The 72,089-nt window shown below is 41.4% G+C and overlaps 2 protein-coding genes across 6 annotated transcripts; both read right to left on the reverse strand.

Annotated features, from left to right (window-relative positions):
- Positions 1 to 2,125: 2,125 nt before the first annotated feature.
- On the reverse strand, positions 2,126 to 2,584 carry LOC311041759 (ubiquitin-conjugating enzyme E2 2-like; the record flags this gene model as incomplete). Its single annotated transcript, XM_084052246.1, has 1 exon — positions 2,126 to 2,584. One exon carries the CDS (start codon positions 2,582 to 2,584, stop codon positions 2,126 to 2,128), a length of 459 nt encoding a protein of 152 aa, XP_083908372.1.
- Positions 2,585 to 25,265: 22,681 nt separating this feature from the next.
- LOC311042043 (polycomb protein SCMH1) lies at positions 25,266 to 59,284 on the reverse strand. 5 transcript variants are annotated; one of them, XM_084052568.1, is made up of 17 exons: positions 59,170 to 59,284; positions 57,768 to 57,927; positions 55,304 to 55,370; positions 54,459 to 54,539; positions 52,953 to 53,023; positions 50,206 to 50,440; positions 48,481 to 48,569; positions 47,027 to 47,270; positions 39,263 to 39,510; positions 37,235 to 37,531; positions 36,491 to 36,617; positions 35,751 to 35,951; positions 33,934 to 34,104; positions 31,813 to 31,938; positions 28,144 to 28,272; positions 27,437 to 27,570; positions 25,266 to 26,236 (listed from the first exon to the last, which is right to left on the reverse strand). In XM_084052568.1, the coding sequence occupies exons 3-17, from the start codon at positions 55,326 to 55,328 to the stop codon at positions 26,117 to 26,119; spliced, it is 2,298 nt and encodes a 765-aa protein (XP_083908694.1). In that variant the 5' UTR covers positions 55,329 to 55,370; positions 57,768 to 57,927; positions 59,170 to 59,284; the 3' UTR covers positions 25,266 to 26,116. The 5 variants fall into 5 exon arrangements, with proteins under 5 accessions (XP_083908694.1, XP_083908693.1, XP_083908691.1 ...); XM_084052567.1 differs by having other exon boundaries at positions 39,263 to 39,507; positions 47,027 to 47,273; XM_084052565.1 differs by having other exon boundaries at positions 47,027 to 47,273.
- Between the last annotated feature and the right edge of the window lie 12,805 nt (positions 59,285 to 72,089).

Consider the following 72,089-nt stretch of genomic DNA (forward strand, 5'->3'; position numbering starts at 1 on the left):
CCGTTTCGTCTTTACAGTTGAGCAAATCTATCCTATACATCAAAGTAATTTGAGCATATATACCTATATTCCTTTTTAGCAGAAATGGAAATGAAAAGCATTTAAAAACAAACCTGGCGAAGATGTGCGCTCCACTGAACACACCTTTCTAGTTTCCTCTGCTTTCTCTTATCATATTGATTTTATTTAGTTATTTTTAAATGTATTTTATTGTTTTAGAATACCATTATTTTAAAATGTTTTATTGTGTTTTAGCATATCCATTATCACCACAAAGGATGTCCTCAAAGATATTCTGGTTACTATATGCACGTGTACCACACAATTCAATAATAACACACAAAAAATAAAGTAAAATACGAATGAGAGAAGCATGAGAGGAAAGCAGAAATGCGGGATGCACCATAGCTGACGATATTCAGGTTTTAAATTCAAGCCCCAACCTACGATTGAGTTTTGCAATCCAATTTCCCAGGACATTTGGAGAAGGAGTAGATAATTGTCTTGGTCTCAGTGTGTTCAGCACTCGGTTGAGACACTCAGTTGCGAGCCTGACTCTCCCAAACATGATTTATTTTGGCGGCGATTTTACTTAGGAAGCCTTGAAAAACATTAGAGCAAGCAGAGATTTCTTTATTATATTATATTCATTATTATATGTATACTAGAGGTTCTGCTACACAGCCCTCACACCTACTACCTAACCCTGTGGCTCTGGACATATATGTCTATATATGGGTGTATCGGATTTGTTTATGGTCATGCCCATATATGGGCATATCAGGTTTGTTTATGGCTATGTACAAGCAACTTGCACTTGCAATCTGGACATTTTGGCTAACCCAATTCAGCAAGAAGGGAGACAGGACGGGAGCGGGACCCGAACCCTGGACCTCGTAGTATGTGATCGGCGCACCAACCGGCCAAGTCATCATCAGGCACCCCAGGACCATCTAAACTTTTATGAACAGGGAGGACAGGTTTAATTTAAGGCTCCAGGGGGTCGTTTTGAAAGGTCTGAACAGGAAGTCGACATCTGGTCCACACATCACACCTCAACACACACGTGTCCCTGGAGAGAAGCGTCATCTTCCCCCAGAGCTCCAACTGCAGTATGTTTCCCCTCCTGGGTTACCACCAGTGTTGCCAGATTCTGTGAGAGAAACAAGCAACCAGGTCTAGCAAAACCAGCCCAAAAGAAGCGACTGTGGGCCAAATGAGCACTTTAACATATACATCAGCTATTTGAAAATAGCAGATCTACAAGCTCACAACGCGTCGCATTGCGACGCGTTGTGAGTTTGTAGATCGGCTATTTTCAAGTAAAATCTCGTGGGGAAATTATGATAAGCAGATCTTGACATTGCAGCAGCAAATCATGACATTGCAGCAGCTTTCTGAGGGCTTCAAACTTGACCTTTCCATAACTTGCAGCTTGACACTTTGGATGTGACCTGAGACGTTGAGAACAGCATCCATCAGCTGGTCTCCAGTCGATGGTTGTATATTTCTCTATAAATTGTGAGTTGTGACATGTCCACATGATATCAATGTGGGTAAGGTTCTACCGCTGTCACGTCTGCCCTCTTGATTGGCTGACAAATCAACATCTTTTTCGTTTTACACATATTTTGTGAAAAATAATAAAAAATCACACCCAGTGTGAAGTGGGCGGTGTGGTCACAGTGGTCATCACAGTGATGGAAGTGATTCACTTAAAAAAAAAACATAAATGTGTTTTTTTTTAAGTGCATAGTCCTATTTATAGGGCTATGCACATGTGTCATGTGTTTCTAGCCAATCACAGTCCTGAATAGAGTCATGGTGGCCAATCACGGTGCAGGGTTAGGGGGGTACAATGGTGGCCAATCACAGCGCAGGGTTGGGGGGGTGCAATTGGGTCGATGTCCAAACCTCACATATAGGGGCGGTTGCACCGCCCAAAAATAGATCATGTATATAGTTTAATATAATTATCATACAAAATAGGCCTAAATCTCTAAAAAGGGACTAAATCTCTCTCTTTTTTGCAGGACATAATCATTATCATTATATACCAATTATACCAATTACCAAAAACTAAAGAGGAAAAAAAGGTCTAGGGTAAAACAAGTTACGATTTTACCTATGTAGAACCAGTGTTGCAACCGTACTTTTGAGTCCATTCTCTGGCTAATGTATCGAACCTCTCTTTGTCAGTTCTATAGATGTGAGCGATGTCTGGGACAAGAGGGTCTTCTGGGTTTGGATCACATAGCAAAGAGCAAATGGATAACAACACTTTTGACACTGTAAGTGCAGGTGACCACTTTGAGTTTAAGATGTCAAGGCAGATTCTGCCACTGCTGCTTATGTTTGGGTGATAGATTCTTGATTTGAATTCCACCTTTGGTGGTTTAAAGGGATAGTCAGAGGGGAAGTGGATATCAAGGACAAACAGCCCTCCTTGATACGGGCTGTCATTCGGTCCCACGATGGTAGCCTGCCAGTGAAATAAGTCCTCGCCGACTGGACCAGCTGTACACTGAGCTGGTGGGTCCATTCCCAAGTCAAATAACTCCTTCTGTATTCTTTTTGAAGCCATGTCAAACCCTGTTGAATAGTATATTTATCTGTAGTGAGAGGTTGGACAGCTGTCAGAGATGGCTACACTTCACTTGTTTGATTCAGGTCAGTGTTGTTTTCAGCGACTTCTCCGTGAACTCTGTTCGCAGTCTGACAGCTGTACTGGCTGTGACCTATCTTATAAGGACCAAATTCATCAACAACCGAGACGTCACCTTGTGGCGTCACAAAGGGCAAGTTGTGACACGTGCAAGGTGCAGCCTAAATCTGCCTGTGTGGCTGTTCCTCGATATGCCCAAATATGGAGCTCACTGATGTCATAGTACTGACTGGCCTCCTCTGACACGGCTACTGATGTCACAGACATCACCAGGTACTTTGTGACTTCATAATTTCAGATTCACCATCCAGCCGTCCCTCCATATTTGGGCAAGACTGACGGTGACCGGTGTGGCCGGGATTGTCCCAGTTTCAATCTGGGTGTCCCGACAAATATCTTTAAAAAAATATTATGTCCTGGTTTTCACCACAATCCTACTATAAACTGACCATGATACTGACCATGATACTGACATGATACCGACCATGATACCGACCATGATACCGGACATAATACTGACCATGATACTGACATGATACCGACCATGATACTGACATGATACTGACCATGATACTGACATGATACCGACCATGATACTGACATAATACTGACCATGATACTGACATGATACCGACCATGATACTGACATGATACCGACCATGATACTGACCATGATACTGACATAATACTGACAGTGACCATGATACTGACATGATACCGACCATGATACTGACATGATACCGACCATGATACTGACATGATACCGACCATGATACTGACATGATACTGACCATGATACCAACCATGATACTGACCATGATACTGACATGATACCGAACATGATACCGACCATGATACTGACATGATACCGACCATGGGTCTGTAACTCTGAGAGTGTACAATTGAAACAATGTTTTTTTATATTTGGGACCTCAATCTATTCTAAACTGTAACATTTTCAGTGTTAATTTAACTCTGAGAGTGTACAAAGGGAACCAAATGGACCCCTAACGCTATAGGAACCCACCATGTTTGTCCATATGATGACAACATGTCACACTACTTTTCAATATGTTCAGTGTCCAAAGACGTGTATGTAATAGCCTGGTCTACTCTGGTTGCACTGTAAGGATATAATGACAGTCCTTTATTATAACCCTTCCCCCATTGCCCCGTGCCTTTTCATACATGGGGACAATGTACGAGGAAAAGACACGAGGTAGGGCATGTGTGCAGGCAGGCATTGTGCTCTACTGAGCGCACCTTTCTAGATGTCTGTTTCAAAACTAACAGAATATTACCATGTGCTGAACGTGGTAATGAACAAGGTAAATTAATAAAAACAAGAACAATGTGCTCCTCGGAGCACAGGTCTCCGCCAGGCCAGGTAGCTTATTGTGGGCCAGCAAAGTTGAAAAAGAAAAGAAACGCAACATGGTGGAAAACTTGTCCGGTGGAAATATGCCGTGGCTTATTTAGGGAGGTGCGTAATAATCCAAGGAATCCAATGGAAAAATATATTTTATTATCATATGACCTATGACTCAAGAGCTAGGCTATTGGACAAAACGTTAATCTGCCGGTTTTAGCGCTACGGTTTTAGAGGCCGATTTGAAAAACATAGGGTGGCATTTCCTCCGTGGCCTAGTGGGAATGTGCGTGCAAAGTTTCACAGCAATCGAACGCTGTGTTCATGATTTGAGGTATTTTATTCAAAACGGCCACTCCTGCAAACTTTGAAAGCCAATCCTAGCCAATCAGGATGGAATGTGAAAAATTGGACAGATCCGTCTTGATCGCATGACTATAGAGATATGTGTACCGATTTGCATGATGTTTGGACAAAATCTGTAGGAGAAATTTGGGGCGGAGGTTCTTCCTTGGCCTACTGGAAGTGTGAGTTCAAAGCTTCTCACCGATATGTCCAGCGGTTATCATTGTTTATTGTTATCCAATTATTTGCGGTTTCAACCATATACTAACCTATCTAATATTGGAATTACTAGACCTGTGCCCGTCGGGCTCCCGCCTACTCGGGAATGATGCAAGTGAAATGCATGCCCCACCCTGTTATGCAATACCCATTATACACGTCAGAGTACCCGCTGTAACCGTCTGTCTGTCTGTGACCCTTTTATGCCCATATATGGAGATCTCTGTATCTGTCTGTCTGCCAGTGTCATTTTATGCCCATATATAGAGATCTCTATACCTGTCTGTCCTTGTCCCTTTTGAGCGCATGGGGATCATGTTCTCAGTTATATGACCATATATGGGATAAGGATAATTCCTTTTAACAGGTCGTTCATGAAAGTCCTTGCGGGCAAGGACTTTCTTTATATGGGTATATATGGGTATACCCATATATGGGCATAAGGGGATCGGCGGTTCTGGAGAGTCCTTGTATAGTGGTAAACATCTGTAGAATGTGTGGAGAATGTCTGAAGAGTGCACACTGACTGTGGAAAGTGGACTGACTAAGTAATCAAATGGCAGGTATGGGGGATTTGCCAAATTAAGCTTGGGCTGCAGGGGTTGCCATGGCAATCAATTGGCTCATTTGGGCCACGGCCAGAGCCTTTTCTGGCGATTCTGGACAACCGCCTATCCGGCAGACTCGAATTTGAAGTTGTTTTTTGAAAACCTTATGCCCATATCTAACACCATGCCAAAAATCTAAAACTTGTCACCAAGTGAACAATCTTGATGATTTTTGAGGCTACTGCCTTTTCTCCCCCATAGATGATTCTAATTACTTACTAATAGTATTTAGATGCAACATAAAGATGATCCAAAAGGTAAACTTGAATCAGGGACCTTTTGTTTCTAGGACACACACTGCCTTATTTCCAGCACCACAGAGACTTAACTTAGAAATAGTTTGTGACAATTACTTACTTACTCACTAGGATTTAGATGTGAAAATGTTCAAAATAGTAGATTCAAACCAGGGACCTTTTGAGTTTATAAAACGCTGACATATCTTTCATGATATAGAAGCATGCAAGATGTTAAGAATATTTGAAGACTGATTTTAGAAGTAGAGTGAAAAAGTTCCAAAAGACAGATTTGAACCAACATCAACCTTGTGTTTATAAAACAGCAATGATGAATCTCCTGCACCACAGAGGCATGAAAACTGTTGTAACAATGAAATACTTAGCTCCATAGGATTTAGATATAGACCTATAGATATGCATTATTTATACATTTATATACATTCGGCCGTCCGGTCTGGCAGAGACAATAAATAAATAAAATGCATATCTTGCTACAAGTCACTAGCATCTATAGCTCAAGCGTAGCCTCCATTACAGGACAGTCAAGTAACAAGTGGCACCGGCACAAGCTAGCACCAGGACACAGTCAGCGGGCATTGCAAGACTTTTAGGCTTTCCTCCAACAAGGTAGGAAATTAAGCTCATTCCTGAGTGCTCGGATTCCTTCGGTATTTGCACTAGACGTGTGGAAATTGCATGCGCAGCTATATTGGGGATAAATCAGGTGAACGCACAATTTGAAAAATGACCCTAAGATCGAGGTAAAGATGGAATCCAAGTACATTTCTGTAATTGAGGCTCCAGGGCTCGGCAGGGATATGGGGATCTGAGCAGCCGGCAGACCCTGCACCACCACACACTCACTCAACTTTCTGCCCAGAGGCATGCTGGGAATTGTGAAGTGAGTGATTCAGCGGGAAAAGTGGTAGAGGACCAAGCACTTTATCTCTCTGATTATTCTTTCTCCCCTATGTGTCTTTCTCTCTCTGTCTCTGTGCCCACACTGGTCTGTGCACACACTGTGGAACATACATAAGCAGCACCGCTGTTGGCTACTTCTACCCAGTGTGTCACGTTTATCATCATGAAGTTAGAAGCTTACGCCTGTGGCACGGAGTCATTTCAGCTTCCAAAATGATCGAGAAAGGCTTCTCTCTCACAGTCTGGCCTTCCTGCCATATAATAATAATAATAAGTACTAAGCACTCAAAGTCACTTAACCCATTAAATTCGGGAACGCATCTCTGTCATTTTAGATTTCTTTAGCTATTAAAAAATAGCAGATCGACAGCTATTTTTGAAAAATTGTCTTTGCAAATCATTGAAATATTTTATTCCAGGGACCCCCAGAAGCAAAGATTTGAGTTACAAATGTTCGCTTAAAAATATATATATTACATTTTTTTGCACAAATTTCACGAATTTTCAAAACACGCAGATCTACAAGCTCATAGAGCTATGAGCTTGTATATCTGCTATTTTTGAATAGCCAAAGAAATCTAAAATGACATAAAGATGCGTTCCCGGATTGAATGGGTTAAAGGGGAATTTTGCCCCACAATTTTCTTACCTTTTCTATGATGTTATGATATCCTATAGGATGAATGGTACAGTATCAAAATGTCATAACTCCATCCCAAGTCCGCCACAGCTTAAAACACGTGGCAATAGGCCTTGCGCTAGATCGCGTATTTTAATAGCTTTTTTTTTTTTTTGTGAGATCTGACGTTCATAGTGACAGAACACTATGCAACATGATTGTCTTGAACGCGTCCCACCGGAAATCTCGCTAGACGAGATTGAAATCTCGAGATTTCAATCTCTCACAAAATTCTCCTTTAACATAAGAAATCAAAATAAACGTTATTAGGTCAAACATTTTTGATTGTGTCTAAAAAAATGCATTTTTTAAATCCTTTGTGGCAGGGACGCAGAGAGCGTTTTACATGTGTTTTTTTTTACCGGGTTTATCACTTTTTTGGGTGTTAATTTGGTACAAAAATGTCAGAGGTTTCTTCTTCTTCTTTTTTCTTCATCCCAAAAGTGGGGGGGGGGGGATATCCCTCACCCCAATGGAACTGAGTATGTCCAAACCCCCTCGACCCCTTCTCTGCGTCCCTGCTTTGTGGAGATTTCCAGAAGGTTGGCCTCATCAGACCTGAGGGAGAGGGAGGGGGAGGGTGGTACATGGTAGGTTGTTGAGGACCTTGTAGATGGTGAGGAGTCTTTAATGCTGGTTGTTTGTTTGACCCAGAGCCAGTGAAGGTCTTGGAGGACTGGTGTGATGTGGCATATATAAGGCGTATAGGGTGCTGGGCCACGCAAAAGTGGTACTTGATTCTGTTGATCCACTCAGCGCTGTTGGTAAATATTGAGAGCACGAGTTTCCCATGAGATGGAAGAATACTGATTTCCCTTTATGTCAGCGGAAAACTGGTTATATATGCCGCTCAATAAATGCTTTCAAGAAATCCTGCTACAGGCTTTTTTTTATTCAACTTAACACTCACTCGAGAGCTCAAACCCCCCCACTTGGCTGTTCTCCCTCTGTGCCAGCAATGCAAGGACGGTCCCTAATGAAATCACACTGTAGTGTTTGACCTGTGGAGGTCAATAGTTTGAAACTGAAGTGTGTATAAGTGCAGCTCACTTCATGTCCCAAGCAAGCACAACATGCAATGCAAGGAGCAGTTACTGCTATAAATAGCGCAGAGTGCATGAAAGACACCTTGGCCACTATTAGACGTTGCAGCAAACATAGCCCTCACTCACAGGCTCTGGCCTTGTCATACATTATGTGCTTGAGCAGGTTGTAAACACACTTTGGCCAAATTGGATGTGTGTGTTGGCAAGTGCACACATGTACGCGCACACACACACACGCACGCACGCACGCACGCACGCACGCACGCACGCACGCACGCACGCACACACACACACACACACACACACACACACACACACACACACACACACACACACTAGGGCTTTCACGACTAGAGATTTTTACAGGTCGACTAATTTGACCCAGTGGTAGTCGACTAGTCGACTAGTCGAAATTTAAATAAATTAAAAAAAATTACAAAAAAAATAAAATATATATATATATATATATATATATATATATATATATATTTTTTGGGTGGCACTGTTTTAATACCATCCTACTACTATATTACTATTATTATTATCCTCCTGCCCTTATTTTTATGGCGTTTTAAGGGAAGCGCTTCTGGCACAGCAGCACAGCACCACAGCAGCGTCTCCAAGGATCCCCATTGACCAATAATAGGCTTTTATTGGGCATGCTTTTGACCCCCTTTTGATAAAAAATAAAGTCAGGAGGATAATAATAATAGTAAGATGGGCCATTACTATAGCATTAAAAATTAAATAAAAAAAAAAAAAAAGTTTTTTTTTTTTTTTCTTCAACTATTCGACTAGTACCAACAAGGTCGACTAGTGGTTATACTAGTCGACTAGTCGACTAGTCGACTAGTTGGTGAAAGCCCTAACACACACACACACACACACACACACACACACACACACACACACACACACACACACACACACACACACACACACACACACACACACACACACACACACACACACACACACACACACACACACAGCACAACACCTCTATTATAAACTCCTCTTCACCTACAAATCCCTCCATAACGGGCCCCTTCAGTGGCATTGCTGGCCACGGCACCCTAGGCGAGATCACCAACCGGCATGTCATGTCAATGACATGGTCAGTATCCTGTCAGTATCATGGTCAGTATCATGTCAGTATCTAGTATCCTGTGAGTATCATGGCCAGTATCATGTCAGTATCATGTCAGTATCATGTCAGTATCATATCAGTATCATGTCAGTATCTAGTATCCTGTGAGTATCATGGCCAGTATCATGTCAGTATCATGTCAGTATCATATCAGTATCATGTCAGTATCTAGTATCCTGTCAGTATCATGGTCAGTATCAGGGCTGCCAACATTGGACTGTCAGAATCCAGGAGATTGGTTGGGGCCGTGGCTAGTGGGGGGTCTGGGGGTCCTCACTACCGAAACGAAAGTTTGTCACTACCGAAACGAAAGTTAAATCCGAAAAAAATCACTAAGTGTGGAGGCCAAAAATCGTCCCCCCAAAAACCTGTTAGGAGTACGTTTCAGGCAATTTAGAGTTGATTGGTAGTACTTTGTAGTGACTTTTTTGGTCCCTAACATTCATCGAGCTCTGGACTTAGTAAATCTTTTTTTTTCACCATTGTGTCACTACCGAAACGAAAGTTTGTCACTACCGAAACGAAAGTTAAATCCGAAAAAAATCACTAAGTGTGGAGGCCAAAATCGTCCCCCCAAAAACCTGTTAGGAGTACGTTTCAGGCAATTTAGAGTTGATTGGTAGTACTTTGTAGTGACTTTTTTGGTCCCTAACATTCATCGAGCTCTGGACTTAGTAAATCTTTTTTTTTCACCATTGTGTCACTACCGAAACGAAAGTTTGTCACTACCGAAACGAAAGTTAAATCCGAAAAAAATCACTAAGTGTGGAGGCCAAAATCGTCCCCCCAAAAACCTGTTAGGAGTACGTTTCAGGCAATTTAGAGTTGATTGGTAGTACTTTGTAGTGACTTTTTTGGTCCCTAACATTCATCGAGCTCTGGACTTAGTAAATCTTTTTTTTTCACCATTGTGTCACTACCGAAACGAAAGTTTGTCACTACCGAAACGAAAGTTAAATCCGAAAAAAGTGTGGAGGCCAAAATCGTCCCCCCAAAAACCTGTTAGGAGTACGTTTCAGGCAATTTAGAGTTGATTGGTAGTACTTTGTAGTGACCTTTTTTTTTGGTCCCTAAAATTCATCGAGCTCTGGACTTAGTAAATCTTTTTTTTTCACCGTTGTGTCACTACCGAAACGAAAGTTTGTCACTACCGAAACGAAAGTTAAATCCGAAAAATTGCCTGAAATGTACCCCTAACAGGTTTTTGGGGGGACGATTTTGGCCTCCACACTTAGTGATTTTTTCGGATTTAACTTTCGTTTCGGTAGTGACAAACTTTCGTTTCGGTAGTGACACGGTGAAAAAAAAAGATTTACTAAGTCCAGAGCTCGATGAATGTTAGGGACCAAAAAAAAAAGTCACTACCAATCAACTTTAAATTGCCTGGATTGTACTCCTAACAGGTTTTTGGGGGAACAAATTTTTTTTGGGCCTCCACACTTAGTGATTTTTTCGGATTTAACTTTGTTTTGGTAGTGACACAATGGTGTCACTACCGAAACGAAAAAAAAGTTACTAAGTCCAAAGCTCGATGAATGTTAGGGACCAAAACAAAAGTCACTACCAATCAACTTTAAATTGCCTGAAACGTACTCCTAACAGGTTTTTGGGGGAACATTTTTTTTTTTTGGCCTCCACACTTAGTGATTTTTTCGGATTTAACTTAGTTTCTACCGAAACGATTTTTTTTTTACTAAGAGTAGAGCTCAATGAATGTTAGGGACCAAAAAAAAGTCACTACCAATCAACTTTAAATTGCCTGAAACGTACTCCTAACAGGTTTTTGGGGGAACAATTTTTTTTTTGGCCTCCACACTTAGTGATTTTTTCGGATTTAACTTCGTTTCGGTAGTGACACAATGGTGTCACTACCGAAACGAAAAAAAAATTACTAAGTCCAGAGCTCGATGAATGTCAGGGACCAAAAAAAAAGTCACTACCAATCAACTTTAAATTGCCTGAAACGTACTCCTAACAGGTTTTTGGGGGAACCCTCTTTTTTTTTGGCCTCCACACTTAGTGATTTTTTCGGATTTAAATTAGTTTCTACCGAAACGATCTTTTTTTTACTAAGAGTAGAGCTCGATGAATGTTAGGGACCAAAAAAGAAGTCACTACCAATCAACTTTAAATTGCCTGAAACGTACTCCTAACAGGTTTTTGGGGGAACAATTTTTTTTTTGGCCTCCACACTTAGTAATTTTTTTTCCGTTTCGGTAGTGACACTACCGAAACGAAAAAAAAAAATGTTCCCCCAAAAACCTGTTAGGAGTACGTTTCAGACAATTTAAAGTTGATTGGTAGTGACTTTCTTTTTGGTCCCTAACATTCATCGAGCTCTGGACTTAGTAATCTTTTTTCCGTTTCGGTAGTGACACAATGGTGTCACTACCGAAACGAAGAAAAAAATCTTCCCCCAAAAACCTGTTAGGAGTACGTTTCAGGCAATTTAAAGTTGATTGGTAGTGACTTTTTTTTTGGTCCCTAACATTCATGGACTTAGTAATTTTTTTCCCGTTTCGGTAGTGACACAATGGTGTCACTACCGAAACGAAAAAAAAAATGTTCCCCCAAAAACCTGTTAGGAGTACGTTTCAGGCAATTTAAAGTTGATTGGTAGTGACTTTTTTTTTGGTCCCTAACATTCATCGAGCTCTGGACTTCGTAATTTTTTGGTAGCACTTTACAATAATGACCCGTTATAAAGCATTTATAAACGTTTATAAGTAGTTTGTAGACTATTAACAAATCATTAACAACCTGTTTGTTGACATTCGTAAATGATTACTAAAACCTTTATAACTACAGTTACAAGTAATTTGTAAAGTATTAGTAAGTAGTGAACTATTCATGAATAAGCCATTTATATACATCCGTAAAAGATTATTAAATCATTTATAACGACCCATTCTAAAGCATTTATAAACGTTTATAAGCAGTTTGTAGACTATTAACAAATCATTAACAACCTGTTTATTGACATTCGTAATTGTTCCCCCAAAAACCTGTTAGGAGTACGTTTCAGGCAATTTAAAGTTGATTGGTAGTGACTTTCTTTTTGGTCCCTAACATTCATCGAGCTCTGGACTTAGTAATCTTTTTTCCGTTTCGGTAGTGACACAATGGTGTCACTACCGAAACGAAGAAAAAAATCTTCCCCCAAAAACCTGTTAGGAGTACGTTTCAGGCAATTTAAAGTTGATTGGTAGTGACTTTTTTTTTGGTCCCTAACATTCATGGACTTAGTAATTTTTTTCCCGTTTCGGTAGTGACACAATGGTGTCACTACCGAAACGAAAAAAAAAATGTTCCCCCAAAAACCTGTTAGGAGTACGTTTCAGGCAATTTAAAGTTGATTGGTAGTGACTTTTTTTTTGGTCCCTAACATTCATCGAGCTCTGGACTTAGTAATTTTTTTTCCGTTTCGGTAGTGACACTACCGAAACGAAAAAAAAAATGTTCCCCCAAAAACCTGTTAGGAGTACGTTTCAGGCAATTTAAAGTTGATTGGTAGTGACTTTTTTTTTGGTCCCTAACATTCATCGAGCTCTGGACTTCGTAATTTTTTTGGTAGCACTTTACAATAATGACCCGTTATAAAGCATTTATAAACGTCTATAAGTAGTTTGTAGACTATTAACAAATCATTAACAACCTGTTTGTTGACATTCGTAAATGATTACTAAAACCTTTATAACTACAGTTACAAGTAATTTGTAAAGTATTAGTAAGTAGTGAACTATTCATGAATAAGCCATTTATATACATCCGTAAAAGATTATTAAATCATTTGTAACGACCCATTCTAAAGCATTTATAAACGTTTATAAGCAGTTTGTAGACTATTAACAAATCATTAACAACCTGTTTATTGACATTCGTAAATGATTACTAAAACCTTTATAACTACGGTTACAAATCATCTATAAAGGTATTAGTAACTATTCATGAATAAGCCATGTATAATACATCTGTAAATTATTATTACATCATTTGTAACTGATGTTACATAATATATACAAGCTATTGGTAGCTTGTTCATGTTTAACATATGCTTTGTTAAACATTCCTAAAGTATCTATACATCCTTAGTACATGTTATTATGTGCCCTATAGTAAAGTGAAGACAGTTCATCATTTACAACTGTCTGTTAATGTGTTTGTTCATGTTTAACATGCTTTGTAAAACATTCCTAAAATATCTATAAATCCTTTGTACATGTTATTATGTGCCCTACAGTAAAGTGAAGACAGTTCATCATTTATGACTGTCTGTTAATGTGGACTTTCTCCTTACCTGTTGCAAACTACCTGGCTTTCATGAATGCAGACACCAAACAATTACTAGAATTATCATTCATGTTAAGCAAATGATGCGTAAGACATTCGTAAAGAGTATGTAAACCATTTGCAGACGTTATCATGAGCCTGAGCCTAGTTGCTTCTTTTGGGCTTGTTTTCATAGACCTGTCCGCTTGTTTCTTTTGCAAAATCTGGCAACACACTGATTACCTGCATTACACCTGCACCTGCCTACTAGGGAGGAAGTGAACAGTGATGCAGTTGCAGACTGGACAGAAATATGTCTAATTCATGTTTTATGTGTTTTAACTGTCTTGTTGCAGGTGATCGAGGTAACATAAAATGGCTAATCTTACACACATGAAGTAGCATTATGACTAGGGGGTATTTTGATGGTGGCTGTTTGTATCCACAATGTTTGTTTTGATGTGTAGGCTAGTAATGTCCTCCATGCTTAGCAGTTTAGCTTAGCAGCTAAAGCTAACTTGCACTGGGAGGTGGTGACTGCAGAGGCTCCAAGCTGCTACTCTGTGATTCTGTTGTGATTAATTTCTTTGTTTAAATGTCAGTGTGTGTGCTGTGGCCAAGAGTTGCTACATTTTATATCTTAATAAATTGTTGTATACTTGTATACTATATAACGTTACTTTTGCCACTTTTTGATGTCACATGTTTTACTAATCACTGTTAAACATGAAATAATAATGCATAGTCTTCACTTTACAACAAGGCCCATGATAACGTTAGCAAATGGTCAACACACTCATTACGAATGTCTTACGAATCATATATTAAACATGAAAGATAATTCTAGTAATTGTTTGGCATCTGCATTCATGAAAGCCAGGTAGTTTGCAACAGGTAAGGAGAAAGTCACATTAACAGACAGTTGTAAATGATGAACTGTCTTCACTTTGCTATAGGGCACATAATAACATGTACTAAGGATTTATAGATATTTTACTCTACTCAGAGTCATAAGTTTACAAAATGTACTAAAGTACAGTGAACGTCTGTGCGGTTTGTCTTCATAACTGAAAATAACGTACATGTAAACTGATATAAAACTGCTGTCATGTGCAGTTGGGGTGAAGAAACACAACCATTTCACTCCTAATAATACCTATTTGATTTGACATCCTGACTTGCTGCTGTAGCTGAGGCTTGAACCTGTTACCTGCGGCTCACTAGTCAGTGACTCTATCCATTCACCTACAGCTGTTTCCTTGGAATCTGTGGTTCTGAAACGTTTTGTTGTCAACCCCCCAAATTGACATGTATTTGGGCAGTGGACCCCAATGTGAAAAGATGTAGTGTCAGGGCCCCCCATGAAAAAGATTTACATTTATGCTGTAACACATTTTTTTTAAGTTATTTGTCTTGTTTGTTGTTCAAGTCAAAGCACCAGGAAGGCTGTACTTGTCAGCCATCTGTTAGCTCAATGGGTTGAGACGCAGTATTCATGATCCAGAGGCCATGAGTTCAAATCCCATTGATGTCTTTCCTATGATTCTTTCCTTTGCAGACTGGCTTCCAGAAGATCAACTGAAAACTACCAGGAAGGCTATATTTGTCATCCAACTGTTAGCTCAATGGGTTGAGACGCAGTATACATGATCCAGAGGCCATGAGTTCAAATCCCATTGATGTCTTTCCTATGATTCTTTCCTTTGCAGACTGGCTTCCAGAAGATCAACTGAAAAGTACCAGGGAAGGCTGTACTTGTCAGCCATCTGTTAGCTCAATGGGTTGAGACGCAGTATTCATGATCCAGAGGCCATGAGTTCAAATCCCATTGATGTCTTTCCTATGATTCTTTCCTTTGCAGACTGGCTTCCAGAAGATCAACTGCAAAGTACCAGGAAGGCTGTACTTGTCAGCCATCTGTTAGCTCAATGGGTTGAGACGCAGTATTCATGATCCAGAGGCCATGAGTTCAAATCCCATTGATGTCTTTCCTATGATTCTTTCCTTGAGTGGGTTCGATTCCCACTCCGAGTCATGTTGGGGCAACGGATAAATTGACTGATATCCTTCGTGATGCTTCCCTTTGCAGAATAACTTCTAGAAAAACAAGTTAAAACCACCAGGAAACCTGTAACTCTCAGCCAACAGCATAGCTCAACTGGTAGAGCGTCTGTCCAATAACATGACTTGACTTGAGTGGGTTCGATTCCCACTTGAGTCAAGTGTCCCCGGTAACTTGGGGCAACGGACAAATTGACTGATATCCTTAGTGATGCTTCCCTTTGCAGACTAACTTCTAGAAAAACAAGTTAAAACCACCAGGAAACCTGTAACTCTCAGCCTACAGCATAGCTCAACTGGTAGAGCGTCTGTCCAATAACATGACTTGACTTGACTTGACTTGAGTGGGTTAGATTCCCACTCGAGTCAAGTGTCCCCGGTATCTTGGGGCAACGGATAAATTGACTGATATCCTTAGTGATGCTTCCCTTTGCAGACTAACTTCTAGAAAAACAAGTTAAAACCACCAGGAAACCTGTAACTCTCAGCCTACAGCATAGCTCAACTGGTAGAGCGTCTGTCCAATAACATGACTTGACTTGACTTGACTTGAGTGGGTTGGATTCCCACTCGAGTCAAGTGTCCCCGGTATCTTGGGGCAACGGATAAATTGACTGATATCCTTAGTGATGCTTCCCTTTGCAGACTAACTTCTAGAAAACAAGTTAAACCCACCAGGAAACCTGTAACTCTCAGCCAACAGCATAGCTCGACTGGTAGAGCGTCTGTCCAATAACATGACTTGACTTGACTTGGTTCACACTCTATCTATCTCAGTAACTGAGACCGAATTGGCCAGATTCGGTTTCAGTTACTAAGGTGGTGACTGGATTTGAACCAGCACACTCCTATAAGTTATTCTACGGATATCAGTCAATTTATCCGTTGCCCCAAGTTACCGGGGACACTTGACTCGAGTGGGAATCGAACCCACTCAAGTCAAGTCAAGTTATTGGACAGACGCTCTACCAGTTGAGCTATGCTGTTGGCTGAGAGTTACAGGTTTCCTGGTGGTTTTAACTTGTTTTTCTAGAAGTTATTCTGCAAAGGGAAGCATCACGAAGGATATCAGTCAATTTATCCGTTGCCCCAACATGACTCGGAGTGGGAATCGAACCCACTCAAGGAAAGAATCATAGGAAAGACATCAATGGGATTTGAACTCATGGCCTCTGGATCATGAATACTGCGTCTCAACCCATTGAGCTAACAGATGGCTGACAAGTACAGCCTTCCTGGTACTTTTCAGTTGATCTTCTGGAAGCCAGTCTGCAAAGGAAAGAATCATAGGAAAGACATCAATGGGATTTGAACTCATGGCCTCTGGATCATGAATACTGCGTCTCAACCCATTGAGCTAACAGATGGCTGACAAGTACAGCCTTCCTGGTACTTTTCAGTTGATCTTCTGGAAGCCAGTCTGCAAAGGAAAGAATCATAGGAAAGACATCAATGGGATTTGAACTCATGGCCTCTGGATCATGTATACTGCGTCTCAACCCATTGAGCTAACAGTTGGATGACAAATATAGCCTTCCTGGTAGTTTTCAGTTGATCTTCTGGAAGCCAGTCTGCAAAGGAAAGAATCATAGGAAAGACATCAATGGGATTTGAACTCATGGCCTCTGGATCATGAATACTGCGTCTCAACCCATTGAGCTAACAGATGGCTGACAAGTACAGCCTTCCTGGTGCTTTGACTTGAACAACAAACAAGACAAATAACTTAAAAAAAATGTGTTACAGCATAAATGTAAATCTTTTTCATGGGGGGCCCTGACACTACATCTTTTCACATTGGGGTCCACTGCCCAAATACATGTCAATTTGGGGGGTTGACAACAAAACGTTTCAGAACCACAGATTCCAAGGAAACAGCTGTAGGTGAATGGATAGAGTCACTGACTAGTGAGCCGCAGGTAACAGGTTCAAGCCTCAGCTACAGCAGCAAGTCAGGATGTCAAATCAAATAGGTATCATTAGGAGTGAAATGGTTGTGTTTCTTCACCCCAACTGCACATGACAGCAGTTTTATATCAGTTTACATGTACGTTATTTTCAGTTATGAAGACAAACCGCACAGACGTTCACTGTACTTTAGTACATTTTGTAAACTTATGACTCTGAGTAGAGTAAAATATCTATAAATCCTTAGTACATGTTATTATGTGCCCTATAGTAAAGTGAAGACAGTTCATCATTTACAACTGTCTGTTAATGTGACTTTCTCCTTACCTGTTGCAAACTACCTGGCTTTCATGAATGCAGATGCCAAACAATTACTAGAATTATCTTTCATGTTTAATATATGATTCGTAAGACATTCGTAATGAGTGTGTTGACCATTTGCTAACGTTATCATGGGCCTTGTTGTAAAGTGAAGACTATGCATTATTATTTCATGTTTAACAGTGATTAGTAAAACATGTGACATCAAAAAGTGGCAAAAGTAACGTTATATAGTATACAAGTATACAACAATTTATAAAGATATAAAATGTAGCAACTCTTGGCCACAGCACACACACTGACATTTAAACAAAGAAATTAATCACAACAGAATCACAGAGTAGCAGCTTGGAGCCTCTGCAGTCACCACCTCCCAGTGCAAGTTAGCTTTAGCTGCTAAGCTAAACTGCTAAGCATGGAGGACATTACTAGCCTACACATCAAAACAAACATTGTGGATACAAACAGCCACCATCAAAATACCCCCTAGTCATAATGCTACTTCATGTGTGTAAGATTAGCCATTTTATGTTACCTCGATCACCTGCAACAAGACAGTTAAAACACATAAAACATGAATTAGACATATTTCTGTCCAGTCTGCAACTGCATCACTGTTCACTTCCTCCCTAGTAGGCAGGTGCAGGTGTAATGCAGGTAATCAGTGTGTTGCCAGATTTTGCAAAAGAAACAAGCGGACAGGTCTATGAAAACAAGCCCAAAAGAAGCAACTAGGCTCAGGCTCATGATAACGTCTGCAAATGGTTTACATACTCTTTACGAATGTCTTACGCATCATTTGCTTAACATGAATGATAATTCTAGTAATTGTTTGGTGTCTGCATTCATGAAAGCCAGGTAGTTTGCAACAGGTAAGGAGAAAGTCCACATTAACAGACAGTCATAAATGATGAACTGTCTTCACTTTACTGTAGGGCACATAATAACATGTACAAAGGATTTATAGATATTTTAGGAATGTTTTACAAAGCATGTTAAACATGAACAAACACATTAACAGACAGTTGTAAATGATGAACTGTCTTCACTTTACTATAGGGCACATAATAACATGTACTAAGGATTTATAGATACTTTAGGAATGTTTAACAAAGCATATGTTAAACATGAAAAAGCTACCAATAGCTTGTATATATTATGTAACATCAGTTACAAATGATTTAATAATAATTTACAGATGTATTATACATGGCTTATTCATGAATAGTTACTAATACCTTTATAGATGATTTGTAACCGTAGTTATAAAGGTTTTAGTAATCATTTACGAATGTCAATAAACAGGTTGTTAATGATTTGTTAATAGTCTACAAACTGCTTATAAACGTTTATAAATGCTTTAGAATGGGTTGTTACAAATGATTTAATAATCTTTTACAGATGTATATAAATGGCTTATTCATGAATAGTTCACTACTTACTAATACTTTACAAATGATTTGTAACTGTAGTTATAAAGGTTTTAGTAATCATTTACAAATGTCAACAAACAGGTTGTTAATGATTTGTTAATAGTCTACAAACTACTTATAAACGTTTATAAATGCTTTATAACGGGTCATTATTGTAAAGTGCTACCAATTTTTTTTCCGTTTCGGTAGTGACACAATGGTGTCACTACCGAAACGGAAAAAAAAATGTTCCCCCAAAAACCTGTTAGGAGTACGTTTCAGGCAATTTAAAGTTGATTGGTAGTGACTTTTTTTTGGTCCCTAACATTCATCGAGCTCTGGACTTAGTAATTTTTTTTCCGTTTCGGTAGTGACACAATGGTGTCACTATCGAAACGGGAAAAAAAAATTCCCCCAAAAACCTGTTAGGAGTACGTTTCAGGCAATTTAAAGTTGATTGGTAGTGACTTTTTTTTTGGTCCCTAACATTCATCGAGCTCTGGACTTAGTAATTTTTTTTTCGTTTCGGTAGTGACACCATTGTGTCACTACCGAAACGGAAAAAAAAATCTAACAGGAATTCTAACGGAAAAAAAATCCTAACAGGTTTTTGGGGGAACACATTTTTTTTTGGCCTCCACACTTAGTGATTTTTTCGGATTTAACTTCGTTTCGGTAGTGACACAATGGTGTCACTACTGAAACGAAAAAAAAATTACTAAGTCCAGAGCTCGATGAATGTTAGGGACCAAAAAAAAAGTCACTACCAATCAACTTTAAATTGCCTGAAACGTACTCCTAACAGGTTTTTGGGGGAACAAATTTTTTTTTGGCCTCCACACTTAGTGATTTTTTCGGATTTAACTTTCGTTTCGGTAGTGACAAACTTTCTTTTCGGTAGTGGCACAATGGTGAAAAAATAAGATTTACTAAGTCCAGAGCTCGATGAATGTTAGGGACCAAAAAAAGTCACTACAAAGTACTACCAATCAACTCTAAATTACCTGAAACGTACTCCTAACAGGTTTTTGGGGGGACGATTTTGGCCTCCACACACTCCACACTCTTGCACCTTTATCTAATCTTATCTAATCTTTTAGTGAACAACACGCAAGTGAACAAAGTTAGTAAGAGTCACTGAGGTGCAGTGGTTAAGATACAGGGCTTACAACCAGAATGTTCCCAGTTCAAATCCAACTTGGACATTTTTCCAACTTTTACTTGACTCTTGCACCTTCAAATCCCACACATGCTGATTTGCCATTCCCAGGATTTGATTTCCAGGATTTGAGTCTTGAGTCCCAAGACTCAAGACCCAAAGCCAAAAGAGTCCCGCGGAGACATCAAATTTCCCGCGGAGACATCAAATTTCTCTTTTGGGCCTTGAGTCCCAAGACTCAAGGCCCAAAAGAGAAATTTGATGTCTCCGCGGGAGTCATTGGTTCGACTCAAGACCCAAAAGAAGGTGAACTGACTGTAATGATTCAAAATGTCATATATAGAATAGAAACCCCATTCAAACTTTAAAATGTTCATACTAATATGGACATGTTTGCCTGAAAAGGAATCTTTGAAATGTTTTATAGTTTTAGAATTGTACTCCTTTAAAAGTTCAGAGATTTATAATGGAGGTCGATGGAAGATTTTGGGACCTCAAAAAAAGACTTTCACCTAGAAACTACATTCACAGTTAAAAAATTCCACCTTACTGTGGGCATGCATCCTTGAGATGTTTTACTTTTAAATGATTTGTAGTTTTTGAAATATTTAACTTTCACTGAAGAATGTGCAAGTGCACAGCATAAGTATGAACCATTGTGGTGCAGTGGTTTAGATACAGGGCTTGCAACCAGAAGGATCCTGGTTCAAATCCAGCCAGATCTTTTTTCCAACTTTTACCTGGGGCTTTTACCTTTATCTAATCTTTCAGTGAATAGCACGCAAGTGAACATGATAAGTAAGAACCACTGTGTCAATCTCAAGCATACCTGTCCACAGTAAGGTGGAATTTTTTAATTGTGAATCGAGTTTTTAGGTTAAAGTAGCCACCCCCCTGACAAAAACGCCATGTGTTTATGTTTGGAACACAGTTCTTATATGACGTGATCTAAGATTCCCAAATGGGGATTTCAACACAAAAAATAAAGCCACGAACCCTGGAACAGCGCCCTCTACTGGCAGTGACTTCAGACTTTGGTGCTCTATATCCATTGCCATTGACAATGCATTGGGCGCTTAAAGTTAAATATCTCAAAAACTACAAAACATTTCAAAGTAAAAAGTTCAAGCATTTGTGTCCACAGTAAGATGAATTATAAAATGTGTGAATGGAGTTTCTAGGTGAAAGCGTTGTTTGAGGTGCCAAAACTTTTAAAGGAGTACATTTCTAAACCTATGAAACATTTCAAAGATTAGTTTTCAGGCAAACATTGTTCACAGTAAGATGAACATTTTAAAGTTTGAAGGGGGTTTCTAGGCGTAAGTATGTAGGACTAGTAGCCTGCCAAAGTTTGTACCTTTTACCCTGAAATCTATAAAAGCAGTGATGGTCAATGGCAAAATGGACAAGAGTTTCGAAGTGAAAGTGTTTTTTTGAGGTCCCAAAGTCTTCCATCGGCCTCCATTATAAATCTCTGAACATTTTAAAGTTTGAATGGGGGTTCTAGGCGTAAGTATGTAGGACTAGTAGCCTACCAAAGTTTGTACTTTTTTCTCTTTAAATGTCCATTTCATGAAATCCTTATCCATTGGTTTACACACAGTGGTAATCTATGAAGGTAAAGTGGAATTATGAAATTACCTTCAGAATAATTTGAAAATATGCCACATGCATAAATTGCCACATGGTTTTCAAGTTTAAATTGCAACACCCCTTGTCTGTACTTGTGAAACGGGCTACGTGTCGCCTTTCCGACATGTCGCCTTTCCGACGTTAACGAACCCTATACCTAACCCTAACCGCACGCGGAAGCCACTAGTCGGAGTAGTGAGATGTCGGAATGGAAGGCGGTTACCGTGAAACGTCACCAGTCGCAGCCCAAGTATTATCCCAATTGATATGTCTGCATCTAGCCAAGTACAGTCCAAATGCCTGGATATGAACTTGATCCACTCACTTTATCGAGGATGCACTGGGATGTGACATTGTGTGATCGTGGGGCGGCCAAATCCTAGATTTCGTTTTGCACCAACCAGCAGCAATGGCAGGCGAAAACCCATAATACATTTTCAAAATATTACTTGTGTCATGAAATGTAGTTTTAAGATTTCTTTAGGCTCAAATGTAATAATTGAAATGTAAAATCTATCGTGATAGAGCCTACTTGAAAATGTGCTCTGGCATTTTCTGAGATGTTTTCCACTGTTTTCACTGAAACACTCATGTGACCTCAAGTACAATTCCGCCTCAAATGAGAAAGATGTGTTCTCTGCTCTCATGAACATAAGAGAACATTCTTCCAAAGTTAACTTGAGGAGAACATTCTTCCCATGGACCCAAGTCTGTGTGTATACTGGTATTGAGAAATTACCATGATTTTCCACACACCTTACAAAATGAGGCAATGACATCACATGCCAGACTGAGACAGTCAAAATGTTGTAAGCGAGGCAAATGAGGCAGCAATGTTGACTTAATACAATGAACCAAACCTGACCATAGAATGTGGAAACATCTTCGCAATTTAAAAACCATTGAATAGCAAAAATCTGAAAGACAAGCTTGGTCCAGATATGAGCGCCAATGTGGTGCAGATTTCTCAATCTTTGTAGGAGCAGCGAAAAAACGGATTTGGAAACAATTAAAAATGGCGGAGACGCTATCCAGGTACTATGGGCATGGCTTATCTAAGAGAATGTGACGTCACACCGTTGAAAGTCATTGTGAGGCAACCTCACAAGATGGCACCACCTGTCCATTGAACTCAATGGCTGGGGGGGCCATGTTGTGTTCTGCTGCACTTTCTTGTATTAGGACAGATTTGTCTTGACCATAGATCGTCGTATACTGCACTGGCTGCTGCTGTTTATTGGAGTGATGCGTCAGCCGTCATATGCCACACAAAGTGTGTATATGTATATTGAGGCAGGAGGTATATCCACTATTAAAATAATCACTAGTCGCTGAATTTTAACCATTTTCAAGCAGTTTTGGTTCCCCAACCCAAGCCAAAATGTAAATTTGCTCGTTATAGTGCCACTATGAGGCCAATTGAGGTGAATTTCGTAACCTGATTAGCGGCTGAGACAATGAGGACAATAACAATAGGGTTAGCACCTGCGGTGCCTCGACTACTAATACAATGTATTATCATTCTTAGCAATATGCATAGATACACACCATCACATATTCCCCAATCACAGGCAGAATCTCATCTAAGTTTCTTTATGCAAACACACATAACCAACATGTATACAGAGACATGCATGCATGCACGCACACAGTCATACACACCCGTATCTGTTGCAACATCAGCAGGTCAGTGATTTCACCCCTCTGATGCGTTTTCCTGTTTCACTTGGAGGATGTGGTTACATTTACTGTATCACAGGCTGCGTCCTTCTCATTCAAGCCGTTTTGAAACGGCTGCTGCAAATTGTCGCCCACGAGCCTAATAGCCCACTCGTGTAGGCTACTGACTCATTAACGGTAACATCTAATGGAAACAGGTTGAACAGTTTGAAAAATCACACCCGTGTGGGTCCACAACATAACATTACCAGTGATTAAGATGCATAAAAAGAACAGTCCTCCTCAGATGATATGAAAAATATGACTGAGATTTTGTTGCTGAGGTCAACAGATGGAGAGAGGGGGGGGGGGGGGGGGTAGGGGGCGATGGCGGTACACTCATGGCAGGGCATGTGAGTGCATCCCAAGTAGAGGCTGAGCAAGGAGACATGCTCAAGGACAAGTTTAACGAGGCTGCACTGCCCTCTGCTGATGAACTGCTGTAAATGGAACAGAATTGCATTTCTGAATTTCTGTTAAACTCCGTGTCGGCCGAGGTTGTAATAGTTATATCATTGTCCGAAGGTATATTCTGCAATTACACTGATGTGAGTTGTGTGTGAACAAGTACTTGGTTATAAGACATATATGTCAAGTGTTTCATTGTTCTGCGTTAGGCTGACACTACTTCACAAGCAAAAGCAACCCTTAGCAAAACGCAGTTTATTAAAGTAGTTAAAAATGAGACAGTATACTTTAAGTTGACTTTTAATATACTCAACAGATATATACTTAAAACTAGTATACTGGGCTTATACTGAAAAGTATACAGAAAAGTCTAAGTATACTAATTAGACTACCAAGTACTATAATTCTAAGGCTTATACTTATACTCCCTGAAACGTATACTGAAAAGTATAAAGAAAAGTTTAAGGCTTATACTTATACTTCCTGAGACTAGTATAGTTAGGTATACTTGTCTTATACTGAAAAGTATAAAGAAAAGTCTAAGGCTTATACTCAGCTGAGACTAGTATACTTAAGTATACTTGGCTTATACTGAAAAGTATAAAGAAAAGTCTAAGGCTTATACTTATACTTCCTGAGACTAGTATACTTAAGTATACTTGTCTTATACTGAAAAGTATAAGACAATTGTTATTAGTATACTTACAATACTTATACTTATACTCAAGTATACTTAATAAAATGAACTCAATAAAAGTATACTATTTTTTTGCTAAGGGAAATTCTATGTACCCGATACAGTACTACAGTAAAGTGCTCCTGATTATGAACTGATACTGCCATTACCACAGCCTGTTTTTGTTTTCTTTTTTTAATTTAACATTTAAAACCATTTGTTTTGAATCAGTTCATAAGACTACGGCCTACCGGAGTGATACTGGATGTGATTCAAGCTTCTGTTCAGCAGTCACCATCATGATGCATTCACTACTATCTTGAAGACATGCAGCTGAAACATGTTGATGAGGAACATGCATGGAGAGAAACGTGCATTATTTTCCACCTGGTTCCATAAAACAAGCACACTTTCAGCAGTGAGTAAAATATCTAATTAGTAAATAATGCCATGTTTAGTTCTCATATATTTATTGAACATTGTTGAGTATGATACCGCTCTTGTATTAACTCTAATAATATAGTATAAAAAATTAAAAAAGTACAAATAACAACAAAGACGGGACAAGGCATTGTAAACAACATCCAGAACAAGATAAAAGAAACAGCTTTCATCATGGCAGTATTTTCTGAATAAATGATTTTTTTTCTGTCATAAAACATGAATTATTTTTTTTACTCTGTATTTTATAGTGTCATCATTGCAAAAAAAACATGCCTCCAAATGAGACGTCAGTCAGAAACATTCCCAGCATCTGGGAGCAACTTAGTGTTTTTCTTTTTCCTTCTTACAGTATTCCATATCAACACAAAACGCTGAAAAAGGCCCCCCAAAAAATGCAAGTCCGTATTTTCAGAGGGTACAAAAACATGAAACGTACAGAGTAAAAGTAACATACTCAAAGCGGGCCCGGAAAATAGCCTCTTATTAGTTTATATGACCATGTCCGACTCTCTTCTGAGTCGCTAACGGAGAAAAAAAGAAGTTGAATTAAGATGAAAGAGAGGAAGATGGGCAATTCTGCAAAACATCCCATGCTGCCTTAGGCCAGGATTGTGCCGCAAAAAAAAAAGAAAAGAGAAAAACATTCCTCATTGGATGAGGCCAGGACAAGGGGCTGCCAAGTGGCTGGGTTAACCCCGTAGTACCAGACATGGTCGTCTGACGGCATCTGCTACATGTGATGGTCAGCATATGTCCAATATGCAGTGCGTTATATTAACTGGATTTGGAAATGGCATTAAGTGGGTAGGAGGAGGAAGGTGGTGGGGGGGGGGACAAGTCCTTCAAGGAGGAGCTAACTGACGGCGTTAAGGTCGTTTGAGTTTGTCGATGTGGAAGGTGAGTTTGAGGGCAGGGCCGAGTTTCAATCCCATGTATTTCATCATCATGTCACTCCGCAGCAACAGCAGGGCTTTGCCGTCAATCTCCTGCAACAGACGGCAGGGAGGAGTTTAAGCAGAAAGAAAGATTATGGTACCGAGCATCAATCTCTGCCAATCTTATGGCACTTTCCCACAGCATGGTACCAGCTAAACCTGATTTACCTTTCTTGGTTTTCCATTAGGCCAAAGTACCTGGGACTTTGGCTGAGGCGACACCCAAACATAAAACACTGCAGACCACTAATTGGGCAGACAGAATCATCACTGTTGTGTTTATATGTCACAATGGACTCCCCTATACTGCATGGAAGCACCTGAATACTGTTAATAAACATTTAAACTGTGAAATTAATCACTATTGAGCAACTGCATGGCCTATTTGTCACCTAAAATGTTATCATAAACTGTCTTGTTGGACAGTACAGGGGAAATAGATAGTTTCCAGATTGCATTGGTGCTAGCATTGGCTTTTAAGTCCCATCTGCAGTGGAAAATGAAGTAAAGCGATAGTCAAGTTGAGCTGGTGCCATGCAATGGACTGTGCAAAGTAAACCTGACGATCAGAAGTGCTACGTGAAATCTGGAGTCCAAAATAATTAAAGTGATCCTATTGCTGCGGATATGCGAGTCATTTTATCTGCAGACTTTCGTAATCAAAACTCTACAAAAATTCATCAAACGACAGATCTAGTTTGGGAAACAAAACCTTAACTAAACATGAATCCTAGCGTCCTTATTCTGGGGGCAAACATTCGGCGAAGAGATTTGATGTAGAGGGGGGAAAAGGAGCGGACCAAGTACAAGAGCCCTGCAGGGACCACGGTCAACGGCATGTACGTACATAGGGTATAAGTGGTTAACCAATTAAGACCTGGGACGCATCTGTGTTCATTTTTCATAGCGCGGCACTCGGTGCCGCGCTATGAGCTTGTATATCTGTTATTTTTGAAAAATCTTGAACATGTGTGCAAATCTTTGAATATATATTGTTTTAAAGCGAACATTTTTAACTCAAATCTTTGCTTCTGGGGGGTCCCTGGAACTAAATATTTTGAGATGGTGGTCCGCGGCCAAATACATGTACATTTTGGGGGTCCTTGACATGAAAAAGTTTGAGAACCACTGATATAGCAACATAGTTTTTTTTTTTTTAAAGATAGGATTTAGAAGACATTTTGTAGAATCGGAACCTCAGGCCTTAAAGGGTTAACTCTAAATGTCTGTATGAGGGGCTGATATACGCACGTGTTTCCTGAAGAGGTCGGCATGCGGGGCCAACACTGGGTCAATGTCTCTGATGTACTGCATGACGTCCTCCACGGTCCACAGGTTTGGGTCTTGACTGCTGGGTCTGGGGCTCTCCCGGAAACTGCCTGAGCCTGGACAAAAAGGGGGGGGGGGGTCGCTGTTACTATGGCTCCGTGGCTAAATGTCAAATACTTCAAATGCTCATTTAGTATTTTTTTATAGGGCTGCAAAGTGTTTCTATAATCTCTTTGCCAAAAAAAAGAAAGAAAGAAAAAAGACAAGAACCAGAAACTTGTATCCACTGTATCCACAGTTATGGTTGTAGGTTTTCCTTTTGTAGTATCTCATTGTTGACAGTGTTGATTTCGTTGACTAAAACTATGACAAAAAATGTACGTCGACTACCTTTTTTTATGTTTGGTTGCGTTTGGGTGTTGCGCTCTGAAAATAGCAGATCTACAAGCTCACAACGAGTCGCAGCGCGACTCGTTGTGAGCTTGTAGATCGGCTATTTTCAGAGTGCAACCAAATGTAAATGTAAAATCAGCCGTTACGACGCCATCAAGGCACCGCCAGAATACATTTCGATAAAGGGTGTATCTCATCTATGTCAGCATCTCTAGCAGTAAGTGAGCATTAATGCACATGGCGAGCACTGGGCCAATATAACCTGTGAAGCTGCTCTTCCCCACTCAACTCTTTACCTGTGGAGTTGAGATGCAGCAGCTTGGAGGGGGAGCGCAGGCCAAGGGGCTGTCCTGTGGAGCGGGGAGACAGGGGGCTCTTCTTTAAGTGCTCTGACCCGCCCACGCCGTTCTCCAGATACGACTCACCTGGAGGAAATATGGAAGAAAGAATTAGAAGACGGAGAGATCAGAGAGTGGTGATGGGTTGTTCATGATGTATTCGTTCAAAAGAACTAGATCATTGCCGTGAATAGGAACAAACTAGTTCACTTCCTGAAACGGTTACGTTCACGCTTTCCTTCATGGCCCCCGTCCCCTCCCCCCCGTACACAGGACGGGAGGGCGGGCTGTTCCCGCGACAGACAGACAGCCAGCGGTGCGGTTGAGTTGTTTTTCACAAGAAAATAGCGCACCGAGTGCCATGCTATGAGCTTGTAGATCTGCTATTTTTTGAAAAATCGTAAACATTTGTAACTCAAATTCTTGCTTCGATCTGGGGGTCCCTGGAACAAAATATTTTGAGATGGGGGTCCGCAGCCTCAGGTCTTAATGGCTTAACGTTCATTTTAATTATGTTTTAAAGATGAAAATGGCAGCAGCAGTTAACAAGTACCTACTCTGACCGATCATAAACTAATTGATATCAAAGCGCTGTATGACATCAAAACCACCACCAGTATGTGACAGCACACATACCATGTTAATATCGATGCTATGGAAGAACAAACACACAGTTTATTGACAAACTAGCCAACCGGTGATCTTCTGATTCCCATGCTGGCCTCTCTACCAACTGAGCCACTGCCATCCAACAGATGGAGATCAGAATGGGACACTGAACTCAGTCTGGCGCCCTCCAGTGGAGGGAACAGGGATATAAACTGGTGGTGCCTTAGTAGCACAAAGTCAGCATCACAGTGTGACAGTCGAACGAACGCACAAACCAAAAAACAGACAGAGACCCTCCACTATTGTGTTGGGGGACAGGAAGGCAGGACGATATCATGATATCATGGTTCTCCTTTCAAATTCAGCAATATCCAATCAGAAATAAACATAAAATGCGGCCTATTTTTAAGCCAGTATAAGAGTAGTCTATTCAGGGTAGAATATCCCATTCTATGAGAACAATAATTATTATTATTACGAAGTGTTTTTGTAAATAGGTGTATTAGTCTTTAGTAAAGTAACATTGTTTGTTCATGTTAGTGTTTTTGTATCAATATTTTCCACGTATAACTTTTTTTCATCTTGCAATGATAACTACAATCTGCTAGTTCATTTTTAAATTAAACTAAATCGAGATATTATGATTAATCAATATATTATGATTTCAGTATGGTCAAAGGAAAGGAAGTGCATCTATGAACATTTAACTGATTCATAGTGACAGTGATGGTAACCGAGCTACTGAAAGGTATAGAGATGATCAGAGATGTAAATAACATTACCTATATTAACAACTTCTAGTTTAGGACAGCATGGCTCCATTCTGGCACATGGGTGTACGAACCACAAGTCAAACAAGTCAGACAAAATGTTCTTCTTACAAATACAGAAGAAACCATTATTTATCGTTCGCTAAACCTAGCACTTAAATGACAGTCTAATTAATTTGAGTTCATTCAATTGTGTGCCATCGATCATTTTTATTTCAGTGACTATTCAAATGTCGGATATCCCATTTTGGATCTAAGCTCCAATTAACTTAATTAAAATCTAAGGAAATTGACCTATGAATAAACGATTAACCCACACTGATAAGGTTAATGTCATTTTCACCAATGACAATAGCTCCTAATAGTTATCTCTAAGACCCTACTAGACTTCGTCAGACACTCCTGAACAGGCAATAATTAGGTGTGCTGTGGAATGAAGTGGCTCGCGTAAGCATGGCACAGAATTGGAAGAGTTAAGAGCCTCTGATATGGAAGACACAAAACTCCTAAGTCCTATTTAATGAGAAATAAGATTTCATCCCAAACCACTCTCAAGAAAGGCTTGATTTACTGAACTAGTAGAACAGAATGAAATGGAGGAGAGTGTGGAGTAACTTACAGTCTTTCCAATAACATGCACTAGATTAACTGAATCATCATGTGACTCGAGGGTGTCATTCATCCTTTGAATTATGTTCTGAGAAGCTGGATATAATAGACATCCCTTCATGCTGGCCTGGTATTTATTGTTATGAGTACAGCTTATGACTATGACGTACTGTAAGGTGAGCAGAATTCCGCTAAATGGGGGTGTCTGAGCCGAGGTATGAGTGACAAACAGCCTTGTAAATAAGCGTCTTGTTGTCCGGCAAGAGCTCCAGGATGCTCAACCCAGCAGCTGTGACCAGCAGGAGAGCTCACAGGCAGGGTTGAAGTACAAACACTCAATGTCCATCTCTGACAGCCTTTTTTTATAATCAATCTATACATTTTAGGTAAGAAATATGCAATGCGGTTGTTCAATATTGATTAATTTCAAATCTACACACATGCTAGTTTAAAACTTTTTTATCAATATTCAGTTCTTTGTTTCCGTACAGTAGACTGTTTAGTGTGTACGCCTCGTCCACCCCTATTTCAGACCACAGCGCATTTCTGGTTGGCTGCAGCTCTGTCTTGCTGCACTGTGGCAGCGGAAAAGTTGTCATTTTCTCAACCGCCTCCTACCACAGTGAATTCAGCTTGAGGATGGTCTGGTGGTCATGCAATAAACTTCTATCTTAGAAATACTCAAGTGTCACCGACTACGTTTGACTCAACATCCTGACCGTTCCAGAATTCCTCGACAAGAGTAAAACAGAAGAGATCTACAATTTGCATTGCCAAGAATCCCAGTAGTCGTGAGTTAACAGTACAGAGCACACCAGTGATTATATGAAGTTAACAGCTTATGGCTGTGCAATTCACTGAAAATATATATAAAACTAGAAAATGTGCTCCTCGGAGCACAGGTCTCCGCCAGTACTGTTCCTGATTAATCCTGTCTTACCTCACTTCAAAAGATATAAATGATACACCTATTTATAGAACTCTATTTCATCATGCGTCTCGCTAGCCAATCAAAGCACACCCTTTCAACATATTGTCACGTGTCACGTGAAGCTTGACCAATGTTAGCTTGGTGGACACACGGAAGGACGAGAACGAAAACATAGACTCCTGGCGGAGACAAAAAACGATATGTAGAACCAATAACCGACTTAATCTTGCTCATGTAGATTCATCGAACAATCAAGAAGCAATTTTTTCGTCTTTTCTTTCTTATAAATATCAACGAATCGACAAACAATTTCTAAGTAGACTTTTTTTAATCAACTACATTGAATAGTCTGATTAACCACCTAACCTGGTATTATCCTTCATTTGTACAATGGAGGTGTAAAACAAAGCGAAAATAGCCAATCTACAAGCTCACAACAGGTTGCATTGCGACGTGTTGTGAGCTTGTAGATCTGCTATTTTCACTTTTTTAAATATAATCGTTCATCAATCGTAAAAATTGAGGGAAAAGTTTGAAATAATGGTGATAGTGATTCGAAGCCTTATGGCCCAGCCAGCCCTATCATCCACAGCAGTGTTGTACCTTCAGTGGAGTGGAGGTGGGTTTTGGGTAGTTTGTGGGGCAGGGGGCTGTACCTTCAGTGGAGTGGTGGTGGGTTTTGGGTAGTTTGTGGGCAGGGGGCTGTACCTTCAGTGGAGTGGTGGTGGGTTTTGGGTAGTTTGTGGGGCAGGGGGCTGCTGTAGGAGTCCTGCAGGAAGCGCTTGGTACCTCGGCCCGGTCCTGTGGTCAGACCGTCTCCAAAGCCTCTCCTCTCTATGAGCGACACATACAGGAGGACAAGAAAAGAGTCCAATTAGCACAGGCGGAGTAGGAGAATGACATAAGATTGAGTAGGACTTTAGTAGCAAGACGGAAGAAGGGGAAAAAAAACAATTAAGCCAAATTGTATTGTATTAAAATGGTATTAATCCATTTAGACCTGTTGTACACAAGATCTTTGACAATGACAAATAAACCTTGATGATTGGTTGATGATGATGATGATTGTAGCCCATACGTTGCTATACATATAGTTGTTGCTATACATCAGTGGTTCTCAAACTTTTTCATGTCAAGGACCCCCAAATTGACACTTATTAGGCCGCGGACCCCCATTTTAAAAGATAAGCCAGGGACCCCAATAAGAGAAGGTTTATACGGCTTTCTAGCAGTGATTCTCAACCATTTTAATGACAAGGACCCCCAGTTTGACATGTATTAGGCTACGGACCCCCATTTAATGGCATTTATACCTCTGGGACCCGAATTTATATTATAAAATCAATGTTAATTTAACTCTGAGAGTGTACAAATGGAACCATTTTTTTTTTAGTACGAATTTGAAAGTTTTCAGAAAACTTTTTAGACTCGGCCTTAGGTCTAAATGGATTGAACAGCATGGAATCCAGCATGGAATAAACTCCCTTACACTTAACACATTGACTGCCAGAGTTTATTCCAAATTTACCCCCTTGGCTGCCAGCGATTTGCGTGTTTTTTTGTTTTCTCTATTTTCTGCATTTAAATGCATTTAAGTTTCTCAGGCCATGGTTTTGAACACATACGACGATCGACCAGCAGAGCGCAGCAAAATGACACCCTCGATGACTCGCTGACTCGCCCCCCCCCTCCCTCCAGGCTCAAACAGTCAAAACAACATGAACCGGATGTGATTGTCTTCGACAATCTCTGATCGGCTTGTGATACGATGTGATACACGACGACGATGCCTGATCGTCACCCGGACCAAAGAAAATAAAAGGGGAGCTTTCCCTTTGTATTTTATAGCGTGTCCAAAAAAGGGGTTTTCTCTATTCTGGACGAAAATGACCGGAGAAAAACGATGTGACCCGGAAACGAATTTTTTTTTTTTACATCCGGCTTCGGGTGAGTGTGACGTAGGCGGAAAACGAAAGTGATGATGAAAAGTAAACAGACCCGCGCGATCACAGATGAAACCAATGAAAATACCTAATATCGAGATAACTCGATCTAGGCAGTCGAGCGCTGGATTACTATTATCGAGTTAACTCGATCTAGGCAGTCGATGTGTTAACTCACTGAGTGCCATTAACGTGTTTCACGTGTTTTTACCGCTATGGCGCTGGGTGCCATTAACGTGTTTGACGTGTTTTCGAAAAATTAGCATAAAAATTAAAAAAAAAAAAAAAAATCTGAAATAATTCTGGCAATCCTGGCACTCAATGAGTTAAGACAGGCAGTCTCTGTCGATAGCTTTAAAGCACAGCTCATGACCTACTTCTTCAGTCTTACTTTTAGCTGATTTTTTTGTTGATTTTTAAATCTCTGTGTTGTTATCCATGTCCTCACTGTATTGCCTGATTCACTGCCTTTTGCTATTATTTTAATGTTGTTTTATGCTTTTGCTTTTCTTTTTTTTTTGCTTTATTGTTAAATTAGTTGTAACTGTAATTGTATTCTTGCTCTGTAAAGCACTTTGAGCTGCATTTCATGTCATGAAAGGTGCTATACAAATAAAGTTTATTATTATTAAATGGGTTAAAATATAGCGGAAATAACCTAAAAATAACCTAATCTAAGAGGCTCACATATGTGAGCCCATAGATCTAATTTTCACTACTTTTTTGTGGAGTCTGGAGTCTCATATGGCACCGGCGCAGAAAAAGGACAGTCATTTAGTATTGTAAAACAAAATGCCAGACGCAAGAGGGTTGAATACTCATTTGTTAATCGTACTTGAGGCAAAAGTTTGATTTGCAGTCATTATGGCCCAGAGAGCCCCCCCACCTGTGTTGTACGTGTGGCTTTCGTAGTGCAGGCCCCCTCTGGCCACAGGCTGGCTGCCAAACAGAGGGTCACAGTGGAGGTTGTGACAGAGCTTCTCCAGGAAGCGCAGGACGTACGTGACACTGCTGACCGTGGGCAGCGTCAACGTGTGCTGTTGTTGCTCAAAGAAGGCTGGAGGAGGGGACACACACAAACATACACACGTTTACTAAACATAAGTGTTTTGTATTTGTTGATGACATTGTATTATCGTGTTATTTTTTCATGCTATGTTGATGAATTGAATACATAGGACCACAATGGAAAACAAGTCCCTGGGACATTTTTGTGTTATCCTTTTAGCCTTAAATGTCTGACTGTACCTCGTGCTGCTAATTCAATAATAATAAAAAACTGTCAGAGTACAATTACACAAAGATATAAACACAAAACTTTATAAACACATAGGGGTACTGTGTATTTCTACTGTGCCAGGGGTTTTCAACCGGCATAGTGGTCCACTGGTGGTCCGCGGAGGTATTGCAGGTGGTCCCTGGCCATGCATTTAAAAAAAAAAAAAAAAGTGTGTGTAGTGTGTGTATGATATGGAATGTGAGTTTACCATAATCACAGTAATCCTTAATCATATTCCATCATATTCAAACAAAATCACTGTATTTTATTAGATATATTATATTGATATTATAGCTATTTTCTCCAGCTCCCTGTGGTGCATGAACTATGATGGGTGTTCTGGGTGGGGTGTTCGTCATTGGGCCGGGACTGCAGGGCATGCTGCTGGAACATCGGGAAATCGAGTTTGGGGATAAGGTCAACATTCAAGATGTCTTCAGAGCTGTTGGGAGAATGCAACAGGAGCTTGTGCCTATAGAGGGAAAATAATTTGTTCCTGCAAATAACCGCCATCAGATTGAAAATTGCCTAGCCTTAATAATCCCCTCATGAGGACTGATAATGGTGCATCTTCAAAAAACAGAACCATACAAAGCATATTTGAAAACAAAAAGTTAATCTAAGGAGCAACTTTGTACTTGAATCTGCATGAACTATGATGGACCCACCACGCACAATAGTGGTGGTCCCCAGGTTGCTCTTAGTCAAGATGGTGGTCCCTGGGTCAAAATCAGTTGAAAACCCCAGCACTATGCAGTAAATCAACCATTTGATGATAGTACATTTTTGCAGCTAAATTATTGAGTAGCCTATAATTTAATAATTTAGCTGCACTGTCCCCACTGTACTTAATGTGAGATCCTGTTCCTGATCCTCAGAATGTAACAACATGTTAGGGTGCAAAAAGACATACAGTCGATCTGGGACATTTTATGATGTCAGAGCAGGAAGCAGAGAGCTGAATGACGCCCCTGCACTGATTTACATTCTAGTCAAATGTGTATTTAGGTAGTTCTATAATCTTAACTAGTAGTGGTTCTCAACATGTGGGTCGGGACCCTCAGGGGGGTCCCCACATGATGTTTTTTGGGGGGTCCCCAGATAACAGTGAAGTGAAAAAAAAAGAAAAGAAAAAAAAACATTACTGCACCAAAAGTAGTCAAAAACTATACTATAAAAACTGGTCAAACATTGGCCTATTTGTTAAATAATATAAGAAAGAGGCAAACATTGTGAAAATAACCGATCTACAAGCCCCCAAGTAGATCGGCTATTTTCACAATATTTATCTGTGGAACCGAGTCAAACAAATTGTAATGCCAATTCCAAGTGCTTGTCAGGGTGAAGGGGTCCCCAGTTTAAATATGATCATTCTGGGGGGGGCCGCGGCCTGAAAAAGGTTGAGCACCACTGATGTAACTGACCTGAGATGACCTCTCCGCCGTGGCCTGACTTGAGGCAGGAGAAGACCGTGGCCTGGTTGGGCGCACAGTCCACGCACGCCTGAACGCACTGCTGCAGCACCGAGGACGCCCGGCCCGGACCAAAGTGGTCCGGTAGCTGCTGGACCCGCCGCTGGTCCAAGTGGGGTCCCACCTTGCCGTACTTGTTCAGGTACACACATACTGAGAGGGGTGAGGGGGGCAGGGCAAAACAAATGTCACGTGTAGATCTTGTAGATCTGCTATTTTTGCCAAAAGACAATAGAATTGTAATACTAGTCATTAAGCTACTATAGACCGAAGTAATTAAAGCGGGTCATGTTTGCATTTGTAACAGCTGAAATCAATTCATCAGTATTCCGATATGAACCTGCGGGAGGCATTAAGTGAAGGTGGGTTCCGCATGTGGCCCCCGGGCCGCCAGTTGCCCATGTATGATGTGTATTGTACATGTGGGGGTCCTGTGGGTGCAGTGTACCTGTGGGGGCCTGTAGTGATGTGTATTGTACATGTGGGGGTCCTGTGGATGCAGTGTGTACCTGTGGGGGCCTGTAGTGATGTGTATTGTACATGTGGGGGTCCTGTGGATGCAGTGTGTACCTGTGGGGGCCTGTAGTGACGTGTATTGTACATGTGGGGGTCCTGTGGACGCAGTGTGTACCTGTGGGGGCCTGTAGTGATGTGTATTGTACATGTGGGGGTCCTGTGGATGCAGTGTGTACCTGTGGGGGCCTGTAGTGCAGAGTTGGGGATGGTAGCGTTGTCCAGGGGCACAGTGCTGGTGTCGGGCTCTGGGGTGCTGCTAGTGGGGGACGTGGGTACTGGGTTAGGGACCACCCGTGGTTTTCTCTGGACAAACACGCACACACACACACGCGCACGCGCACGCGCACACGCACACACACACACACACACAGATATTACAAAGTGTTCACATGTAACCGATTCGTTACCACACACATTTGATGCAAACATTAAGGGTGTGGGAAAAAATCGATTCGAATACGAATCGCGATTCTCATGTTGGACGATTCAGAATCTTTATTTATTTTTTATTTTTTTAGTATTAATGACATATAGTATAATGACATTTTTGAGAAGTGGCAGGTTCTGGGCTCAATCGGGGAAAAAACGATTTTGAATTAAAAAAAAAAAATGTTTTAATCGAGAATCGTTTTGAATCAGAAAAAGAAAGGTTTTGAATCGAGAATCTTTTTTCTTTTTTTTTTAATCGGGAAAAATCGGAATCCCCAAGAATCGTGAGATAGCAGAAGATTCACAGCCCTAGAAAACATACATTGATTACCTAAATACAAATCATACATTGTCGTGACAATAAATAGATGACAGACAAAGGATACTTTTCTTGTTATTTCATATCAAGGCTTTTGAGGCTAAACCCTGTGCTGAGGTGTATATTACTAAAGCAGGTATGTGTGTGTGTACATGAATCTGTATTTTTCTACCTTGCTGCCAGGTTTGGGCCCTCTTTTCTTTGGGATTTTGATGGGTTCTGTCTGGCTCTGGGCCTGCTGCAGAGCCACCCTCTGGGCCCAGTTGGCAGGCAGTCTGCCCCTGGGTCGCCCCGGGCCCGCCACCGGCCTACCCGGGCCTGCCACTGGCCTCCCCGGGCCCGTCACTGGCCTCCCCGGGCCTGCCACTGGCCTCCCCGGGCCCGTCACTGGCCTCCCCGGGCCCGTCACTGGCCTACCCGGGCCGGCCATGGCGCCCTCCAGCCAGCCAGTTCTCTTGGCCCAACCCATCTGTATATGCAGACAGCAGCAGAGACACAAAGGGAAAAGGTTATTGTGGTGGTAACGCTCATCTATTTTTGGCAAAAAAAAATAGAGGTTAAATAGTAACTAAACCCCACATCCAAACCTGTGTGAAGCCTGACCTCTAATGAAGATATCACATCACCTGGTACCAAAACCAGCCAAAGAAAACCGGTTCAGTACCTTACTTTTCTCCATTAGATTTGGGCTGGGCCAGTGTTGATTTCGTCGACTAAAACTGTGACGGAAAATGTTTGTCGACTACCTTTTTTCACTGATGAAAACTAAATAAAACTAAGCTTTGATGACTAAAAACTAAGACTGAATATATTGTCAATTTCGTCAACAAATAAAAACTAGACTAAAACGTTAGGGAGAGACTAGTGGAGAAGAGATCCAGTAGAACTAAAAGACAAGTCTTTTTATGTTTGGTTGCGCTCGGGTGTTGCGCTCTGAAAATAGCAGATCTACAAGCTCACAACGCGTCGCACTGCGACGCGTTGTGAGCTTGTAGATCGGCTATTTTCAGCATTCAACCAAGTGTAAATTCAGCTATTACTACGCCATCAAGGCACCGCCACAATACATTTTAGTCGACTAAATCAACTGTAGATTTAGTCGACTATAATCTGATGATATTTAGTCGACTATAACTAGACAAAAACTAAAACATTTCAGATGACTAAAAAATGTATGGAATTTGATTCAAAAGACTATGACTAAAACTAAATCAAAATTTGCTATCAAAATCAACACTGGGGCTGGGCAATATCTAATAAATATACATATCAAATGCTGGCATGTGGATAAAAGGAAGTTGCAAAGAAGAATTAGCTTTGTATGAATTCATTCCCCCACATCCAAAGATGATTATCACTTGTCAAGGATCAACGTTGAGATTCACAGTATGCAAACTATTGTCACTGGCTGATTAGAGTGCCCAGGCGTAATGTCAAGCATAACACAGATTCAAGGCTCGGAATTTAGTTACTTTTTAATGAAGATGGAATATTATGCAGCCAGCAAAGGGCAACATGAAGTCTATAAAAAATGTTTCCTGGCAACAAGACGTTTACATGGAATTTAAAGCTGGCATTCAGAGGCTATCACGTGGGAGGAGCTGCCGTCAATCTGAACAGCTGGAAAATATTTCCCTGGTATTCCGTCTAAATTTTGTCAAACAACAGAACGCAAGAAGATACTGTAAATTCACTCATCACGTCAAACATATGTTGGCAATACAATGCAAATGACACACATAATTAACCATAATTAACTATTATCAATTTTGGGTTAAAGGGATAGTTCACCCAATTTTTTTCTTCTATCGATTAGTCACCCCATGGAGACTTGAATTCATGGATATTTTTTTGTTTTTGTCGCATTCCTAAGCCAATAATTTGATGACCAGCGGACCAGTAGGCAGCGGTTCCGGCAAGAGACACAAAGGAGACTCTATATGTCTCCTCCTGGAACTGCTGCCGGTCATCAAATTATTGGCTTAGGAATGCGACAAAAACAAAAGAATGAATGAATTTAAGTCTCCATGGGGTGACTAATCGATAGAAAAAAAGTAATTTTGGGGGTGAACTATCCCTTTAAGCTATGGTTAATGGTTACACGTAAGTTCTGTGGCAAATAGAAGCAGTGAAACACAGGGCACTTTTGGGCTATTTTGTACCAATGCATTGTGGCACAGAAGGACCAGCAAGGACTTACCTTGCTGCCAGGCTTAGGGCCTCGTTTCTTGGGGATCTTGATGGGCTCCAGGCCCTTGCCCGGCTGTGTGCTCTGCGTTCCTACCGCAGAGCCCTTGTTCTGAGCCCAGGGCCCCGTCAACTTAGTTTTCCTTCGGCCCGGCTTGCGTCCCCTCTGGCCCGGGGGTCTCCCCACCGTGGGGGTGGGGTGCATCGTCGGGCTCTCCACAGTCCCGTCTGTCAAGGCCCCGAGGCTCTTAGGTAACACTACTAAACAGAAAGATAGAAGCACAAAGACCACGGAGGAGACATGGGTGAGACATAGTAACAACCAATGACAAAGAACATATGAAATGTTGCAGTGCAGTGTAACTAATAGAATGAATAGTTATAGAACATAGGCATTAGCAACAGTACTAGTGGCACATATTGCTTTAATTGAAAACGGTCATGTTGAGTATGACAACTCCAATAAAATGGTAATTACAATCATACTACACAGCAAAATAATATAAATGATAATTTTTGTCAAACCTGAACTGGCATTTTTAGCCAGGCTGACACTAAACAATAGAGGTGTAACGATATAGTAACTGCATCGAAAAATATTTTTGAATTTTCAACGATCTACTATATCGATATGCAAACAGCTATATCATATCGTCTTGCAATAATCGACAGAATCACTGTGTTCACTTATTTATATCCATAATAATATTTTTTTCCTCTTAAGAAACCTGCGCTATATCCACACGTTTCACACAGATACATTATTTTTGCTAAATAGTTCCTGTATCGATTTTAAATAATTGAATCGTATCATATTGTATCGCCATGAATGAACCAATATCGTCCATGTATCGTATCGTCAACCATGTATCGTGATGTGTATCGTATCGCTGTTAACACATTGATTGCCTAGATCGAGTTAACTCGATATTAGAATCCATCGCTTGATTGCCTAGATCGAGTTAACTCGATATTAGGTATTTTCATTGGTTTAATGAAATCTGTGATCGCGCGGGTCTGTTTATTTCTCATCAGCACTTTCGTTTTCCACTTACGTCACACTCACCCGGAGCCGGATGTATAACGCAGATTTCGTTTCTGGGGTCACATTGTTTTTCTCCGGTCATTTTCGGCCAGAATAGGGAAAAACACGTTTTTTCACACGGTATAAAAAACGAACGGACAGCTGAACTTCTATTTTCTTTGGTCCGGGTGACTAACAGTCATCGTCGTCGTGTAATCACATCGTTTTCAGGCCGATCCGGGGATCAGGGATTGTCGAAAACATAACATCCGGTGAATGACCGGATGTGACGTGGGCCTGTTTGGGAGGGGGCGAGCGAGGTGATCAATGTGTGGATTTGCTGCTCTCTACTGGTGGAACTGTCGCAGTGCTTAAAACCAATCAGAGAATTTATTTGAATGAAAAATTACAAAATAAAATGTTTTAAAAACACGCAAATTGCTGGCACAGGGGTGAGTACATTATGAATAAACTCTGGCAGTCAATGTGTTAAAATGTAGCGTTACACCCCTACTAAACAATTATTTCTGGACACAATTGCTCAAACATTTAAATTGTAATTTGCACCCACACCCACAGAGCTTGCACAAGCAACAGTGACTGGTTTGCATATAATAACCACGCTTAACCCACCACACACGCGACGGCGGCAGCAGCAACAACTATTGGCTCATTCAACCACTCAGAGGTGTTGTAAAGAGCAGAGTATTGTATGAGGCGTAACGCTTGCATATCGTAGGATGAATGACATGCTGAACGTTGCATCCAGACACAGCCTTTTGTGTGCTGAAGGCTGTAATGACCCAGTTTGCTTTCAGCTGGAAGGAACAAAAGAGGCAGCTTGTGTTACACGCGAAACAAACACAAGCACGCATACGGTATTACGGGTCTCATGTGTTACACACTTTCACTGCATAATAAGTTATACAATACATCGGGGAATAATTATCGAAAGACAGAGAGAGCTAGACAAGAGACAGGAATGGGAACAAAATGCTTACACACATGCACACACGCACACACGCGCACACACACATACACACACACACACACACACACACACACACACACACACACACACACACACACACACACACACACACACACACACACACACACACACACACACACACACACACACACACACACACACACACACACACACACACACACCTGATCTAGGTATACTAATGTTATGCATAATTCCCTTATTGGTAAGCTACCTCCTTAAAGGCCAACTTTGTTTTTTTACAACAAGGGTTATTTTAGAGCAGATTCACGTTTTGGCCTATACTGTTCAAGAGTTATAGGCCAAAACGTGAATCTGCCTGTTACAGCGCCACCATGAGGCTGATTTGAAAAATGTCGGGTGGCATTTCTTCCTTGGCCTAGTGGGGATGTGCGTACAAAGTTTCACAGGAATCGGAGGCTGCGTTCATGACAATTTACCAATGGACCGAATGCCCCCCCCCCCCGGTTAAAAATCACTAGAATCACTATAACGATAGAAAGCAATACATTATTTTTTTTGAACACTCATCTTTTAATTATTATCATTACAAACCAATAAAATAACCCTGGTTGTAAAAAAACTAAGTTGTCCTTTAAACCTTGTTGAAATGTAATTCTGGAACCTACATGACTCGTTCTAATGATTCCCTCGCTCTTAAAAGTCTCCACAAGCTTGCATTGAACTTGGTAAAGCGGCATTCTCCTTTGATGCCCCTAGCTCTTTGGAATGTCCTCCAACTACAGATTAAGGTTCTTCCCTCTCTGGCAGTTCAGTTCAGGGCTGCTTTCAAGCTGTAACTGTTTTAATGTAATGCTATTTTTCTGTGATTGATAATGTTTGTTCTTTTGCTTGTTTTAAAATGCCCTGTAATCTCGACGATATTGGAAATGAAGCGAAACCTCAACTGCCTTTCCGAAGGTTTGAAATGAAACAAACACAAATTAGTAATTTGTTTTTCCTGTCTTTCCTTTTGCATCTTATGTTTTGTTATTATCCAAACAAAGTTCAGAGTAGCAGAGACAGAGAGACAGCAGTACATGGACTGCCTTGACATACTTTCTTCGTCGTCTCAGTTTATTAAGACAGTCTGTCATCATGGCTACAGAGGCCCCTGAGACCACTGACTGTACAACACACTGAATGAGATGTGTGTCTGCAACATAAAGACAGGAGAGAGAAAGGGAGTTCTGTCTCCGCTTCCATAGTGTTAAGCTGTAGATTCAGGCTTTTGCAGTTGTTCTAATACTGGCCTTAGAAATGAGTGATACGTTGGCATTGTTTTGCACATTACACCATAGATCACAAATCTTAGGCTTTTCAAAAAGTCTAAATTCAGAAGGTGGCTCAGAGTATGGTTCATTTGAACGTGCTTTGCAGCGCACTTTATTGTCCAATATGAATAGGGATGACTTCTCGGTTATTTTTCAATGTAAGTAAGGGTGAACATTAAGAGAAAGTGCTCTCAGGAAATTCAGACCTGGTCATTGCAAATCATTCTTGCTTTGTTTTAATACACCATATCTGGACAATTGAGACAGTGTCCAAATAACTGTCTTTCATATAATTGGAACATAGAATAATTAACTCTGTATGTATTATTGAAAATAATATTACTGTCTCTCTAGCATTCATTATATTGTCCTTTGAGACAGACTCCATGAATCTGGTAGTCCAAGTAGCTGTAAACCAACTGTAATATTTATTTGCAAATACTGCCTGACCCATGCTTTTAACTACTAAGTCTTGTATTAAAATTACATAATAATATAGGTTCCATGTGTCACTTAAAAACCATGGAATGATGGGTTTGCTGGAGTAGAATGACGAAAGCTCGTCAGTCAGAGTTCCTCGGTCATAACGTCTGGCCTGATGGTTCAAAACAGATCAATAGTTTCAGCAGAGGATTACCTGACTCGGTTCAACAACAGGCCCACGTCTTTTAGCTTCACCTACGTCTGACTGTCGGCTGCTTTTGACATCAAGAAGCGTAAATTCAGACCCATAGCAGCCATAACAGGGCTGAGTAACGAGAGATAGAAGTGTGGGCGGAATGTGGATAGAAATGTACACCATAAAAAAAGCATAATAAAGTGGTGAGCGGCTGACAGCCGTGAGACGGCGCACAAAATGTATCTCGCAACCTCCCACCCATGATGCTTATGCTGAAATGAATCTAAATGACAACAGCTAACATTGAGGTGGAACAGCATTTTTACATCGTCAGCCATATCAAAATCACAGGTAATAGCGACCACGAGCGAGAGAAGAAACACATTAACCACGATAATTGCTCATAATTGAACAGTGGGCTAAACTATGCAGTCAAACTCGTTTGTCTAGCTAAATTGATGTAAAGCTATTTCAGCATGAATAGCCAGCATGCATGGTAACATAATATGCAACATACCGTATATACACCACAGTATATACATCATGAACCTACAGTACTGTATATGGAAGACATTACTTTACTTACATAAGGCAAGGCCAGCTAGTCACTTTGCACGTGCAAGCCTATGGAACATAAACACCACCCCCCCTGTCTTTCTCTCCTTCTCTCTCTCGCACGCACACACACATGCACACCCTCACACACAGAGTTGTGTATATAGACTAAGCTGCAGAGGTATTTGTCCTGGATCAACCCCTGGACAGATTTACGAGAGAAGCGTCTGCAGCCATTAACACATGCCTTGTGGCCTGTGCGGCCGTGTGCTTTTAAAATACAGTGCATGTATTGAAACACACATGGACGCACAAATCAATGAATGCACAACCTAGAGACTGCAAGCTATACTGCTGCTTTTTGGCGAGCGGAGGAGAAACCCGGTCAACGGTGCAGGTTGAAAACTGCAACCCTTTGATCCTCGGCACCCGGGATGAATTCTGTTTTTTAACCCATTCAATCTGGAGAAAAGCATCCGTGTCACTTTAGATTTTAGCTATATATCGTCTCTGTTGGGTGGAAACCGCCAAATAGGGCTGTCACGATTACAAATTTAAGTTGACGATTAATTGTCACTCAAACAATTGTTGAAAAATGTTGTTGAAAATTAATGGAACATTATGAATAAAAATTACATTTCTGTTTGGCTTTTAGCCTTCGTAATCAAAAGTTGCACAGGGGTAGATATGACAAATAACACATATTTAATGACTTTATACTTAAAAATAAACATTAATAGTGGAAATAGCCGATCTATAAGCTCAAAACGCGTCGCGTTTTGAGCTTATAGATCTGCTATTTCCACTATTTTTGACATTTTTTGAAAATATATGACATTCCTTTACATGGAATTGATTACAATTATGCAAAAATAATTGCGATTATATAAAATAATTGCCTATCTGTCGGGTGGAAACCGGCAAAACAGTTACTTTTCAGTAATTCAAATTCAGAAGTAGCAAAAGTAGCAGATCCACAAGATCAAAAAGCTTGTGAATCTGCTAATTTCGATGCTTTTGTGTGACGCTGTAGCATGATCAAGTAGGGCGTTAATTTACGAAGAATGCAAAAAAGTTAAAATATGGAGATAAGAGGTTTCTGCAAGCGATACATAAGCAACAGAGGTTTTTCAGAAAACTGTTAGGATTTAGAAGAAGGCATTAGAATCGGTTCTTAATGGGTTAAAAAAAATGCCTAGAAGGTGGAAGGTTAAACATCTGCAGGACACATGTTGATCTATGGGGAGAAAAAAAAGGTATGTAAAACACAAGCACACACAAAAAACCCTCGAGAGAATCATAACTCTTGTTTTTCTTTTTAGCTCTGCCGAAGAGCAGCACCGAGTTCATTGGGTTCACCAGAGGATTCATGTTACACGGTTTAGACGGCTTTCTACAAAAGAGGTTTGAAACCCGACGGCATTCAATATAAGACTCTCTCCCCGTCTCTCTCCCAAGTATTTCTACTCACCTCTCTCTCTTCTCCGCGTGACAAGGCAAACGCTTCGGCTTTCTGTGCACACAGCTGTCCTCTCCTTCACCCGCACCTCCACTTACTGCTCTTCCACTCTTCCTCTGGCCTTGCTTGCTCCTCCTCCTCTCTCTTTTCCTTCCTCCCTCCCTCCCCTCCCTCCCTCCACGCTGACAAGACAATGTAAACAATCCGCCTTGTCGCGGCATACTTCTCCCTCTCTCTTTCTCTTCCGCCTTTCATTCCTTTTGCCTTGCCTCCGGGGGTGTCTACTCACAAGTGTTTGTCTTTTCTTTCCTTTTTTTTGCCAGGGTGCCAACACGGGGCCCCTATAGAGGGGGCACCCGGGCTCACTTCAAACCGCCTCCCTCCCACACCCCCGACTGTTGCCAACTGGGTGAGTGCCAGGCACCTCATAAGAACGGGCAGCGGAGGACACGTCCTCCCTTTCCCCTCCTTTCGCTGTTTCCTCTACTCCTTCACATCCTGCCCCCCCTTACTACACACACACACACACACACACACACGAACATTAACTTTCACGGAGCGGGTCTCTCTCTCATACTTAATCAGTTGCTCTAGGTTACAATGTTTGTTTGGCTGGCTACCACAACAGAGTGAGGCTACACAACCAACGTCCTTGTTTGTTACAAACTCAAGATAATATCACAAGCCAGAACTGACAATGGATCATGCAGTTGTTGCATAAGATCCTGCTTTGAACAAACTCAAACACATACCATGAAACATACTCCTGTAAGTCATTTTGATACAGTGTGTCATGGTAGCTACCTGCGGGGAATGTTTATTTTTCACACAGCACTCTGATTTAAGAGCAAAGATTACAAAAGCATACAACTGAATGTGTGTGAATGTAACGCACATTGCAAAGCAATTTGGATAAAGGCGCTATTTAAATGCACCAGTTACCATTTATCATTGAGCAATGAGATCTAAAATGCACACCCTTGCATGAGTACTATAAATAACTTAACTTTATCTGGCTATGCAATAGTTCTGAGGAGAGAAATGGTATGTTTTGGTCAACTATTACCACAGCGACAAAAATTACATTCTGACAAGATGACGACAGAGAAATGTCGATATAAAATCAGAGTTTTACTTTTAATAATCAAATATCTGTTAAACTGTTTTGAAAGGCTGACAAAAATAATGACATAATGAAACTAGAAAAAGTGCTCCTCGGAGGTGAAAAGGGTGGCATTTGTTCCTCATGTCTAGTGGGAATGTGCGTGCACATTTTCACGGAAATCGCACGCTGCGTTCATGATTTGAGACCTTTTGTTGAAAACGGAACAATCCTGCAAACTTTGGAAGCCAACCTTAGCCAATCAGGATGGAATATGAAAATCGGACAGATCTGTCTTGATCACATGACTATAGATACTGTATACCGATTTCCGTGATGTTTGCTGTAGGAGTAATATAAAAAAATGGGTTTTGCACAAATCGGCCTCCTGGTGGCGCTATAACAGGCCCATGTGAAAGATTTGGGGCAGAGGTTCTGAATTGGCATCCAGGGAGTGTGTGTGCACAGTTTCACAGCGACCGGGCCAACGGTGCCGAAGATTAGCTGCTTGTGGACGGACAGGACACACGGACACACGGACGAACGGACGGACCGGGGGTAAAACATACTCTCTCGCCATGCCTTTCGGCCTAGCGGAGACAATAATACATTTTACAACCCTAACCCTAACAGCCTTTACAGACATCCCAGTTGCTCCGAACCGCGCCAAAACCCTCAATTGCTGCGCCTATTTTAAGCAGCTATGGATAATGGAATTGTGTAAAATATCCAGACCTTTGGTGCCAGGCGGTTGCAGATTGTCTCCAGTGAGGCTACACCAGCCCACGGGGAATATGTCTCTGGAGTCGTAGCGGCAGTAGTAGTCGAAGGCCCCCCGCCAGCCGTCAAAGGTGACCTGCACCTCCACGCCGCGCAGGGCGCCCACCGTGGCCGGGCAGATGAAGTGGGGGTTCTTGCGGTCCACGGCCTCCAGCTTCATGCCCACCTGGAAGGAGTTCTGCTCCGGCACGGGCGGTTCCTGCTGGGGAGCAGTGTGGCAGAGGGTGGGGAGAGGTAGGGGATGGGAATAACGGGACAGGTTTGCAACTGGTTAGCGGACATCATTACCTGGTTAATTAATGGTTAGTTAACCCATTGAGACCTGAAGCCGATTCTACATGTCTCCTAAATCTCAACAGTTTTCTGAAAAACGTTTGTTTCTACAGTATATCAGTGGTGCTCAATCTTTTTCATGTCAAGGACCCCCAAAATTATATGTATTTGGCCGCGGGCCCCCATCAAAATGTTTTGTTCCAGGGACCCCCAGAAGCAAAGATTTGAGTTAAAAAATGTTTGCTTTAAAAATATATATATTCAAAGATTTGCACACATTTTCACGATTTTTCAAAAATAGCAGATCTACAAGCTCATAGCGCGGCACTCGGTGCCGCGCTATGAGCTTGTATATCTGCTATTTTTGAATAGCCCAAAGTGTAAAATAATGCTTTTTTTTAGCTCAAATCTAAAAATGGCACAGTTCCAGGTCTTAATGGGTTAAGGATCTTTGCAAATTGCAACATCCAACATGACAAATAAAAAGTGGTGGGCATAATAATAATAATACAATTGGCCTAAACAGTGTGTCATACCCTTCGAGGCTCATAAAATGTGGTAGCATACACAGATGGATATCAACAGAAAAATAAATGACATTGACTTTAACTAAACTATCCCATTTTTACACACCATCTTGTCCCTTGCATGAACATGGACATGAATGTAGTTTGCCTGTTTCATCTACAAGGACGCATGGGAGCATGTGTTCTTTCATCACATGTTCGGCGTGCTCATAGTTACTTGGGTCAAGATAAAGAAGTTGGTGTCAACGTATGAGTGAATGTATGAACAGTAGTACTGCAACTACCCATTAGTTTCTTAGCGTGTATTTTATCATTTACTTTTTCGATTAATTGAATAATCGAGAAGTGCGTGTTGATCATTAATCGATTATTTGATTAAATTATCAATAATATCCCATATTTCTTATAATCTATGAAATCGATTAGTTTGATTAACTGTTGAGAATGAACATAAATCAACACTCAAAGCATCTGAACAAAACAAGCAGCTATTGTGGCCAGTGGATAAACACGATGACTTCCTTTACCCAATCTGAAGTGAGACGTTATGCTATTTCATGGATGTGTGAGCGTTGCTGCGTGCGGAGCTCGTGAGCCTTGTACAGCTACCTTGTGAAAGATGCGTGAGGGGGCCATCTCAGCCCCGTTGAGGGTCTTCAGCAGGAACATGGGCCAGGAGGATGCATTGAGACGGAAGCCTGGCCAGAGGACATAAGGTTGTTCAAGGGGTTAGCAGCCAGTGGTAGAAGAAGTACTCAGATCTGTTACGTCTGTTAAGTCAGTGTTAGTTCTCAAACTTTGATATATATATATTTGGCCGCGGACCCCTATCTGAAAACATTTTCTGCCAGGTACCCCCAGAAGTGAAGATTTGTTGTGCTGTGAGCTTGTATATCTGCTATTTTTGAATAGCCAAAGTATAAAGTATGCGTACTTTACCCATATTTTACAATTATTGTGACACTATATTAACACATTTTGCTGGGGACCACCTGGTACCCCCCCCCCCCCCCCCAAGGACACCTTGGGGTCCCCCGGAGCCCACTTTGAGAACCAATGACTTAAGTAAATGTAACAATACCACAAGCAAAACATGTGTATTCAAACTATTACTTGAGTAAAAGTACACACGAAATTGGCATCAAAATGTCAAGCGTGCGTGCGTGCGTGCGTGCGTGCGTGCGTGCGTGCGTGCGTGCGTGCGTGCGTGCGTGCTCACACACACACACACACACAAAGATAAGGGTTAGTGACATTTTATGTTTTCAAAACATCACAACCTTGATGTTGAACCAAAAACATGGGCTTCAGGAATTTAAAGGCCAACTCTAAAACCACCTTTTCAAGCGAGTAAATCATGTACTGTGCCACTTCATAATGCAATTGGCTCTGGTGCCAATCTCAACTCGAGTGTTCATTGCAAAGGTGCCCTCTGTGGGTTGAACAAATGTGGTGACTTTGCGCTGCAATCCATGCCTCTTGAGCACAGTCCAATGTCATACCACCTTGGCTTCTCAATGAGTGCTCTTTCTCATTTAAGGGCTCCCAGGCCATACATAAAATATACATTAGAATTCATTCTACTGTTCTTTAAAATTATCATTAAAACTACCGTTTTTGCCCATCTCTCATACCTCTCTCTCTCTCTCTCTCTCTCTCTCTCTCTCTCTCTCTCTCTCTCTCTCTCTCTCTCTCTCTCTCTCTCTCTCTCTCTCTCTCTCTCTCTCTCTCTCTCTCTCTCTCTCTCTCTCTCTCTCTCTCTCTCTCTCTCTCTCTCTCTCTCTCTCTCTCTCTCTCTCTCTCTCTTATACACACACACATCCATTAAATTGGGGCAGAGTGACAATGCAATCTGAGATGGACAATGAAAGACCAAGTAATATCCCCCACAAAGTGTCTGACACATGCAGAGGAAGCTGAAACTATATGCATCATGTAGTAAACGTCTTATTCTGGACACTTAAAACACTGACTTGACGGCAGTCAGAGAACTCCAGAGCAATACAGTCTGTTCTATTGGGTCAGATAATGAGCTCTGAAGGCACTCAAGGCAGCACACAGCATAACAAAACAAAAACCTAAGCTTGTTTATGGCAGAGGCCCTGTTATATTGACCTAAAGCTGCATACTACACAGCGCTCCTGTTTGTTTCCAGTTATTTATGGGCACAGTTATCAAACTCCATGGGATTGGGCCATAGCAGGTTAATTCACTGACATCTTGTGGTCGACATGGGAAATGCTGAAACAGCTAAGATAAACAATGTCCCCTCATGGCAATGCTGTTATTTCTACAAGAACATGGATGTGTGTGTGCGTGCTTGCATGTACTCACCCAGCGGTGGCTGCAGCATGCCCCCGTTCTTCTCGCAGTTGCCGATGGGCTGGATCTCGGAGGAGTCCACCAGGCGCCAGAAGTCGTTCTTGTTGTCGGAGCCGTCCAGCCGCAGGCGCAGCCGTGAGCCCGTCAGGCCGACCACGGTGGCGATGCAGGTGGAGGTGGTGTTCCGTGGGTCCTGGGCCTCCAGCTTCATGCCTGCCTTGAACTCGTTCACCGGTGGCGTGGCGCTCTGGGATGGCGGGGGTTAGAAGAAGCGGTGAGACGATTAGGAGAGAATGAAAACAATGGCCTATCTGAGGCCAACCACTTAAGACAGTTTCCCCCGGAGAAAAAGAAACGTTTAGGCATATGGCTGCACAGTAATGACTAAAATGATAACCGCAATCATTTTTCCCAGAGTGTGGTCATGATTATTAATCATAATCGTTAGACTAGGGAAATTATTTGAATGTACTTCTTTCTCTCTCACTATATACTACAGCGGATGTGATAAAGTGATCAATGGGATTATTTCTTCCATAGTGTGGTCATGCTTATTAATCATAATCGTTACTCAATGATTCAGGGAAATTATTAGAATATATTCTCTCTCTATAAACTATACAGCAGATGTTCAAAGCTAAATTCAATGCGCCTCAATGGTTAATGTGCGTATATTTTCTATGATTATTAATCTATTAAAATATGAATATGTAATTATACATTACATTATACATAAATATGTTTTATCGACCCTTTCCACAGGTGTGGCATCGCAGATTGATGACAGCTGCAGTTAATTGAATGAATAACTAATCTGTTTGATTTAGAGCAGAGGTTTTCAACTGGTGGTCCGTGAAGATATTTCATGTGGTACCAGTACCTGGTCATCCATTCAGTAATGTATAAAGTGAAGATTTTGTTTCTGTTCATCATTTTATTTTGTTTTATTTTGGAGAAACTTAGTAATTTAATTTGTGTGATATGAGGACAGTGGAATTAAAAACATTATCGTGGTCATTGGAGGAGGCTTGTGTTTCAATTCCAAAAGTAGCTTTACTACAGAAGAGGATCAGCTCATTGTCCACAGACTCTTTCAAGAGACACAGTCCCTTGTGAAGTTCTGGATGAGTTTTTAGACAGTAAAAGCTCAATGTAATTTACCTATCTCAACGATGTATTTCTGCGAGAGTGGTATTGCCACACTGGCATACCTGAAGAATATTAGTATTATATACAGTAACAGTATTGTGTACAGGGAAAGGATGGAGCCAGAAAATGACATGAGACTCTGTCCCTGACCACCACTATAGCCAAGAAAAGACAGACATGAACCACCTGTAATCATGCAATGGACCATTAGTGGTCCATGGACCACTACCTGAGAAACAGTGCACTAAATGACCTGGTGACCTAAGATGACGAGTCAATGAAGTCAGTTACTGGGAAGGTCAAGAAATTCCACAGAGAAGGGAGTTAGAATCTCCAGAAGGGAAAGTGTCTTCATTATTAGGAAATGTGGCCATTTAATGGCATGTGTTTGCTCACTCATAAATGTTACAAATCAGTATAGTATCAGTTAATATGAGTTTAATATGGAATGTTGGATAAAGTAAGAGGAATAGATCAGTGGTTGGTTCTCAACCTTTTTTGAACTCTGGACCACTAGCATATTTCCAGCAATCTTCAAGGACCACCCCAATCCACCGTTAACTAATCTTAGCCCACATATCCCCAGATTCCCCATCCAACACAACAGTGGTCCCCAGGTTGATTCTTAGTCACGGTGGTGGTCCCTGGTTCACAATCAGATGAAAACCCCTGATTTAGAGCAAAGAGCAGGCACTGAAAATAGTCAATAGTATTGTCAATGCTTGCTAAATGGTACACCAAAATCACAAGTACCCACTCTTAATCATATTACTGTAGCTGCAGCTGTTTTTACCCTGCTATAACACATCTGTTAAAATAGTCCATTGCCTCCTGCCTAATTGTTAACCCATTAAAACCAGGAAAGCATTCGTATCATTTTAGATTTTGAAGAGTTTTGAAAAATCTTGAAAGTGTGAGAACTACTGATTTAGAAGGCATTTGTAGAATCGGCCTCAGGTCTGAATGGGTACAAAAACAATTCAAGAATGTGTGTCTCCCCATCTCCAGTACAGTGACCACTGACCAGTAGAGATTGGGTGTTCATCTCCAGGACAGTGACCAGTAGAGATTGGGTGTTCATTTTTAGAGCGCGGCCGATGCCAGATTTTTGGATCTGATGCCCATCCCAATCCCTGATCCTAGACCCCTGATGACGGGTGTTTGGACCGATATGTAGTCATAAGGTGAAAAATGTTCTGATCAATTTTTAAAAAAACATATAGATTTGATTAAAGTTTGTGTTTTGAAACATTTAAATTATACGCAAAAAAATATATAAACACAAATACATTTTTACTTAACCACTTATGACTTATTCAAAGATTCAAGATCAAGGTCAACAAAACAAAAGCTCACAATGCATCACAACAAAACACGTTGTAAGGTTGCAGATCGGCAATTTTTTTTTAAATGTTATCCTATAATGACATGACCAAAATAGGGACACCAGGTCCCTTGTACGTCATCATGGCCTTTGTACACTTAGCGGTTAAACATCGGGATACATCGTCTGAATAATTACTGATACCCATGTCATCAAAAATGGTCAAATAATGGTCAACGTATGGGGCCAAACCGATGCCTCGGTCTGGCTCTAGTAGTTCATTCACCTGTCTGAAGCAGGAGGCAGGTGCAGCACTGGCTCCAGTCTCCTTCAGGTATTTCTCCCAGCTGAAATGACCTGCAGGGTCAAACGGATGAGCACAAGATGGGCTGAATCATGTTACAGTACAATGGAGTACAGGTGTGTAAACCTTGTGTGTTCAAAACTGTTACTTTTAAGGAAATGGAAAAAGGAACATGTGTTCCAGTGGATCCAGTGTAGTTATTATTTAGTCACAAGCTCTTGTTAATTGGTTCAATATTTATAAAAACCCAGAAGCTTACATGGTGAGCTTGTAGATCGGATATTTTTTTCTACTTTTGCAAAACATTCTTGTACGCCGAAGCATTAATTTACAAAGAAAACATGGAGACATGTAGAGGTTTCTGTCTGACAGCAATGACATTTAAAACACTATACTATTGTAGGGTAAAAGATGACCTTGCAAGACAGTAAAGGCTGCAGCATACTCCAACCAAACAAGAACTTTGTGCTGCTTTGACAAGACAATAAGAACAAAACTCAGAACAAAAAAGTCTGAACAAAAATCATAACGGACGTCATAACAGAACGTCGTTAAGTGCCATGCTGACGTTCTGTTCAGCAGCTCTTGCAGCTCCAAGATTTTCTAACTAGCCGAACACCACAGCTAGCCGGTCTAAACCTTCAGAACACAGAGCCTGTAGTATATATTTTATATATACTGTACGTATAAAATTGTGTTGTCCTCTAAGAACTTTGTTTGATTTAGCAAGCCTTGCTGAAAAGGTTTGCTGTCGTTTGGAGAAGGCTGCAGCCTTAAGAGTTTGCGTTTTGTCTTTTAGAGATTTGTAATTGAAATTTGACATACCGGTAAATTGTTAACTTGTGCAATTTTCCACCACAGGAAAGAAATTGAGACATAATAAGATAACTGAGGCAATTACTCAGGCGTTTCGCCCCAACAATGCATGTCAGTGCTTGAGTGTAAGGGCTGCAACGACTAAACTAATCAATTCAATCAATTATAAAAATAAATAATCAATTTAATAAAATAATATATTTTCATTTAATGTATTTCTTTGCTGGTGAAAGTTACAGGAGTGCATATGATGTGTGATGAAACTTTCATTTGCTTGTCACTTCACCTTTGCACGCAAGGGAAAGGGACAGTCAGTTATTAAACATTATTTAGCGTGTGTCCGATTATTATTATAGCCTTGAGTACTTGTGAGATATCTACAGATAACACTGAATAAATTATATACCGTACACACAATACACAGACATAACAGTAGATGTCTTTAAATACAGTAGCATAAATGGACCAAAAAGTCTAATAGGGCTGCAACTGTTAATCAAACTAATTTATTTATAAAAAATAAAGTTTTCACGCTGTTTTGTTATAAAAAAAATATGTATAGTTTTTTTTAAACTGCTCTATTATTTGAATAATCAAAAAGGAAATGGAAAAAATAATCACTAAGACATAGTGGATAGTTGCAGCCCTACTTCAGCGGTTTACTTGCTGTACCTCCTTGGTACTGGGAAGGCACCCGGGAGGGGCGTCCACTGCGGGCATGCTTGATCCGTCTGGCATCTTTCCACTCGATAGCTAAAGCAGAAAGTGATAGAGAAGAGATGCTTTAATAATAATAATTATAAGAAGAAGAAGAAATGTATTATTGATGTGTCATTATAGGCAGCACGTTGCATTGAGATGTATTGTGAGCTTGCAGATCTACCATATTCAATATTTTTGCAAGACACCACAGTACGATGAAGAATAAAATAACACTTACTTAAAGAATATGTATAAAAGAAACACGCTTATCGATTACCCGATTAACTCTTTAAGACCGGCAACGCATCTGTGTGTCATTTTTAGATTTCTCTGGCTATTCAAAAATAGCAGATATACAAGCTCATAGCGCGGCACCAAGTGCCGAGTTATGAGCTTGTAGATGAGCTATTTTTTAAAAATCATGAAAAAAAATCATTATTTTTTTTGTCGGACATTTGTAACTCAAATCTTTGCTTAAAAAATAAATAATCCAAAATTTTGCCACGAATTTTCACGATTTAAAAAGAATAGCAGATCTACAAGCTCATAGTGCGGCACTCGGTGCCGCGCTATGAGCTTGTAGATCTGCTATTTTTGAATAGCCAAAGAAATCTAAAAATGACACACAGATGCGATCCCGGTATTAATGGGTTAATTGAAGAAGTAAGCGATAGAATAATCACTAAAGAGATAATCGGTAACTGCAGCGCTATATAATACTACATTGCAGCAATATGTTTACAAGTTGCCTCACGTCTTTGCTGAATTCGTTCCACAGACAGAGAAAAGCCTCTAGGAAAAGATAAAAGCCTTACCTTTCTGGGGCACCGGCTTCCTCATGCTCCAGCGATACTGACCAAGTTCACGACAACAGCGATCTCTCTAAAAGACAGAGAAAAGCATCTGAAATAGCAGCAGCCATGCTTTGGTGGAGTTCAACAAAAAGGTGTTACAACAGTTTTGTTCACAGACGGTAATTAGATGAGCTGCAAAGTCATTGTAATGAGGTATTCGTCTCTGTCTGTATGTACTATGTCATTGGTTCTCAAAGTGGGGTCCGGGGACCCCCAGGGGTACTTGAGGGGGTTCCAGGGGGTCCCCAGCTAAATGAAGGATAGTTAGGAACCAAATGGACCCTTATGGGTCTGTAACTCTGAGTGTACAAATAAATTAACATTGATTTTACAATATAAATTGGGGTCCCAGGGATAGAAATGCCATTAAATGGGGGTCCGTAGCCCTAATGCATGTCAAAGTGGGGGTCCTATTGAAATTAAAATGGTTGAGAATCACTGGTAGCTAGCAATGAAAAATCTTCTCTTATTTGAAATGGGGGTCCGCGGGCTAATAAGTGTCAATTTGGGGGTCCTTGACATGAAAACGTTTGAGAACCACTGTACTATGTAATGCCACTCTGTCCACAATGACTCAAAATGAATCATTAGAAAACTACAAAAGGGCCATGAAACTTCATATGAGAGATCTCATAAAGCCAGGCGGTGCTGTCAGGCTGGTCTCAGGCCTTTGCTCTTCCTTGGACCTACCTGTGGAATATACCAGGGACAAGTGACTTGGATTTAAGCTCTTCCTTCTTGGACCTAACTGTGGATTATACCGACAAGTGACTTGGATTTAGCTCTTCCTTCTTGGACATAACTGTGGATTAATACCGACAAGTGACTTGACTTTTTTTCTTTGCTCTTCCTCGTGGAACTACTTGCAGATTATACCAGTGTCAGTCTACCTTATGTGGATTATTATGCGGTCGACACGTACTGACATTTTGCACCTTAATCCCATGTACAACGCACTGACTTTTTGTGTGTGTTTTTTTCTAGCACCTTAACTAACGTCCATAAGTATATCGTGCACAGTATATGCACAGTGCACCTTTAAATATTATCTCATGTGATGACAATGACAATACATTCTGATTCTGATTCTCTAAGTCTACAGACATATTTGTTTTGCCAGATTTGTCAGTTCTGATTTTGGCTGTTGTTGTAATGGTTGTACTAACAACTGTCTATCCATCCATGGTGCAATTTGGAGGTTAAAAGGTTGAACTTGGGGCCAAGAAGGACGGTCAATTAACATATTATAGTGTATAACATCTAATAGAGGGTTGAGACTGCTTGCATTTGTAAACTTGTCTTGAAAGCTTGTCTTAAGCCACTTCACTTCCCCGCCTTATGTTTCCTAGATGACATGAGATAATGATGTAAATTGATATAATAGTTTGACCTTTCACGGCTCAAAGACAAGTGCACACACAGCACACTTCTAGGTTGCCCTCGTTTCCACTTTATTGCGCTTTATCTATGGTTACACAATGCATCACGGCCAAGAAAGGCCCCACAAAACAATCACAACACCAATATATTAACAATAATTAAAGGGTGCAAATACGACAGGAGGCTAAAGACATGCTACTTCTACTTGTTGAACTGTAATTGTAGCGCTTCAAAGGCAGTCTGTACCTAGCCTTGTTAGCGCGCTGGCTTGCTGTCCTCTAGGCAGGCAGGGGGCCGTGGTGGGAGGCAGATGGGAGGTTACAACAAAAAGGGTACCCCAGCTGTCAGCCTGCCCTAGTCAGTCACCCAAAACACGCTACACAACATCCAACAGGCTAACTGACTGACTCGGTTAACTCAACTCTACAGGATATTATCTACTTAACACGTGGTTGCAGGCGAGTACAACTGAATACGCAATAAGCCTAATTAAATACACTGAAATCCCTGAATTAACAAAATGGTCATTATATCAATCAACCGGAAAGATTGAATGTCGGTGTGTGGAGAGGTTGAGCTTTGAGGTTCTGTGACCCCTGTAAACTCAACCTGGGGTTAGGCACTTAGACACAACATACAGGTCAATGGGTCAAACGGATGTAAACAAACACTTCAAACCACTGTTTCCCTACAAATAACCAAGCACATACAGCCATACTGGTGTCTTAACATTATAGCTTTTAAATACGAAAGTCTAAATAACTAATCATTGATAATAGCTAAGTAATAGGGTATGTTTACATCCAATACTATTGACTACTACACTGCTCTGTTTTCTGTCTTGAATATGTGGCTGCCTTATAAATGTAAACAAATCCATACCATCTTCATCTAACAAAAACATCACAACTCAGCCAGTCACAGACAAACCAACTTTCTGAACAGTGTTTTCCATATAATGGAACAAGCCACTACCACTGCACAAAACGGACTCATACAGAGCTGAATAAACCATTAATACAGAATCAATGCGTGCTTTACATACCTTAAACCTTCATACCAGTGTAGGAAACGCTTCTCTCTCCTCTTCCCCAGTTGATTTTTCCTCCTCTTCTCTTCCTTTCAATAGAAGTGCGCCTTTTTCTTGCGTCAAGGGGGGAAGGACGGCGTCCAAATGAAAGGCTGCCTCCCTCCTTTTTCCCCGTCTGGGGAAAAGACGAAAAAAAGTGACAGGAGGGGGAACTGACTGGTGCACTGTTTCCCAAACAGTGGGTCGGGACCCATTTGTGGGTCACGACTACATTTCAAAACATTTTAAAAAAAGAGGGAAAAAATCTAAAAATGCTAAAGTTTATGATTTAAAAACAAAAAAATAATTAAAATAATCACAGAAATTCCATAAATTAGAAAACAAATTCTAAAGTAGTGAAAATAGCCGATCTACAAGCTCACAACGCAGCACTAGTTTGGGTACTGGGCAAATGTCTAATTTCTGCTTTGGTTCTTAACTCTTGAGCTAAAAAGTTTGGGAACCAGTGGACTATTAGTGGCATTAAATAGACAAGCCCACGAAGCTATATAACTTCTTTAATAAGCTAATAACAAAGCTGAGACTAATAAAAGTGCAAAAACAAAGAAACCTCATCGTCTTCAAAGTCTCCCTGAGTGTGTGAGTGAGTCAGGCTGACACATGATGATGTGAAGCAGCAGAGAGAGAGAGAGAGAGAAGGATGCAAAACACGCTGTCAACACAACACACGGCGCCCGAAAAAAATAGCCGATCCGCAAGATCTAACCGCTGCACGGACGCCGCGCGCTGTGAGCTTGTAGATCGGCTATTTTTTTTCTCCCGGCGCGCGCCACAACAACGCCGAGGTATATAAACGAAGCGTTTCTCCTCATTCAAAACACAAAAGCTAACAACACATGGAAGCTCTCTCTCTCTCTCTCTCTCCCACCAACAACCAGGCTGTTATTACTACATTACTATCGCTATAACACTTACATGAGAGCTGCTTATAAGCTCATTTGAACGCCAATGTTCAGTTGTATGTGCTCTTAAAGCGCCATTTGATACGTATCTCTATAGTCGTTCCAAAGGAGGCTAAATATATCAAAACGTGTCCCCTCCAAAAAAAACACGTCGCTCGCGCGGGGACGTAACAGGCTGCATTGGCAGTGTGCTTCTGTTGCTGCTGCTACATCCCACAAGCTATGCTATGCTAACCACACACATACACACACATGCCCGTAGAAGCTATCCCAACATGCTAGCTGGCTAGCTCGTTGACCTGATTATAAATATTAGCATTAGCAGTGTATGAGCGTTGCCCAGCGCGTTCAACGTGCAAGTTAAACTACTGTCCCGACCGTGAGGGGCCATTTAAACACTGAAGTCGTGCATATAAGGGCGAGGTGTTGCTTTTGCACCTCCGCCCCGTGTTTACCTGGCTTTGTAATGTTTGTGTTATTTTTTTTTCTGATGTGGATTTAGTGCCTGTCCGCCATTTTTCCCCCTCTACGCGATGAGGAGGGGGGTGTTTTGCCAACATTGCTGGGCAGACACACACTAGACTGGAAAGGAGGGCTGGAAACAACAGGGAGTCACTGACCTCTGGCGGCCGAAATGTATTATTGTCCGAAATGTGTTTGATTGGTGATGATGCAGATATAAGAGGGTATTAACTAGTAACAACTTTAGGTCAGTGGTTCTCAACCTGTGGCTCCCCACCTGATTTTTTTGGGGGGTCCTCAGATGACAGTGAAGTGGCAATTTAATAGTAAAAAATAGGCTTAAGGGATTCAAACCAGGAAGAGACAACATTTATGCCATATTACGATGTCCGAAATCCCAGATGATATCCATTCATCACAACATCGATATAATATCGATTTATTGCCCATCCCTAGTTAACAGTCATTTATAACTTTACCAACTACAGAAAATAACTGCAGAGACAATTATTTCTGAAAATGTCACGTTTGGTTATGAATAATAGAAAATGTATTACAGAATATTCATATTCCTGATTATTGCACCTATTCCTATACCATTATTATAGGAAATAAATATGTTTTGTCTTCTGTAGACCAATTAAAAAGAAGGTTTCAAAATCTAGTTGCTCTAATATAATTGAACCACTTTAACACTGCTGTCCCTATGTTGGCAAATTATTATAGGAAAACATTCGCAAAAGATTTCAAATAATTAAGTTTTTTTTTTCCTTAATTTTTTTTCTCAAAAACAGCGGAAATAGCGGATCTACAAGCTCACAGTGCATTGCAGCGCATTCCGAACTCGCAGAGCGACTATTTTCGCTATTCATCTTGCAGAAGGGCTTAAGTGAACATGAAGAACATTAAAGCCTTAAAGCATTAAAGGGATATTTCACTTTAAAAAAAACTTTTGGTCATTTTATGGTCTACTCAGGCTTTAGTGAGCCCTCCAGGCCGTTTTTAAGTTGCTTTATTCAGTATTTAGATATTTGATATTCATTTTACCAGCCACGCCCCCTTCCTATACAAACCCATTATAACTTAAAACTACATTTTTAACCTGTTTAACCATCAAAAACACCCGTCCTTGGTTCTGGTGACTCACCCTGCCCTCCTAATGCGTGAGGGGGCCGTGTTTTTTTTATTACTTTTTTCATTTATTTTTAATATATATTTTTTGTATTTAATTTTTTCATTTTCCCAAAAAAAATATTAAAAATCAATGAAAAAAGTAATAAAAAAAACACAGCCCCCTCACACATTAGGAGGGCAGGATGAGTCACCAGAACCAAGGACGGGTATTTTTGATGGTTAAACAGGTTAAAAATGTAGTTTTAAGTTATAATGGGTTTGTATAGGAAGGGGGCGTGGCTGGTAAAATGAATATCAAATATCTAAATACTGAATAAAGCAACTTAAAAACAGTCTGGAGGGCTCACTAAAGCCTGAGTAGACCATAAAATGACCAAAAGTTTTTTTGAAAGTGAAATATCCCTTTAACTAGGTGTCAGGCACTCGTGAAAATGACTCAGACACAAAAGACATAAAAGGGTTTTAATATGCAAAATCAAAACAGGCAAGGAGCAGGCAAAAATCTAAACTGTGGGTCAAAATCCAAAAGGGCATTCAGCGAGGGCAGAGGTGCAGTCAAGGCAGGACTGTATTAGCCATTGGGCCGCCAGGGCCGTGGTTCAAGGGCCCTTGGCTCTCAGGGGCCCTTCGGGGGAACTGGACCGCGCGGCCATCGACAATTTACTAAAATGAAATGTATAGGTTAATCAAAAATCAAATGTGTGGTGGGCCCCTCCTCTGTATTTACAGCAGTGATTCTCGCTGGGTTTTTAGGCCCTGACCCTTCAAGGGCTCCTGGGCTCCAAGGGCTCCTGGGGCCCTTCCATATATGATGGAATATGATTAAGGATTTCATATCATACACACCATACCTGTAACTTTCAGTAGCCCATGGGTATTCAACAGGGGGTCACTGTAGGGGGGCCACCAAATTATAGTTTGATAGGAAATTTTATGCATGTCTGAAAATACACTTCAACCATCTAACTTATTATTAGAAACGATGAACTGTATAAAAAACATACAATTTACACAACGCAAGCTATTGTAAAGGATCTGGCTCAGAAAGTGATGGACCTACTTGGTCTGGAAAGCTTTTAGCTTTTTGCAAACACATTTCTTCTCTATAGTCAGGGACCCAGTCACCAAACATTTGAGAGGACCTGTGATGTCATGCTATGCTTTTTGTTTGTGTTTTTTCTATTCATTTAGTCATTAAGGTCCACAGCCTGCTCTGCCAGAAACATCGCAAAAAAAAGTCATGGCCATTTTTGTATAATGGAGCTATTTTTTGTCTGTGTGATGTGATGTGAACTAGTTTTTTTTTTCTTAAAGTCCTCAGTAGGTTGTGTAGGCTGTCAATAAATGCTTCCCAGATACACAAAACACATGTGTGAACAACACCAAGTCAAGAAATACACTCACAAAACCTTTCCAAATGATTTATAAGCATTTGCACCCGTTCTTTTTGCATTTCCCCCAATATTCTTTACTTCAATAGAAATCAACTTTGCCATGGGTTATGACATCAACCAATTGGACCTCGGCCCAAAGGTTGGGAATCACTGGCACATAGATGAGTAATGTGGCCTGGCGATGGATGTGGCCAAACACCCAAGTGTTATTATTTGCCAGGCTAACTGGCTTGTATAATGGCTGATGGACTTTCATAGACTCCCAGTAGCCTAGCGGTTGAAGAGGCTTTATTAATAACGAGGCAAAACCTGTACCCCCTAAAAAAAACTTGGGGTAGGTAGGTAGGCATAATCCTAAAGGAAGAGTATATCAACAGGTTGAGTTGAAGATAAGGTCAGACAAACATCGAGCATTTGTGTCCGGGTAGCTCAGTTGGTAGAGCTCCTGCCTTTTGACCTCAAGGTCATGGCCTCATGGGTTTAATCCCGGGCACCGTCAACTCAGCGTATGAGTAGCACGTGTGGCAAGTACTTGTACCGGTTGTTAGGTGTGAAGACAGAGAAAACTAGAAAAAGTGCTCCTTGGAGCACAGGTCTCCACCAGGTCAGGAAGTTGTAATAGAGGTTGTGTTGTGTTTGTAACAATATACGTTTTATATGTTTTCCACAGCATGGCGTCACAGCAAAAGACACATTTTCACGACGCCTTTTATAGCGCCACCAGGAGGCCGCTTTTTGAAAAGCACATTTTTTGACAGTACTCCTACAGATTTTGTCCAAGCGTCATGCAAATCGGTACACAGTATCTCTATAGTCAAGCCAACGGTGCCGGAGATTAGGTGTTGACAGTACTCCTACAGATTTTGTCCAAGCGTCATGCAAATCGGTACACAGTATCTCTATAGTCAAGCCAACGGTGCCGGAGATTAGGTGTTGACGGGAGGCATGCGTTAATCCGACAGACCTTTTCTCCGACTATGTGGCATTCGCGTGCGGTTAGGGTTAGGGTGCGGGTTTGGTTCGGGTTTACTGTTTAATGTCGGAGCACTGCGCTGTCGGAGGAATGCGCTGTCGGACTAACGTATTGCACCCGGTGTTGACAGTACTCCTACAGATTTTGTCCAAGCGTCATGCAAATCGGTATGCAGGGTCTCTATCGTCAAGCCAATGGTGCCGGAGATTAGGTGTTCACAGACGGACAGACACACACACGGACACACACACACACACACACACACACACACACACGGACGGACGGACGGAGGGTAAAACATACTCTCCGCTGTCTCCGCCATGCCTTCGGCCTGGCGGAGACAAATATCAAATGGTGGAAGAAGAAAGAACAATGCAGTGTGGAGCCCCAGGGAGGAGATAAGAAAGGCAGTCATAGAGATGAAGAAAGGAGGCAGGGAGTACAAGAAGATGAGGGGTAAGGCAAAGAGAGACCAGGCGAGGGCTAAGGAAAAGAGTAGCCTATATGAAGAGTTGTATGAGAGGTTGGACACCAAGGAGGGAGAAAATGACCTACTGTATATAGAGGCACAGAGATGGGAAGAATGTGCAACAGTTCAAGGTGATAAAGGATAGAGATGGAAATGTTCTAGCAAGCGAGGACAGTATGTTGAGGAGATTGAAGGAGTGCCATACTCTGGCAAAGTTTTGTCATGGCTGATGTTGCTATGCCAATTTTTTTTTTCATTTCTTTTGCGGAGCTGCCATCCTCACTTACAAAGGATCCAAGGTATTCGAAGTCCTTTACTTCGTCCAGTGTTTACCCGTTCATTGTGATGTTCATGTTGGTTGGTGTTAGATGGTTGTGTGGCTGTTGTTGACCAGGATCTTACTTTTCTCCTCACTTATCTCCATGCCATATGCTCTTGCTACCACAGCAACCAATGGAGATAGGGTTGACGATGTCTGAATACACAAATCTGATCTGATAACAGTGTTGACAGTCAGTCCTAAAGATCAGATTATTATTATTTTTTTTTTTTATCCCACGATTTTGTAACCCGTTTTTTTTCACCCGGTGCCAATTTTCTAAGTAATCCCGGCCGCTACACTCCCTCTGCCAGCCTAGGGAGAGCCTAGAGCCGAGCTCATGCCTCCTTCAATGCATGAGAGCTAGCAAGCCGCTTCTTATCACCGGAAAGGAGGGAGGTTCCCTGGTTAGACATAGCACGTTATTCCAACCAGTTTCTTTCCCCTCCATCACGCCCCCAGGCTGACCAGGGGGAGGCAGTATAGAGACCAGGATTACTGCATGTTTTTGTGAGGGTACCTACCCTAGAAGACACGGGGAGAACATGCAAACTCCACGCAGAGAGGCCCTTTCGCCAACCCCACTAAAGATCAGATTTGAGAAACAAATCGGATTTGCTTGCGGTCTGAACATATAGCCTCAGTGAACGCAAAGACCCTGTCACACACAAACCTGAAACAGCTTTGAAATACAGTGCAATAAATCCAGTACAGTACATCTTAAAGATATTCCAGATTTAAAAGAAAGAAAGAAAGAAAACAGTGTACGCGTGAAAATGAGAAACGGTGGCCATTTCATTTGGTAATGCCATGCCAATTACGCCTTGGATAGCAACTGTAACCATGTGATTTGGAGGAACACCCAGAGGGTTCAGTTGTGTGCGATGGTCACCTGGCAGCCACATTAATGCCCATTTCAGCCTACGGTGGGCAGGCCACGGCCCAGTGGCCTCCCTGCACCCCAGGCAATTATGTTTGGTTTCACACGGTGAAAAGGGTTAATTGGCGGCGCCCACGCGCCTGATTGGACCTGCTTCACGCCTGTCGGCCTTCATTGCATCAAAGGAGACCCCTCAGTCCATCAGAAGCCTATCTGAGTCATTATTCTCCTCACAGACAACGTGCACACGCACACACAGCCTGTAGGGCTTATAGACAATACCTTGTGTATCGTGTGGAGTGTACACACACTCCCACACTCACTCTGTTGTACACTCTCACGTTGTCCGTGCACTATGAACATGCACATGCACATGCACATGCACGCACGCACGCACGCACGCACGCGCACAAACACACACACACACACACACACACACACACACACACACACACACACACACACACACACACACACACACACACACACACACACACACACACACACACACACACACACGCACAATTGCAGATGCACTACTCTAAAATCTCCCCAGGCACACAGGCATAATAAGAGTGCTCTCTCACTCTCACAGGCAGCCTATTTAACTGTTAATAGTTCCGAGTAAGAACACTAGGGGTCAGTGTTGTTTTATCCAATTACTATGCATCAACTCTCCATGGGTTCCCCTCATTTCAGCTCAATATACATGCACTTTGCTTCATTATTATAATTATTATATTCATACAGCTCTGGCAATCTTGCTAATTGTCTGTACTTTTAAATACCGTCTTGCAACTTCACTACACTGTAAAATCCAGTGTTATTTCATACGGTGTCAAAATGGACCTGTCTTATTTCTTATATTTCAGACTTCAAATAACTCTGGATATTGCTGTGTGTACCTTATAATTACTTTTATTTTGTTGTTGTTCCTGTAATAAGCACCCATGGATATTCCTTACAATTTTACCGTTTCTACAATTGTGTTTTGATCCTTTAACATGACAGCTGGATCAATAGCTGACACATTTGTTCATCGATTGGTCATGTTTATACCTCAGCGTTGTGTCACATCCTTCGTCATGTACTCCACTTTGTGGAGACATGTGTTGTGCAATGCCCAGTGGTGTACAGTAACTAAGTAGGCCTATAGTTACTTGAGTAATGCAGCCTACTTAAGTAAAACATTTTGGAGTAATTGCAGTAGTATATTTCAAATAGAAATATTGTACTTTTGACTGCAGTATAGCTACATTTATAGCAAGGGACAAGGGGAAAATAGTGAAAATAGCCAGCTGTTAGCTTGTAGATTGGTTAACTATTTCCGTTTACATTTTTGATTGAGAAATGTCCAAAATGTCAACACTGCAATGAAGAAAATGTACTTTGTAATTTGTACTTTTGAACACTTGAGTATTTAATTGAGCATAAGCTTTGCCCACCACCCACTGTTGCATGCCTCCTGTGTGCCTGTGTGGGAAAAAAATAAGCTATCTACAAGCTCACAATGGGTCACGATGCAAAGCCTCGTGAACTTGTAGATCAGCTATCTTCGGCGCGCAACACCGGCACGCAACAAAGTATACATGAGGCTTTGCAGGATCTCCATGTGGTTTTGCTTCGTTATTAATAAAGCCTCTTCAACCGCTAGGCTACTGGGAGTCTATGAAAGTCCATCAGCCATTATACAAGCCAGTTAGCCTGGCAAATAATAACACTTGGGTGTTTGGCCACATCCATCGCCAGGCCACATTACTCCTCTATGTGCCAGTGTGATTCACAACCTTTGGGCCTGGGTCCACTGCTGGGCAGTAGTGGGAAAAGTAGTCAAATGTTTTACTTAAGTAAAAGTATCAATGCTGCAATGTAGAAGTACTACGTTACAAGAAAAAGTCCAGAATTCAACATTTACTTGAGTAAAAGTACAAAAGTATTGGTATCAAAATGTGCTTAAAGCACCAAAAGTAAAAGTACTCAAATGTTTGAAAATAGCAGATCTACACGCTCACAACGCGTCGCATTAAAAATAACTAAGTACAGTACATGGTATGTTGGTGGTTCCTTTAATACAAGCCATGATGAACACAATCTATTGATTGATCATTACAATAAAAATGCCTTGAAAATGACCACCCATCCTTTAATCATTCCTTTAATCCAAGCCAGAACACAGTCGATTGATCATTGAAATAAACATGTTCTGAAAAGGCCCACCCATCTTACCACACCCATCTGACGGCCACACGACAGCCGGCTGACCCAAGAGGTCAAATGGGTGGGCCGCGAACGCTTTCAAGAATTTCCAGTGGGCCTTGAACCAGAAAAGGTTGGGATCAGCTGCTCTCCATATAACATTCTTTTCTCAAGGTTGAAAAAAAAAGAATCTAAGACCACAAAAAAAATCTTCCCGTCAGAATAAGTTGGACGATATTGACAGGATACGTCAGGCTTAAATTTTATGACTCTTCATAGAGGAAAAAAAAACATCTCAAATGCTCCACGCCAACACTTCAATTCAAACCACGTTACACACATGGCAATCATTTGAAGAAATTCTCAAGTAAAGAAATGCAGTCAAATTTCAAGCAAATGTCTTTTGATCACCTATGAGAGGAATTCAGGTGAACAAATTGCTCAAGACTATACCGACACAGAGGCAATAATATGCAGCCTATACAGCATGGTTCTCAATAATGTGAGGTCCAGGGAACCCCTGGTGACCTTGAGGGGGTTCCAGGGTGTCCCCACAGCTGTATAGCTGATAGAACAACGGGGGATTTTACAGTCTAGATTGTTGTCCCAGAGATGAGATTAACCCATTAAGAACCGGAAACATATCTGTGTCATTTTAGATGTCTTTGGCTATTCAAAAATAGCAGATCTACAAGCTTGTAGATCTGCTATTAAAATCTTGAACATTTGTGCAAATCTTTGAATATATATATTGTTAAAGCGAACATTTGTATCTCAAACCTTTGCTTCTGGGGGTCCCTGGAACAAAATATTTTAAGATGGGGGTCCGTTTCCTTGACATGAAAAAGTTTGAGAACCACTGATATACAGTAGCAACAATAGTTTTTCAGAAAACTGTTAGGATTTAGAAGACATTTGTAGAATTGTATCTCAGGTCTTAATTCAAAATCATATCAAACAGCGGATGGTGGATTGGTGGGCCTAATGCATATCAAACTGCCGTGTCCTTGAAATACTGGGAATCACTGGCCTAGAGAGAGGGAGTTAGAGGCTACAGAACTATATTGCCAGGAGAATGTGAATTCTTATGTGTCAGATCTGTTCTGTTGTCGGTATGGGTTTCTTTCGGCGTGTGGAATGTAGCCTATCACTTGCTCTTTTCAATTCATCTCGCTAATTGAATGTGGCTCCCGGCGTTGGAGACGCCGTGTTGGAATGGTGGACATGCGGCCGTACGTAGGTGGGTGGGAAGCCCCTACGGGCTTTGCTCTCATCACTTTACTTACAGCGAGGATCTTTATCCCATCGTTGTTCTCTCACTTCCAGAAAAGCCTTGCTTCCATGCTCTCTCACACACACACACACACACACACACACACACACACACACACACGTTGGTGCATACTTGTGTCACATACACGTGCATGCCAGTGTCCTCACAAGTGTGGATATGGTACGCACTCATACGTACACACACATAGAGATATAGTGGGAATATATACTGTGTGTGTGTGTGTGTGTGTGTGTGTGTGTGTGTGTGTGTGTGTGTGTGTGTGTGTGTGTGTGTGTGTGTGTGTGTGTGTGTGTGTGTGTGTGTGTGTGTGTGTGTGTGTGTGTGTGTGCGCGTGTGTGTGTGTTCCAGCCTGACTATGCCTCAGAGGACTTCAAGTTTGTTCCACAGACAAGGACACACACACACACACACACACACACACACACACACACACACACACACACACACACACACACACACACTCTTTGCTATCTCTGCTGGCTTCCTGGGAGGGACGTGCGAAGGAGAGAGCGAGAGCATATGTTGGATAGACGTTTGTTGGAGGGAGGGGGGAGGAGAGGGGGGGTGATAGTTCTCTTTGGATGTTGTCTTACAGCCTCCGACAGCGTGCCACAGAAAAGAAGGCATTTTTTCGTCCAATTTATTAATCCTTTTAGGCAATGTTCTCTGTTCAGAAATGCAAATTGAATCAATCTGAGGCTGACTTTAAGACTTTTCAAGTGGGATTTAATTAGAAGCCAGGGCCTGCAGTTTTTAATGAGAGAGGGGGTGGAGAGATGGAGAAAGAGGCAGAGAGAAAGCGAGAGGGAGGGTGGGTGGGTTTGCGGTTTTGATCTGGGGGTCCTGCTGGAGAAAGGATACACAGCGCACACACACACACGCAACACAACACAACACAACACAACACAACACAACACAACACACATGCAGCCCGTTCTCACACATACATACACACACGCACGCACACCCTCATGCACACACACACACACACACTGACACACATGCATGCGCGCGTGCACGCACGCACACACACACACACACACATACATACCACACGCCCTGTATACAGAGCCGAGTGTGAGGCGGATGCCCGCTGTTTCTTTTCTTTTTTCTTTTTTCTCCAGTTTCTTCATCTCCATGTTGTGGGAGTTCAACCAGAGATCTTTGCTGCTTCAACACACATCTTCTCCCCCATCATGCCATCATACTCTGACACATTTCACTTTGGCCAACGGTAGATCACTCTAACCCATTAAGACCTGAGGCCGATTCTACAAATGCCTTCTAGATCAGTGGTTCTCACACTTTTGTCGTGCCAAGGACCCCCAAAATGTGCCAGGGACCCCCAGAAGAGATGACTCGCGTAAAAAAAAAATACTTTCAAGATCTTTCCAAAATGTTCAAAAATAGCAGATGTACAAGCTCACAGCACGGCACGAAGTGACGCGCTGTGAGCTTGTATATCGGCTATTTTCGAGAACCACTGTTCTAAATCCTAAAAGTTTTCAGAAAAAAAAACATACGTTGCTATATATATATATATATATTATATATATATATATATATATATATATATATAAATAGCTACAATCTAATATAACACAGATGCTTTCCCGGTTTCAATGGGCTAATTGTGCAGGGCAGCCCCAAGGTGTGAATGCATGGAACTGTATGAACGTGAAGCCAGGCATCATGTGCGCTCGACTAAACCTTATCAGGATAATTCAAAAGAAATCAAAGCGCAGCTTTTCAGCATATGATGATGATGACATTAAAGATTAAACGATACAGGTCGGCAGTGGTTCAGGAGGTATAGAGTGGCCGCCCGGGAGCTGGAAGGTTCCCGGTTTGATCGCCCCGCTCCTCCTGACTGCATGCCGACGTGTCTTTGAGCAAGACACTATAAAACTTCTTTCCGATGCTGCTTTGCATGATTGCGAGGCACTTCCACTGTTGGGGGAGGCTTTGCTTCTTGTGAATGTGTACCGCTTAACACGTATTGTGTAACAGTGTTCCGCCATTGTGGTGTGTGTGAATGGGTGAATGTGAAGTACATTGTAAAGTGCATTTGAGTGGTTGGAAAAGACTAGAAAAAAGCGCTATATAAATGCAGCCCACTCATGATAGTAGCCCACATCTCAGTCAAGTTCCCCCCCTCCACACACACACACACACACACACACACACACACACACACACACACACACACACACACACACACACAGGCCAGTACAAATTGTCCTATTTTAATTGGGTTTGCATCATGCAGATCGCTTGAATCGCAACCTTGGCTGCGCCTGCACTACACCTGCCGCTCTGTGCAGTTCATTCACAGGAGTTCAAAGCTACAGGGTTACGTAAGGCCACATGCAATAAACCCTCTATAGGCGCCCTGGCTGAAAATCTAGGCTATTGTTTCTCTACTTGTGTGCAGAGCATGTATTTTTGGTGTTGCATGTGTCGTTGTACACATATGAGCTTGTGTGGGTGTACATGTGTCTGCATTGTGCATGTGTGAGTACATCTGTGAACGTGTTTCTGTGTACGTGTGCGTGCGTGCGTGTGTGTGTGTGTGTGTGTGAGAGCGAGCCGTGCACACAAGAGCGTGAGTGCCAGCTTATTTTGGTTATTTGTACCCTGCTGGACCTGCCTGCCTCTTAGCTTGTAAATTCTCAGAACAGACATCCGTGCCCATTCCAAGCAGTCCCCCCATCTTGCTTGTTGAGAAAAGCCAGTCCTCACATGCATACATCAGAGATTTCACTGCCATTTGGCCGCTGTCACGTGCCTTGGCTGTTACATTTTGGGGGAAATATGGTGCCGTTAAAAGGGGTGAAGCCGGTCTGCGGTGTCGGGGTGTGGTTTCGGAGCTCACGCTCTCTCTCTCTCTCTCTCTCTCTCTCTCTCTATACCCCCATATCCTTCTGGCTCTCTACTTTCGTTCCCGCTGCTTTCCTTCTATGTCCTTCCTCTCTACTGGATGTCACTCGTTTCATAAATGAGGGCCCGGTCGCTTTCTTGTTTCTTTAGAGAGGGACAACTTGTGACAACGTCAAGGCCACTTTGCCTGATTAGTCAACTGGCTGGCACTTTATCCTGTGTTTTCACTTTTGCGGCGGGAGCCACCACCCAGGCCTCGCGATGCCAGCAACAAAGAGGGAAGGGAGGGCGGGTGATGGGCTTGCGTGACTTGTGGATGTTGCTAACGTGACATTTCCACTTTCCTGGCTTTCTCTCTCCCTCTTGCGCTCTCTCTCACACGAGAGAGAGAGCAAGCATGCGCCCAATGCGCCGGGTAAGTATGTGGTAGCACAGTGACTCTCAACCCTTTTAATTTCAAGTATACTGTAGAAGAAAACATTCCTGCGCCATCTTCAAATGCAAAAATAGTTTTGTAATGGGAAACGCAATGTTTCAGTCGGAAGAGCTTCATCAGGTTATGTGCTGAAGGACAGAGATCACCTGATGAAGTGTAATGTTGTTTCCCATTAAAAAACTATTTTTGCATTTGAAGACAGTGTGTGCAGGAGTTTTTTCTTCTATGTTAATCGGTCCTCAGTCTCTTACGCACCTGTCGCTGTGTAGGTGTGCAAAAAAAGTCTTGATCTTTTTCATTTAAAGTAGCCCCAATTTGACATCCATTAGGCCACGGATGGACGTCCATTTGATACAAAATTGATCTCTGGGACCCCAATCTACAATGTAAAATCCCCAGTGTTAATTTAACTCTGAGAGTGTACAAATGTTGGTACACTCTATAAATCATTTCACTGGGGAACACCCTTGGAATCCCCTCAAGGACCCCTGGGGGTCCCCAGACCCCACACTGAGAGCCAAATGCGTTTTTTCATACAGGATACAGGAACTTCCATTGAGCCAAGCCGGAACACAATCAATTGATCATTGATTAATCATTAAAATAAACATGCCCTGAAAATGCAACCCACCCATCTGACCACTTAACACCACTTAACAATCATCCGACCACTGTTAAGTGGTGTTAAGTGGTCAGATGGGTGGGCCAAACACTTTAAAGATTTTTAAGTGGGCCCTGATCCAGAAAAGGTTGGGAAGTTTGTGCAGTATTGAATGGAGAGGTGGGGGAGATGACAGCAGTGAAGAGACAACTTTTAGGTTGCCAGGAAATAGGCCAATTTCCTCATTAAAATGACAACTCAAGTGTGTGCCTCACACAACACTTGACAACTGGTTGATACTATAAACTTTTAAATTATGCTAATTAATCTACATTAG

The sequence above is a fragment of the Gymnoscopelus microlampas genome (assembly GCF_963454915.1).
Source record: "Gymnoscopelus microlampas genome assembly, chromosome: 3".
In the NCBI taxonomy this organism is placed as follows: Eukaryota; Metazoa; Chordata; class Actinopteri; order Myctophiformes; family Myctophidae; genus Gymnoscopelus; species Gymnoscopelus microlampas.

What these genes read in the sequence shown, in the direction of transcription:
- LOC311042043 (XM_084052565.1), bottom strand. Translation starts at nt 55,328, where the DNA reads ATGAGGAAGCCGGTGCCCCAGAAAG. An exon ending in GGCCCAAACCTGGCAGCAAG is followed by an intron (nt 36,618 to 37,234) that starts GTAGAAAAATAC and finishes GTGTTTGTCCAG; the next exon opens with AGAAAACCACGGGTGGTCCC. An exon ending in CCGACCTCTTCAGGAAACAC is followed by an intron (nt 26,237 to 27,436) that starts GTGCGTATATCA and finishes CGTCTGTTGCAG; the next exon opens with GAGATTGACGGCAAAGCCCT.